Source organism: Pseudonaja textilis, chromosome Z (genome assembly GCF_049901715.1).
Source record: "Pseudonaja textilis isolate UNSWEBS1 chromosome Z, rPseTex1.2, whole genome shotgun sequence".
Taxonomy (NCBI): domain Eukaryota; kingdom Metazoa; phylum Chordata; class Lepidosauria; order Squamata; family Elapidae; genus Pseudonaja; species Pseudonaja textilis.
Window position 1 is genome coordinate 121,883,424 of NC_142008.1, and position 60,948 is coordinate 121,944,371.

Here is a 60,948-nt window from a genome sequence, read left to right on the forward strand (position 1 = left end):
CGACTGCGAAATGGAGGCTGGTGGCAATGCGCGCAAGCAATGGCAAGCGGTGGCAGAAGAAGTGGGCCAGCAGCAGGCTCCTGCCAGGCGGGCTGGTCTGTGCCACTGCTGTGAGGTGAGTCAGTGGAAGATATCCCCCCAAAATAAGACCTGGTGCTTTTTTTGGTGGCAAATAAATATATATATATATATATATATGACCGGGAGTTATTTTGGGGGGAAACACAGTAGTATGTCTAGTTGAAAGAAGAGAAGGACTAGGGGAATCTAGTTTAATGAACTAGTAGGTCTAATGTAAAGAAGAGAAGGACTAGGGGTGACATGATAGCAGTCTTCCAATATCACAGGGGCTACCACAAAAAAGAGGAGACCAACATATTCTCCAAAGCACCTGAGGGCAGGACAAAAAGCAGTGGATGGAAACTGAAGAGAGAAGCAACCTAAAACTAAGGAGAAATTTCCTGACAGTTAGAACAATTAATCAGTGGAACATTTTGACCTTAGAAGTTGTGGGTGCCCCATTAATGGAGTTTTTAAAGAAGAATTTAGACAACCATTTGTCTGAAATGCTATAGGTTTTCCTGCTCAAGCAGGGGTTTGGACTAGAAGACCTCCAAAGTCCCTTCCAACTCTTGTTAACATTCTGTTCTGTTGAACTGCCCAGGGGATCCCATCAGAGATCTGTAAATTGGATTCTAGGGCTTTTAAAAAAATTATCCTAGAAGAAAACAGTGGCAAAACACTGCCAAGTGAATTGCACAGAATGAAGTGGAGGGTCCTAAGCGTGAAAAATGAATCACTTATTTCCAGGCCATTTATAACTTCAGTCACGAAACAAATGGCTTTAAGTTAAGGAGTTCCTGTCTTTGGTGTGATGGAGAGAACTTTCTTTCCCACTGAAGGGTCAGTGTGCCTTTTGAAGGATGAACTGTTAACTAACTAACCTGTTTCCATTTTGTCCACAGAGCCATGGAATTAGGGCGCGAGTGTCTCAATCTGTGGGGGTGAGTTAGGGGATTGTTGTTGCTGTTTTCCCCTTGGGTTGAAAAGGGACCTTATCCACAACCTTAACCTTCTGCAAGTCCTCTTCTGCCTCTTTGATCGGGCTCTGTTTTCTCTCTCCCTCTCCGGCCAATCAGGTATGAGCGGGTGGATGAGATCATCTGGGTGAAAACCAACCAGCTACAGCGTATTATCCGAACAGGACGTACAGGCCATTGGCTCAATCACGGCAAGGAGCACTGCTTGGTAAATAGAGGAACAATTAGGAGCCCACCCACCACCATCATCTGCCGCCTGGGAAACATAGCTCATTAAGTCTCATGCATCAGGTCCGGTCCATTAAGTCAGTGGTCCCCAACCTTTTTGTACCAGGGACCAGTTTCACGCAGAAACACTTTTTCAAGGACTGGGGGGAGGGATGGGGGGGACACTTTTTCAAGGAGGGGGGAGGGGAGGAGTCGAGTTTGGTGGTTTGCTTGCAGACGTTTCATTACCTGACTAGATAACATCTGATGTTGTTACCTAGTCAGGTAATAAAACGTCTGCCAGCAAACCACCAAGTTCAGGGAGGGCCAATGCCTCCTCATTGCAACCCTGAGCGACAAATATTCTCTTCTGTTGGGACATTTAAAACGGAGGGTTTCAGCTGCAGATTCAGGAACTGCACCGGGCTGAGGAGCACCTTCAAAACTAAGCGCTGGGCGGCGGTGGCCCGCGGCTGTCTCCGCGGCTCAGGAAAAGTCCCTGCAGGATGGCTGAGAAGCCCCGCCTCTCAGCCCTGCCTCCCTCAGCCTCATCCCTCAGGTGTCTCCCTCCCTCCCTCAGCCTCATCCCTCAGGTGTCTGCCTCGTTCCTCTCTCAGTCGCTCTCTCGCTCCTCCACCAGCCCAGGAAGAAACTGCTTCAAAGAAGCCGGCAGGGTGGCTTTTCCTGTCGGCGCAGCTCCTCCAAAGCGTCCGTTCACCCCCACCCCGCCGCCCGCGGTTCAATCCAGTGTTCCGTTCTGCCTGCCTGCCTGCCTGCCTGCCTTCGTTTCTGGTTGTTTCAGAGCAGCTTCGGCTGAGTAAAAGAGGCGAATAGTTATTATTCTCAGCCAAAGCTACTCCGAAACAACCAGAAACAAAGGCAGGCAGGCAGGCAGAATGGAGCACTGGATTGAACCGCGGGCGGCAGGGTGGGGGTGAATGGGCGCTTCGGAGGAGCTGCGCCGACAGGAAAAGCCACCCTGCCGGCTTCTTTGAAGCAGTTTCTTCCTGGGCTGGTGGAGGAGCGAGAGAGCGACTGAGAGAGGAACGAGGCGGGAGGAAACCAAAGCCGCTGAGCTGGAGAGCAGGACAGGCTTTGGTTGCTTCCTCCCTCCCCTTCTTTCATTTGTGTCCTTGATCCCTGATCCCAGCAGCATTCACCGAAGGCGAAGAAAGCCGCCATTTTTATTTTATTTTTATTTTCTTTGCGGCCTGGTACAAAATGATCCACGGACCGGTACCAGTCCGCGGCCCGGTGGTTGGGGACCCCTGCATTAAGTAGTATCACCTTGATGGGACCTAGTAGGGAAATGTCTCTGTCAGCACCTGCCCTATGGAACACCATCTCCCTACAGGTATTCCTGGACTTAAACAATCACAATTGAGCCCCAAATTTCCACAGTGGCTAAGTGAGTTTTGACCCATTTTACAAACTTTCCCGCTGCAGTTGTTAAGCGACTCACTGCACTTGTTAGTAACACATTTGTGAAGTGAATCTGGCTTCCCCATTAACTTGATTTGTCAGAAGGTGGCAAAATGGGATCACGTGACCCCTGGGGACACAGCAGCGGTCATAAATATGAATCCATTGCCGAGCCACCGAATTTTGATCACGTGACAAGGCCCTAAATGTGGAAAATGGTCCTAAGTGCTGTTGTAACTTCGAATGGTCACTAAAGGAAGCGCTATAAATTGAGGGTTACCCATATGTGGCCACCTGGAAATCCTACAGCAGCAGTCTAAATTGCGCTGTTGGTTGAGATAACATTCAGGAGAAAGAAGCAGGATGATCTTTCGGGATTGTTCCTAAAGAGGATTACACAGACGCATCTGTGAAGCGGGCAGCTTCCCTTAAAGGTGGCATTTCTCAACCTTAGCAACTTTAGCAAGATGGGTGGAGTTCAACTCCCAGAATTCCCCAGCTGCCCATGCTCAAGTTACCGAGGTCGAAGAAACAAACACCTGCTCACTTCATAGTTGTGTTGGTGCTCCTCCAATAAGCCTGCTGTTAAAGTTAGTCGTGCCCAGTTTTATGACTTATTTTTTTGGCCATGATAGGTCAGCAAATTGCTGCGGTTGTTAAGTGAACCAGACAGTTCCTCCTGGATTGCGTCTGACTACCTTCTTTTGTTTTTGATGCAGGTTGGCGTGAAAGGAAACCCCCAAGGTTTCAACAGAGGTCTGGACTGTGATGTCATTGTGGCAGAGGTGAGGTGACAAACCCCAGTGCTCTTTGGATGTGGTCCACCAATCTGAATTGAGCTGGAAGGGACCAGGGAGGTCTTCTAGTCCAACCCCCTGCTCAAGCAGGAGACCCTATGGACTGGAGTATAATCCATTTCAGACAAGTGGCTGTCCAGTCTTTTCTTTAAAACTGCCAGTGATGGAGACCCACAACTTCTGAAGGCAAGCTTAATTGTCTTCCTTATCAGGAAGTTTCTCCTTAATTTTAGGTTGCTTCTCTCTTTGTTCAGTTTCCATCCATTGTTTCTTGTCTTGCCTTTTGGTTCTTTGGAAAATAGGTTGTCCTCCTCCCCCCCCCCGCCCCCCCTTTGTGGCAGCCCATCAAATACTGGAATGCTACTATCACATCACCCCTAAGTCCTTTTTTTTCTCCAGACTAGCCAAACCCAAGTCCTGCAACCATTCTTCATATGTTTTTATCTTTGGGCCTTTCATCATAATTGCTCTTTGCACTTTTTCCAATGTCTCAACATCTTTTTTGTAATGTTGGTGACCCAAACTGGATGAAGTATTCCAGGTGTGGGTGTTACTAAGACTTTGTAAAGCAGTACTAATACTTCACCTGATTTTGATTCTGTCTCTGTTTATACAGGCAAGGATTGTATTGGGTCTTTTGGCTGCTGCCATACACTGCTTTCTTTCCGTACTCTTTTTCCCACTAATTCCCACAACACTGTTAAACTGTTTAATAAGACTGTATTACTATTATTCTTCTTATCCTTCCTGTTGCCTATCTCCTTTTTTCTACCTATGGCTATAACTTTGTGGCTTGTATCTTTATGATTTACATTGTTTTATTTAGTTTCCTAATATGATTTATGTTGATTGCTTATTTAGTACCCTATGACTACTACTGTTGTATATTATGATTCACAATGGCCCATTTCTTCTGCAGCTGGCAAGGCTTAAAGGGCCTAAAGGCCACTGTAGCTGTTAAGAGAACCCCAGATTGATTCAGAGCTGTTATTGGCTGCAGAGGCCTTCAGGAAAGCCTTGCCAGCTGCAGAAGAAAAAGTTCCTGAAGGCCTCTGACAGCAATTAGTCAGATGATAACATCTCCCAAAAATAAGGCCTGGTGCCTTTTTTGGTGACAAAAAAACATACAAGGCAGGTTCTTATTTTCGGGGAAACATGGTATTCTTATTCTTATTCCTATTCTATTCTATTCTATTCTATTCTATTCTATTCTATTATTCCATTCCATTCCATTCCATTCCATTCCTTTCCTATTCCATTCCTTTCCTATTCCTTTCCTATCCCATCCCATCCCATCCCTTCCCTTCCCTATTCTATTCTATTCTATTCTATTCCATTCCACTCCATTCCATTCCATTCCATTCCATTCCATTCCATTCCATTCCTTTCCTTTTCTTTCCTTTCCTGTTCCATTCCTATTCCTTTCCTATTCTATTCTATTCTATTCTATTCTATTCTATTCTATTCTATTCTATTCTATTCTATTCCATTCCATTCCATTCCTATCCTATCCTATCCTATCCTATCCTATCCCATCCCATTCCATTCCTTTCATATTCCATTCCTTCCCTTTCCCTTTCCCTTTCCCTATTCTATTCTATTCTATTCTATTCTATTCTATTCTATTCTATTCTATTCCATTCCATTCCATTCCATTCCATTCCTTTCTTATCCTATCCTATCCTATCCTATTCCTATTCTATTCTATCCTATTCCTATTCTATTCTATTTTATTCCTTTCTTTTTCTGTTCTGTTCTATCCTATCCTATCCTATTCCTTTTCTGTCCTATTCTGTTCTGTTCTGTTCTATTCTATTCTATTCCTGTTCTATTCTATTCTATTCCATTCCATTCCATTCCATTCCATTCCATTCCATCCCATTCCCATTCCCATCCCTTCCCTTCCCTTCCCTATTCCTTTCCTTTCCTTTCCTTTCCTTTCCTTTCCTTTCCTTTCCTTTCCTTTCCTTTCCTATCCCATTCTATTCTATTCTATCCTATCCTATTCTATCCTATCCTATTCATGCCTTGTGAACTGCTGCCTTAGGAAGCCTTTGAAACTTACTCTCTGTTGCTCTGCAGGTTCGCTCCACCAGTCACAAGCCGGATGAGATTTACGGCATGATCGAGCGGCTTTCTCCAGGGACCCGCAAGATCGAGCTTTTCGGACGACCTCACAACGTACAACCCAACTGGTGAATGGTTTCTCCCCTCATGTTATTGAACCAAACCTAACTTGACATCTGACAGAGTAGTAAGCAAGCTATAGTGTCCAGGCAGAAAGTCAGAAAGTCCTGGTTGTTTTGTGTTTTTTTTTTTATTTCTGAAAAACTAGAACAGCATTCATCCAACTGGATTTCAGATTTTGATTTTTCCCTCTCACAATGAACTAAACCTAATTTGAAATCTTGCAGAATAGGAAGCAAGCCATAGTTTCCAGGCCAAAATTTAGAAATACTTGTTTAAAAAAAAAAATCAGAAAAATTAGAACAGCATTCGCCCAATTGATTTCCAGAATTTAAATTAAGGTTGTTGAGAGCATGCCAGTCACCTCTTCCTAGTTTGTTGGCTATAGGATCAAAAACCCATTTACAGCTAAGGTATATTTGAGACTATGAGACTAATGACAATGCTATGAAACCACAATTTCTAGTTCCTCATTATTGGGCTCTTCTTTTGCACTCCTCCTTTGTCCTCCAGGATCACCCTTGGTAACCAGCTGGATGGGATCCATTTGCTGGACCCTGATGTGGTCGCTCAGTTCAAGCAACGGTACCCAGATGGAATTATCTCTAAGCCTAAGAACATGTAAGAACGCATGAAAGAGAGGCTGCCGTAATGGACCAAGAGAAGTGAACAACTGCTGTGGGCTCCCGTCGTTGGCTTAGGAGTGAAAATGGAGGCCATGCAAAGAAGGATGTGTATAATCTAATCTTGTAATAAAGTGGGTGTTTTTCTAGAGCTGAAGGGGATTAGCAGAACTGCCAGACAAAATACTTTCCTACAACTGTTTGAGTGAGCCCACTTTGCTGCCAGAAAATCAAATGCAACCTACATGTTGCACCGTCTGAGCCAAGGTGGCACGGTGGTTAGAGTGCAGTACTGCAGGCTGCTTCTGCTGACTGCCGGCTGCCTGCGATTTGGCAGATTGAATCCCACCAGGCTCAAGGTTGATTCAGCATTCCATCCTTCTGAGGTGGGTAAAATGAGGACCCAGATTGTTGGGGGCAATAGGCTGACTCTGTAAACCAGGGGTGTCAAACTCGATTTCATGGAGGGCCGCATCAGGGTTGTGTTTGACCTCGGGGGTGGGCATGGCCAGGGTGGCGTGGCCAGCTCTACGTCTGTTTTTGCCCGTAGTGGCATCCTGCAGCCCTTTGCCAGCAAAAACAATGCTTGGTGGACACACACGACCCCCCCGAGCTCCATTTTTGCTGGCAGAGGCACTGCGGGCTGGTTCTTCATTGTTTCCAGGGTGGCCCCGTGGGCCAGATCTAAGCACCTCGGATGTGGCCCGCAAGCCTTGAGTTTGACACCCCTACTGTAAACTGTATAAAGAGGGCTGTAAAGCAATATATAACTCTAAGTGCTATTGCTAAGTGTTGTATAGCATGTTACTATTTCTATGGCAGAATTCTCCAATCTGATTCCTCTCCCAGGTGCACTGGGGCTCCAAGGAATACAGCTAGTCCTCGACTTGACTGTTCATTTAGTTGCCGAAGTTACGATGATGAAAAAAAAAAAGACTTAATGACCATTTGTCACACTCCCAACGGTGCAGCATCCCCCCTGTGGTCACGTGAGCAAAATTCAGACACTTGGCAAATGATTTGTACTTATGATGGTTGCATTGTCTTTTGCGACTTTCTGACAAGCAAAATTGATGAGGAAGCCAGATTCACTTAACAACCAGGTTACTAACTTAACAGCTGCAGGTATTCGCTTAGCAACCATGGCAAGAAAGTTCATAAAATGCGGCAAACTCACTTAACAAATGTTTCACTTAGCAACAGGGCTCAATTGTGGTCACAAGTCAAGGACTGCCTGTATCCAGCTGACAGTAGGGAGTCTAATCTAATCAGAGAGGTAGTCCTCAACTTACAAGTTGTTTAAGTGACCGTTTGAAGTCACAATGGTACAGAAAAAAGGGACTCACGACCATTTTTCATGCTTAACAACTGTTGCAGCATCCCCATGGGGTCATGTGATTTACCTTCAGATGCTTGACCACTGGTTCATATTTACGACGGTTGCAGTGTTCAGGGATCACATGACTTATCTTTTGCGATCTTCTGACCGGCAAAGTCAAGCAGGAAGTCAGATTCAAACTTAACCACTGCAGTGTATTCCCTTCACAAATGTGGCAACAGAAAAGTCGTAAAATGAGACAGAACTCGCTTGGCCAATTTCTCACTTTAGCAAGACACACACTCAATTGTGGCCATTAAATCGAGGATTACCTATATCGCTGGGCAATGTTGAGCAGTGGTGATATTCAAATTTGTTTACTACTGGTTCTGTGGGCATGGCAGGGGAACATTACTGCAAAATCCCCATTCCCTCCCACCCATTAACCTGCTTTCCAGCTCCGTTCTGCTGTGCAGAGCAACAAAAGAAGACCCAGCCGATCAGCTGGGACTCAGGAGGCAGAGAATAGATGGGGGCAGGGCCAGTCTGAGTTGGTATTTTCTGGTTCTCCAAACTACTCAAAATTTCCGCTACCCGTTCTCCAGAACCTCTCAGAACTGGCTGAATACCACCTCTGACGTTGAGGATCAATGGAGACTGAACCCCTGTTGGTGTTTCTCAGCTCAGCTGGCAACAAAAGGAAAAGGTTTCACCCCTGAACTTGGATTGTGGGAACTTTGGGATGTGACTGTCCCCTCTTCAGCTCTGAGCTGAAGGGGAGGGAAAGGAGAATTTATCAGCAGGCATCACTGGTAGGATGAAGTCACCTTGCCATTTGAAAGACCAAGATCACTCTTGATGATGGCAAAATCCACATTCCAGATAGAGAGAACCATTGGTTTGGAAGAGGGGGTCAAAGAGGCCATTTATGTTAACATTACATTAACTCAGCGGTGTGCAGGGGGGTGGGAATAAGACCCTATCTCCTGTCCTTGCAACAGTTCCAAGAAGCCCCAATGGTGTTTTTTCAGGAGGCGACTGGACTTTTCTTGTTTTTTTTTTCTTTGATGACATTTCGCTTCTCATCCAAAGAAGCTTCTTCAGCTCTGACTGGATGGTGGGGAAAGGAAGTATTTACACACCTTGCAAACAGCTGGTCATTTGCATCCTTTTTAGAGAGTCGTTGAGGCCACTTGGAATTTTATCTATGTCCTCTGGGTCACCCGATAGTGCAAATGATATCTGTAGTCTGCCATTTTTTCTGGAAATCCATTCATACTCCCTCACCATTTGAAGGGAGTGTATGGCTAAAAGGATGCAAATAACCAGCTGTGTGCAAGAAGTATAAATCCTTCCATTTCCCCACCATCCAGTCAGAGCTGAAGAAGTTTCTTGGATGAGAAGCAAAGCATCTTCAAAGAAAAAACAAGAAAACCTGAAAAAAAAGCACCTTTGGAACAATCATGACCTGGATGATGGAGAATCTCCATAGATTTTCAGTTCCAAAAAGATTCCATCCCCATTTACACTCAGAGACAAGGTGATCCTGAGGGCACAGATGAACCCCCAAGTCACCTCAGTAGCTCTCAAGAGAGCAGACTGGGGCAACTTGCTACAGCCAACTCTGCAGGAGGACTCATAACGAGACAACTTGCTGTGTTGGGACAATTCAACAACTCAAATCATTTAAAATAATCAAAACAAATTAATTTTTGTCATTCACATTGTTCATTCTGTCCCTTCTTCGGCCTTTCTTTCATGACTCTGTTCCACTATTTCGTTGATATCAGTGCAACTCTTGTCCCGTGGTGAGTTGGCCACGGTGATGTGTAGACCCCAGAGAGAGTGCTAATGACCAGATGACTGCAAAGAAATATGATCCTTCCAAACCGTCCCCACATCCTGTCAGAATTAATCCCTCCATGACCCCCACTATCCTGCTGGAATTGATGAAGCTTCTTGGGTGAGAATCGAACCATCTTCTTCAAGAAAAAAAAAAAGTCCAGTTGCCTTTTGAAAAAGCACTTTTGAGGCATCTTGTTTAGGGAAAGTTGTTTTCAATGGGCTGCCCCCAGAGCTCCTTACACTATAAAAAAGATGTTAAGACTAGAAAAAGTGCAGAGAAGAGCAACCAAGATGATTAGGGGACATACGACGAACGGTAGCAGGAAGCGGGCATGGCTAGTTTAGTGAACAGGGGAGACATGATAGCAGTCTTCCAATATTTGAGGGGCTGCCACAGAGATGAAGGGGTCAAGCTATTTTTTTCAAAGCACCTGAAAGGCAGACAAGGAACAAATGATGGATATTGATCAAGGAGAGATTCAACCTAGACATGAAAATTTTCCTGACGTGAGAACAATCAACCAATGGAACAGAAGTTATCTTCAGAAGTTGTGGGAAGTTCTGATGAAAAGGACTAGGGATGACATGATAGCAGTGTTCCAATATCTCACAGGGGCTACCACAAAGAAGAGGGAGTCAAGCTATTCTCCAAAGCACCTGAAGGCAGGCCAAGAAGCAATGGGTGAAAACTCACCAAGGAGAGAAGCAACCTAGAACTAAGAAGAAATTTTCTGACAGAGCAATTAATCAGTGGAACAGAAGTTGCTTTCAGAAGTTGTGGAGTTTCATCACTGGAGGCTTTCAAGAAGAGACTGGACTGCCATCTGTCAGAAATGATGTAGGGTCTCCTGTTTGGGTGGTGGGTTGGACTAGATGATCTATAAGGTCCCTTCCAACTCTTGATATTCTGTAATTTCATACCAGCTTTGTTGATGTTATCCCCAGTGAAAGATGGAGGGGAGACATTAAATAATTATATTTGCGGCTGGAAACAGACATTAATATTCCAAGTTTACCTTCAAACAGCCACTAGGTGAAGAGACAGGCTCTACCTTGAATGTCTTAAACACATTTCAGTTTTTTCTTGAAAATGTTTCACTTGTCATCCAAGAAGCTCCTTGAACGAGGGATTAAGCTGGGTTTGCATGTAGCCCCAAGCTAACATTATGGATTTTTTCAAGTTCACAATTACTATGGTCTTCCAGCTGTTTATACAGTTAGTCCTTGACTTAACAACAGTTCTCTTGGTGACCATTCAAAGTGACAATGGCACTAAAAAAATGTGACTTGCGACCATTTTTCATAGTTACAACTTTTGCAGTGTCCATGCAATCAAAATTCAGAGGCTTGGCAATCGGTTCGTACTTAACGACCATGGTGTTAAATTTATATTTACCGACAAAGAAATAAAGGGAGACTAGTATAGATCTATTTCAAGCTATTTAGCTCTTATCAGTAGCCATATCTTTCTGGGATTCGAACCTGGGCTCCTTGCATATTAGGTGGACGTATAAACTCTAAGCCATGGGCTCTCCTCATTTTGTCAGCTGTAACCAACAAAAGGGGAGAGATGAAGTGTTTTTTTCGATCAGGGCAACCTGGTCTACCCAAATAGGGGGTGCAGCATACTGCTTCCACAGAAGAGTATGGCTAGCTCAGGGGTCGGCAACCTGCAGCTCTGGAGCCATATGTGGCTCTTTCATCCCTCTGCTGGGGCTCCTTGTTGCCGGTCGGCTCCATAATTCATAGGGCTTTCAGTTAGGACAAGTAGAGGAAAAAGGACACCATGCTAGGAGTCGTCTCTGTGGTTGGGGAACTGGACTTCTGGTCAGCAGAGGAAAAAAGACGCTGTGCTAGGAGACTGGTGGGAGAACTGGACTTTCAGTTGGCTCCAGAACTGAACGGGGGGGCTTCCAGTTAGGACCTTTGTGGCTCTTTTGAGTGTTCAAGATTTCCGACCCCTGAGAGCTAAATAGATTAAAATACTAGTTGTCTCCCTTTATGTCTGTCGGTAAACATAAATTCAACACAAAAATAGTTTGTCGCAAAAGTGATTGCCTGCGAAGGCTCCTGGATTGGGGCCGAAAGGCAAAAGCGGAAGCAGTATGCCCCGTCCCGTGTTTGGGTAGACCAGGTTGCCCCAATAGGAAAAAAAACACTTAACAACCGTTGCTGCATTCCAAGGTCACATGGGTTTGGGGTTTTCTTTGGTGCGGGGGTGATCTTCAGACAAGTGAAGTCAGCGGGGAAGCCAAGTTCACTTCACTACTGGGTCACTCGCTTACCAACTGCAGTGATTTACTTAACAACTCTGGCCAGAAAAGTCATCCCACGGGTCGAAACTCACTTAAGCAATGTCTCGCTTAGCGCCGGAAATCGATTGTGGCTGTAAGTTGAGGACTACCTGTATGTTAATAAGATTGGTTGGGCTTTTGCTTGGCATGAGGCGCAAACCCAGCTGCTCCCTCAAACAAGGTTAACGTATTCGCACCAGAGTTGCAGGCAGGAATGAACTGGACAGGCTAACTCACAACTGCACAACCAGGTCCCTCTTTGCCACTGTCACACACCCTCCCACCACCCGCCATGGAAACATCCTTAGCCTCTCTTGCAGAGGAATTCCTCTTTTTCTTTTTTTTTGGTTTTGTTTTCCTGTCCCTGCCCAGCAAAGGACATGGCAGATTTCAGCTGAGATTCCTCTTCCAGCTTTAATGGCTCCATCAAGAGAAACATTATTAAAAGAGATTTTGTGTATACAAAAGAGGGGGGAGGGGAAAGGCAGTGCCACCCCACAGTTTTCTTCCTCACACCCTTCTCCAAAAGGGATGGTTTTTTTTTTTTTCCTCTTGCTGATGGGTCTTCAGCGGAGAAGATGTCCAGAACCGGCTTCCCACCCTCAGAGTTGCAATGGCAAGATTTTTCTTCTTTCTGGATTTGGTCGTCGTCCTTTTGGGCAGAAATGTGCATGGCAACACAAAACCGTGTGTGGTTTCTCTCCCCAGCACTGTTATTATTATGGGGTGTTATTTCACAAAAACGACGTTGTTGTTGGAATTGCGGGAGGCCAGCCAAGCTAGGAACACATCCCTGTGTGTGTGTGTGAGAGAGAGAAAGAGAAAAAGAGGGGTACATGTCAGAAAACCAAACTCAAACAAGATTAATCTGCAGGTTGTCTTTGAGTTACAATGGTTCAGTTAGTGACTATTCAGTCACGATGGTATTGGAAAAATTTTCAGTTATGACTCTTCCAGCATCCCCAAGGTCATGTGATCAAAATCCACATGCTTGGCCACTGACTCGTATTTATGACCGCTGCTGGGTCCCGAGGGTCATGTGATCCCCATTTGTGACCTTCTGACAGGCAAAGTTAATGGGGAAACCTGATTCACTTAACCAGGTTACCTAACCTATCAACCAGCGTGATACACTTAACAACTGTAGCAAAAAAAGTCATTAAATGGGGTAAGGCTCAATGTTACACCAATGTCTCACTTCCCAACAGAAATTTGGGGCTACAGATAGTCCTAAGTTGAGGACTATCTGTACTGGATTCTGACTTAGGCACCAGCATGGCTAAATCAGGAGAAATTCCTTTCCACTGTGTTTCTGAGAAGAACCGCAGCGGGAGCTCTAAGCCAGGGGTGTCAAACACAAGGCCCGTGGGCCACATCTGGACTGCGAGGTGGTCAGAACCCTCCCGTGGGGCCACCCTGGGAAATTTAAGGGCCAGCCCATGTCGCTTCAGCCTGGTCTACCCAATGCAAAGAGGAAACATGCCAGCAGTCTGGGGAGTGGCATCAAGCTGGCCACTATTGTGGCCCGCCAGCTGCCAGCAAAACTGGACTTGGACGATGAGTTGGTTACGGAAGAACTTGGGCCAGTTCTGGAGCCTGGGGAAGGTTCTGATGGGTGCTTAGCGTCGGACACAGAGGTAGAGCCAGGGCTGTTCGACATTTCCCAGCCGCTACCTTTGGAGGGTGAGATGAGTGGGGAGGAGATGCATGAGAGGTGAGCAATGAAGGACAAGGAGTCAACTCGGGAGGCAAAGCAAACGTGGACGCTGAATGGCCCCTCCCTGGCTGGGGAATAAATAGAAAGAAAGGGAGTGGTGGTCATAGGAGACAACAGTTCTGCATTTCTAGAGATGTTGTTCATTGTGTTTCATCCACAAAGACTGCTTGCCAGAACTTAATTTGCAGCCTTTCGGCTGGGAGGTCACCGCCTTGCAATTATCCTCAAAGAACTGATAAGGTCTGTTGCTGCAGTTAACTCCTTGCAGGATTCTTGCTTGGACTTTTTGGTGGGTGAATGCAATTAATTCACAAGAGTAAATATATTGGGGTTTTTTGTGACAAGGAATCTGTTTCTTGCTTCTGCTAAGGTTCGGTCACAACCACAGTCCCTCAGTTGGCCACACCCAGTGAGTGGCATCAAGCTGGCCACACCCAGCCAGTTGGCCACGCCTCCCCCCCAGCCTCCCCAAGGTCAACCACAGCCCTGATGCAGCCTTCAATAAAATTGAGTTTGACACCCCTGCTCTAAGCAAACCCACCTGCAGTGTTTCACCACACACTCGTTGCTACAGTATTCGTTGTCCCAGTCACTGTTGACCACTGGAGGGTTGTCGCAGCCCACACGGATGCAGCGAGGGCGGAGTGACATGGCCACAGGCGATTCGGACACTAGCTCCACATGCATTTGCGTTGGAGACTCGACCTGCAAGAGGAAGAGGAGGGAAAGTTTCTGAGATTTAGCCAACAAGCCAGCTAGAGCGGGGGACAGAAAACACAGGCTTTTCAGTCCTGCAAATTGAAGGAGGAAGAAAAGAGGCCGAGATCTCCTTTTCCCCAGTCCAGTCCAATTAAATTGGCCTTTTTAATTGACAGAGTGACAGAGTTGGAAGGGACCTTGGAGGTCTTCTAGTCCAACTCCTGCTTAGGCAAGGAAACCATACACAACTTCAAATGGCTGTCCAATCTCTTCTTAAAAAACCTCCAGTGCTGGACTGCTCACAGCTTCTGGAGGCAAGTTGTTCCACTGATTTAATTGTTATTATTAATTTCTCTGTTAGATTTTTATCCCACCTTCATTACTTTGTAAAATAAGTCAAAGCAGTGAACATACATTATACTCCTCTCTCCTTCTATTTTCCCCGCAACAATCACAATGCTGAGAGGTGGGTTGAGCTGAGAGAAAATAACTGGCCAAAAGTCATTTCCCATTCCACCCTCTTTGACAAGAGAAGGTTTATGCCAATAAAGTTCCCTTGTTAAAGAACCACCTCAGGGTTCAAGACACATCCAGGGAGCTAGAGGTTAAAACAACAAAGAACACTTGCAGGAACTGGGCATATGATTAAAAGAAGGATCAGGGGAGACATGATAGCAGTGTTCTGAATCTCAGGGGCTGCCACAAAGAAGAGGGAGTCAACCTGTTTTCCAAAGCACCTGAGGACAGGACAAAAAGCAATGGATGGAAAGTAATGAGGGAGAGAAGCAACTTAGAACTAGGGACAAATTTCCTGACAGTTAGAACAATTAACCAATGGAACAACTTGCCTCCAGAAGTTGTGAATGCTCCAACACTGGAAGTTTTTAAGAAGAGATTGGATAACCATTTGTCTGAAATGCTGTAGGGTTCCCTGCCTAAGTTGGACTAGAAGACCTCCAAGGTCCCTTCCAACTCTGTTATTTTATATTCTATATGGTACCAGTGAGTAAAAATCCTGAATCAGTGTTCAGCTGAAATCTCATAGAAAACTGTAAGTATTTCTTCCAGTCTAGGTATACCAAATCAAATAGCCTGATTAAATAGGCATCTAGTACTCGAGTGTTGGATTTGAAATATTATGATGAAGGTTCTGGCATGGATGTATGTGATTTGTGGTTTTACTGGTCCTCCACAAGGTTTTATTTGTTCTTTTGGTCCAATGGTATTCTTTGTCTCTAGCTAGTCGAGTTTCTACGATAGCATAGTTTTTAAGAAGAGGCAAGACAGCCATTTATCTGAAATGGTGTAGTTTCCTCCCTGAGCATGGGGTTGGACTGTAAGACCTCCAAGGCCCCTTCCAACTTTTGTTGTTCTATTATTCTTCTATTCACTCCAATGCTCTTTTTTTCCCCCTCCTCCCACATGGCTCCTTACCTCCGGCACAACATCAATGGGCTCCGGAGATGTTTGGAGCTCAGTACTGGTCCTCTCAGGGCTGCTGTCTTCTGTCCGCAGAGCAATGGGCTGGATCTGAAGGGCCGGCGGAGGCAGGATTTTGATCTGCAGGGGGGGCGGGGGCTGTTGGAGGTTGAGGCGCACTTTCTGCTGCATAGGAGGTTGCTGCATGGCTTGAAGAGGAGGGGGTTGCTGGAGAATGGTGACTGGTTGGGTGGAGGGCTGCTGAGGCATCTGCTGAAGAGGGGGAGGCTGCAGCCGTGGCAGGTGCATGGAGGAGGCGGCCGCAGCAGCCGCGGCTAAAACTGAACGTGTGACAATCTGGGTGGTTCCTGTCCCGGCTTGCAGCTGCCCCAGCTGGATCCCCCGGGAGGTCACCATCGTGGCGGGGATCACCGTCACCACACCTCCTTGCGACGTGACCGCCAGCGAGGATGGCAGCATCTGTTTGGGAATGATGATCTTGGTGATGCTGGTTTGGCCAGCCGACTGGGGGCCAGTGCTGGAGGTCACCACCACGGTAGGCTGGGCGGGAACAATAGCAGGAGGTGGTGGGGGAGGCGGACTCTCCAAGGCTGGAGGGTTGGGTGGCACCGGAGCCGGAGGAGAAGCCGATTCCACAACAGGGGCAGGCTGCTCTGAAGGAGAGGCAATTGGGTCCACCTCCACTGTCTCGACCGTGGTCTAGAGAAGACAAAATCGGGGACACAGTTCAAGAACAGGCCAAATGTGTGTAGGTATGCTTCCCTGTCCTGATGTTCTGACCCAGCTCCCCAAACAAGACCACCTGGTGCTTTCCTCCTAAGATCTCAGGAAATGTGGCAGGCAGGCTAAGTTTAAGGAAGCAAAGTGTGAACTGTCCCTGACATAACTGGCCATTGGAAACCACACAATGTCCTTGAGTTTACCAAAGTGCACAAAAGACAAAGTTCTAACTGCTGGTGGAGGGGAATGAAAAAAACATATATAGTTTGATTTTTTTCAAATCCTGTTTTTGTTACCTTAAAACTTAACTCAACATAGAACATATATGATACTCTTCTCCTTTTCTTGTCCCAACAACAGCCCTGTGAGGTAGGTTGGGCTGAGAGAGGACTGGTCCATACTCATCTGGCTGGCTTTCATGGTTATGGTCAGGGGTGTCAAACTCATGTCGTCACATGACTTATCACGACTTTCCCATTTGCTAAACTGAGCATGGGCGTGGCCAGCATGTGACGCATCTGGCCCACGGGCTGCAAGTTTGACAGCCCTGATTAAGATGGAATTAGAACTCAGTTTCCTGATGTGATTGACCCAAAGCCACCCGGCTGACCTTCCTGGGTAAGATGGGATTAGAACTACAGTCTCCTGATGATTGGTCCAAAAATCACCCAAGCTGGCTTTCAGACTTATGACAAGATTAAAAACTCTAGTCCGATGCTTAACCACTAGACTTAACTGGCTCTCAATAGTTTTGTTTACATGAAACAGGACAGTATGAGGCTCTAATGAGAGCACTCACTCCAACTCCTATCTGTAGCAATCTAGCATTTTTAACTTTGCACTAAAAGGAACATGGCGGCCCGAGTGGTTAGAATGCTGTCAGGAAATTAGCGATCCCGCGTTTGAGACCCGAGAGCTGCTGTGGGATAGGGTCGAGCTCCTGTCATTTGCTTCAGCTCCTTGACAGGGACATGAAAGGAGTCCCCAGTTGGGTGTTGCCAGGGCAACGGTGATGTCGCTGGCTAATCCTTTCAACCTGGAATCAGTGCTTCTGGTTTTTTCGATTCGAGTGCAAAAAGGCTTTGCATTTGTTTAGCCAGCAAAGTTTGTGTAACAGTGAGAGGGTTGGCTTCTTATTCTCTGGTTTGTGACATCTACCCGAGTGGGTGGTTTGTACTTTAAATTCTCAAGTATTAGGCAAAACTGGGAAGCCTCCTGAAGCTATTTAAGTTATGCCAAACTATTTAGCTATTTTTCTTTTGCAACTGGAAAAATGTCAAAGAGGGAAGAACATTAGAGCAGGGGGACAAGCAGCCAACCCTTTTGATACTCCCTCTCATGTTTGCAACAGCAATCCTCAGCAGTCTGTACTCCAGTGTAGCAGTGAAGGTGCTGGCCTAGAAACCAGGAGACAGTGAATTCTAGTCCTCTTTTAGGGATTAAAATTGGCTGGGTGGCCTTGGACCAATCACTAGGAGATTGAGAGTTCTAGTCCTGCCTTAGGCATGAAAGCCAGTTAGGTGACCTTGGGCCAGTTCCTCTCTCTCAGTCCCACACACTCACAGGGTGGTTGTTGTTAAGAAAAAAAGGAAGGAGGAATAAAATGTATATTCGCTGCCTTGAATTACTTATAAAAGCAACAAAGATAAAATCCAATAAAATAAATAAGTTCTCTTTCAAGCCGACTTATAAAAGGACAGGCGTTGTCTGCATCTTTCTTGGATCTGTGGTTCATCATGAATTTCCTACACACACACACACACACACAGAAAAAAGATCATTTAATGATTGAAAGCTTCTCTGTACTGTTTCCAGTTATAAAAGCCTCCAGCTTCTGCTTCTTAACTAACTAAAAGCATCAGGTAAATTCTTTCCTTCTGAAATACAAGAGCAGAGGTTTCAAACTCAAGGCCCAGGGACAAGATCCGGCCTGCGGGGTACTTAGATCTGGTCCATGGGGCCAACCTGGGAACAGCGAAGGCGGTGCCGTGGTGCCTCTGCCAGTGAAAACAGAGCTCGGGAGGGCCACGGGAGGCCATCACAGCCGGAAATGGAACTCGAGAGCCTGCTTTCATTGAGTGTTCGGTCCATCACACGAGTGACGTCGCCCACCCTTGGCCATGCCCACTCCACCCCCCACCCCCGAGGTCAAACACAATCCTGATGCAGCCCTCAATGAAATGGAGTTTGACACCCCTGTACTACAGAGACACCATTTATCAGCAAAGGCAGTTCAGTGAAAATGAAATCTCAGGTCCAATGAGGTTTCTTCTCTTCCTTTCTTCTCTGGAAGGCAAATAGAATAAGAGAAAGGTCTCAATGGAGCAAGGATGGGGAAAAAGGAGGAGGTCATGTCCCCTTACTTGGCACTCTTGGTTGTCCCGATAGGCAGCTAGCGCTTTTAAATATTCCTTCTTGGCGGCTTCTGTTTTCCGCTTGTACACCTACAAAAGGAGAGATGGTAATTAAAAAGCAGACTGGGTCTTCAACTCAGGTGTTCACTTACCAGCCCTTACAACAGTATTTCTCAACCTCAGCAGTTTGTAAGATTGGGTGGACTTCAACTCCCAGAATTCCCTAGTCAGCCTATGATGGAGTTGAAGTCTACATGTCTTAAAAGTTGCCAGTCTGTGACTCGCCAGCTCAAAAAGAGCTGAGGAAAAAAATCCTCTATTTTAATATCCAATTCTGCTCTAAGAATTACATGGAACTCAGATTTAGGAGTTTAGGAGGAAGTGGTTATTTCACATGTACACATCTTTATAAGAAATCCCATAATGCAGTGTTTTCCAACCTTTGCCATTTTAGGATCTGTGGACTTCAATTCCCAGAATTCTCCACTGCTAGCCAGAGTATTGTGGGAGCTGAAGTCCACACGTCTTTGGTTTGGCTACGATTGGGAAACATTGCTCTAACTTCCAAGCTTCTGCTCCTTAAAGGACCAGCTAGCCTTCCTCAATGTGATTCTTGCCAATTATCAACTTCATTGATCAACTGAATTGATTTTTCTGGCTCAAATTTTGTGCAAAGTTTGAATGCAGAAGGACCATTTTTTTGAGGGCTCTGGACGGATTCTCTGGGGTGCTGTCCTTGGTGCTGAAGTTTGGTGATGGGTATGCATCCCACCCCTATAACCGCTCTGCGCAACAAACCCTTTGGGACGTACTTGCTTCTGTTCCTCTCCCAAGCTGTCCCACATCGAGGCAACAATCTTAGAGACCTCGCCGAAGGTGGCTTTGGGGTTCTGCCCTTTAATGGCCGCCTGTGTGTCCCGAAAGAAGAGGGCGTAGGCAGAGACGGGCTTCTGAGGCTCGTTGGGGTCCTTCTTTTTCTTCTGCTTCTTGGGCGCTTTCTGCTTCTTCCCGATGTCCAGCACAACCGTGGGTGCTACCACCGGCAGGGGTGCCACTGAAACAGGTGGGGCTGGTTTGGTGACAGAAACCTGCTATGGGGCAAAGATGAACAAGGTCAGCGATGCAGTCCAAGGCTGCATAAACAGAGGGATAGAATGAAGATCATGAGAAGTGTTGATACTGCTTTATAATGCCTTGGTAAGGCCACCTTTGGAATACTGTATCCAGTTTTGGTCACCATATTATTAAAAAAATGTTGAAACTCCAGAAAGAGTGCAGAGAAAACCCACAATGATTTGGGGAATGGAGCCTAAAAGATATAAAGAACGGTTTCTGGAACTAAATATGTCTAGTCTGATGAAAAGAAGGACTAGGGGTGACATGATAGCAGTGTTCCAATATCTCAGGAGCTACCACAAAGAAGGAGTCAAGCTATTCTCCAAAGCAGCTGAGGATAGAACAAGAAGCAATGAGTGGAAACTAATCAAGGAGAGAAGCAACTTAGAACTAGGGACAAATTTCCTGACAGTGAGAACAATTAATCAGTGGAACAAGTTGCTTCCAGAGTTGTAAATGCTCCAACACTGGAAGTTTTTACAAAGAGACTGGATAACCATTTATCTGAAATCGTATATGGTTCCCTGCCTCAGCAAGGGTTGGATTAGAAGACCTCCAAGGTCCCTTCCAACTCTGTTATTCTGTATTCAGAAAGAGATGGAGCCTATAACTGTGGATAGGTGGAATAGATTTTATTTTGGATCTTGTTTGCAACAGCCTCTATTCCAGTATCCCTATCCTTGACAACTTTGGGCTTCAACTCCTAGAATTCCCCAGCCAGCAAATGCTGGGAGTTGAAGTCCACATGTCTTAAAGTTTCCAAGGTTGAGAAACCGTGTTCTATTCAAACTCTTTCTGAGGTCCTTCTTACTTATGTGAACTGAAGAAGCTTCTTGGCTGAGAAGTGAAATGTTTTCAAATACTAAAATAAACAAAAATCGAGAAAGTCCAATTGCTTTTTGGAAAAAGCACCTCTGGGACAACCATGACCAGGATGATTAAAAATATCTATAGATAACAGCTGGGCTGTTTCAAAAGTTACACAAGGCTGGGCATCACCTGTGCTAGAATTTGCAATGATCTTACCTCGTTGGGTAATGAAATATCTGCAAGAAAACAGCCAAAGAGCATTGAGGACACCCCTCAAATTCTCCACATCTCAAAACCAGCTGCCCAAAACTCACCCGCCTGATTTCTTCTGGCTCTTCCTCCTGCAGTGAATTGGAGGGTGAAGGGGTGGGTGTAAGCCGCTCCTCGGGGGACTGGGCCGCAGGAGGCAAGATGGAACTTCCACCCAGGCTGAGCCCCAGTTGAGAGCTCAGCTCTGATTGGTCGATGGTGGTCAGCTGCCCATGCCCCATGAGGCCAGTGCTGATGTCGGTCATAGGCACATCAATGGTGACAGGCGGACTGGCACTGTACTGGGTCCCCATGGGGTGATCCAAGTCCTAGAAAAAGGGTGAAGTCAATTTAGAGCACAGATGTAGGGAAGGGCACCTTCTGCTATGAAGCTAGGTGCCACATTAGCTTCCTGGCCAGAGGTTGCTCAGCTGTTCACACCTCTGCTCTGCAGACTCAACTTGATTGGAGGTTCCAAAGGTGCTTTTTTCAAGAGGCAACTGGACTTTCTGAGGTCCAGTTGCCTCTTGAAAAAAGCATCTTTTGGACAACCATGACCTGGATGACTGAGAATCTCCACAAACATTGATTGGGGTTTCCCATACATATACACATACATACACCAGCAGGAGTCCCCTATGATGCGTTTATAGATAGTCCTTGAGGTATGACCACAACTGAGCCCTGTTGCTAAGTGAGACATTTGTTAAGTGAGTTTTGCCCCGTTTTACGACTTTTCTGGCTACATTTGTTAAGCAAATTGCTGCAGTTGTTAAATTAGTAACCCGGTTGTTAAGTGAATCTGGGTTGCCCCTTGGCTTTGCTTGTCAGGTCATAAAAGGGGATGACATGACCCTGGGACACTGCCACCATCATGAATATGAACCAGCCGTGAAGCATCCGAAAGTAAATCACGTCACCATGGGGGTGCTGCAATGGTCATTTACTGTGAAAAACAGCCATTTCACTGTTGTAAGTTGAGGACTACCTGTATTCTGTTTGTGCCCTGACTTTCTAAACAGGCACTAACAAAACCAAACTAAAAGTAAAGTTAAAAATATTAAAATGAACAGCATACATTCGGAAATCCTGGAATGATTCAAAGCTTGGTGAAAGAAATTTGGCTGTGCCATTTCCTGTATCACAATGAAATAACTTTTCTCCTCACTAGCATGCTGGACAGATAAGCCACTGATGGTCAGGAGATGGGGAGTGGGATGGAATATTAGATCTTCCCATTCCATCTTGACAGGTTTGAAAGACAGGCAGGGAATGAGCAAGTTCCCCTACTCTAAGGAGGTCCATCTAATACAGGGGTCCCCAACTCCGCATGCCACGACCCATTACCAAGTGTCCTCTGCCCACAAACTCACAAAGCTGTGTCTGAGCCACATCTACCATCTCATCGGATTGCCGAGAAGGATCATATCAGATTGGGGGGGTGGGGAGGTGTCCATTTTATACTAAAGTTCTGGAGGGAATTTGTTCAATCAGTTGGTTCCTTCCCAGGACCTTAGCTCGGGTTTTCAACTGAGCAGGAAAGGTGCGGCCAACCAGATTAACACCATGGTGAAGCAATATTTGAGGTGCTACACCAAATAGTAAATAGCACCAGGCTGAGGCCAGGAGTGGGCTTCAAAAATTTTAGCAACAGGTTCTCTGCCTGGTTGCTGGTTAGGTGTGGCCATGGTGGGCGTGGCCTAGTCAGCCCCCTGCACTGTTTTTGCCTTCTATGGGCTCCAGAGGTTTTCTTTGAGCCTCCGGGAGGCAAAAACAGCCTTCCCAAGCTCTGGAAGCTCTCTGGAAGCCAGAAATGGACCCATTTCCAGCATTCCTGAACTTCCAGGAGGCCCGTTTTTCACCCTCCCCAAGCCTCTACTTGCGCCCTGCACTTACCTGCATCCAAAACGGGCCGCGTAGGGATTCCTGGGAAGGGAAGGGCGAGGTGGGCAGGGCCAGCCAGGAGTGGGATTTGCGGGTTCTCCGAACTGCGCAGAATCTTAGCTAGGGGCTCTCCCGAACCCCTGAGAACCCCAAACAGCCCACCCCTCGCTGTGGCTTGTTCAAACTTGGGCTGCGGGAGAAATCGGCATGCACGTGCATGCAGCCTCCTTTGTGCAAGCGGAGGGTCTTCACACGAGGGCAAAGGCCACCTTTTAATCACTGGTTTTATGTTTCATTAAACTTACGACGCTGCTGAAAGACAGTGTCAACCAGCATTCAGTTTAGCTTTCCTAAATGAATAAACTGCGATCAAATCAGCAACAGAAAACTACATTCCCCTTCCACTTGTTCGACCTCTCCAAACTAGTTCTTATGATGTTTAGCTTACCATGGCTAGCCCACCACTCAGCAGCCCGCCCCCTTGCTCCATAAGACCATGGCTAATGCCCACAGGTATGTCAAGGGCCTGAACCCCATATTGGGCTGAGAATGTGGCATCGGGGGCAGTCACGGGGTCACCCAGGTCCTCAAAGTGCCCAACCACATCAGAAACAGCCAAGGAGGGGTCGGCGTCCAGGGCGATGGGTGGAATCTCGAACTCTTCGTCCCCTAGACTTGGCGTGTGGAAAGTCTGTGTGAGGGGGGAAATAAAAGAGAGAGAAGGAGGAAAATTTAATTCAAGTCGGGTTAGGTTGCACACTTAATTCAGACATGGCTACTGTGACGAGTAAGTATCCCCCAGAAACTTGACAAAAAAGGAGTTTTCAACTGTGAGCTGATTAATTCTAAATAAATATTTTTTAAAAAAAAAAAGTCAAGCTGCGTTCACATTTTTAAAATTACTATCATTATTATAGATCTCAGGGGGGAAATCGATTAGCAAAGCTGTACTTACTAGAAATTGAACAGACAACACACCGTAAAAGCATCTTTTAGGATCCAGAGGTTTATTAGAATTTGGAGCATAGCAAACATGAGGAGCTTATACAATAATCACATTACAATGAGGACCAATGGACAAGTAGTCAAAAGTGGCTCCAACCCACTGTCCAACGTTACATTATATGCCCTAATCCCACAAACATGAGGCTTTTGGAATTCTGCGTTGTCATACCGTACTTCTCTGAAAGTATGACCTACCCAGAAAACAAGCCCTAGCCCAATTTTCACACCTACACCTAATATAAGCTCTACCTCCAAAAAATAAGCCCTAGTTAAGCCCTGATTGTCTGGTTGTATGAGGTGGGGCAGGTATAAAAACCAAGCTAGGGTGAGGGTGGGAGGATGGAGCTGCCTCATACACCCGCTTAAGTTAGGACTGTCCCAGCCAGATCTCCCATCCCCGATACCTGTTGTGCCGCTGCCTGACTTCTTCTGCAGCTGCTTGCAGCGGCTCATGGCCAGACACCATGTGATGCATCGTGCTGGTGCCACCGCTCTCAGGCCGCCGCATGGCTTGTTGTGCTGGTGCTGCTGTTTGTGTGCACAACACGCCACGCAGCCTCCTGCCATGAGCGGTGGCAATGGTGCAATGAGCCTTGCGTCTGGCCACAAGGGGCTGCAGATGTCGGGCAATGATGCGATAGGTGTTGGGGTGTGGGAGGTATGCTTGAAGTAAGCAGTGGTCTTAAGTTAAGCAGATAAGACATCACCCAAAAATAAGACCTGGTGCTTATTTTGGGGTCCAAAAGAAAATAAGACCAAGTCTTATTTTCGGGGAAACACGGTAGCAACTGGGGCAGTTTCTCCTCCTTTCTATCTCAATATTTCAACGTTATTCTAGCATGTACTGCTGACATTTAGTTCCTCATTTCCAACATCCCCAATTCCCTAAATCCTTCAAAACAAGGAACTAAAGATATGGGTAAAGGTGATCCACATATTGAGACATACATTCAGACAGATTAATATTAAATCTATTTCAGGCCTTACAAATACATATATAAGCCTTTATCAAACAGCACCAAGTCCTACTTTATTTTTCTCATATAGATAGTCCTCAATATACAACAATTGGGATTGGAATTTCGTTTATGAAGCAATGCATTTAAAAGAGAATTACACACAAGTTTATGAGCTATTTTGCTGCAGCCGTTAAGCAAATCAGGCCATCGTTAAACAAATATGACTTCTCCCCCTACTCTCTCATTGTCAAAAGCACCCTGGGAAGGTCACAAATGGAGATCACGTGACACTACAACGGTTGTAAATATGTGCCTGTTGTCCAGCAGCCCAATTTTGTTCATGTGACCAAGAGGAACCTGTGACAGCCGCAGGTCATTTTTTCAGTGCTGTAACTTAAACAAACGTTCATAAATCAAGGATTATTATTTACATTTTTATTCTGCTAGCCCAGAAAGTTGGACTCGCCCGGTGTGCAATGCCCCATGAAAACACACTGAAGTAGAGATTACAAAAGACTTTATGCAGGAGGAGGACATGGGGATCACACCTACTAAGCCTGTGTAAAGGTCCCACCTTAAACCAGTCCCAAAGGTGCTTTTTCAAGAGGCAACTGGACTTTTGTTTTTTTCTTTGAAGACGTTTCATTTCTCATCCAAGGAGCTTCTTCAGCTCTGACTGGATGGTGGGGAATGGAAGGATTTATACTCCTTGCAGACAGCTGGACATTTGCATCCTTTTAGAGGGTCACTGAAGCACTTGGAGGTTTATCTGTGTCCTCAGGATCATCTGAGTACTGCTCCTGGTTTCCGTAGCCTGCAATTTTTTTTCCACTCGGAAATCGATTCCTACTCCTACACCATTCCAAGGGTGTTCATCCCAAATTAAATATCTAAAAGTCTGTTATATAAATCCTTCTATTCTCTGACTATCCTGTCAGAGTTGAAGAAGCGTCTTGGATGAGAAGTGAAACCTCTTCAAAGAAAAAACAAAGAAGTCCAGTTAATTTCTGAAAAAGCACTTCTGGGACAACCATGACCTGGATGACCGAGAATCTCTATAGACCTTAAACCAGTGTTTGTCAACCTGAGGAACTTTTGGACCTGTGGACTTCAACTCCCAGAATTCAGTTCAGTTTGGTTAAGTGTGGACTCTAACTCCCAGAATTCTTCAGGGAATTTTGGGAGTTGAAGTCCACAGGTTCGAAATTTCCTCAGGTTGACAAACACTGCCTTAATCAATACATTTTTATAAGTTTACTTGTTCATGAGCCCCATAAGCCATCCCCCTAGGACCAGCCAAAAGACCAATCCACCTTCATTCCCTATATTCAACAAATATGTATATATGTTACCATCAATGTGTGAAACTCGGCAATTTATAGAACCTGCAGAAGGCCAAAAAAGAGACATCCAAATATGAAAAGCTGAATATTTCACATGTTTCCTAGGGATTCAACATAATGCCAAAAAGGCAAACCAGCATAGTATAAAATATTCAGTTTAAAATGACATTCTAGCCTTCTTTGTTGCAATAAGTAGGTCAATACTGGCTTGTTTCTTTTCTTTTTTTTCTCCCAGTAAGAAAGTCCTGTACTTTATTTTGCATTGTTTTATGTTCATCTATTTCTTTTCCATAAAGGAATAGTTTTAGATTTATGAGCTGTGGTGACTCAGTGGTTGAATGCAGTACTGCAGGCTACTTCTGCTGATTGCCCGCTGCCTACAAATTGGCAGTTAAGAGTCTCACCAGGCTCAAGGTTGACTCAGCCTTCCATCCTTCTGAGGTGGGTAAAATGAGGACCCAAATTGTTGGGGGCAATAGGCTGACTCTGTAAACTGCTTAGAGAGGGCTGTAAAGCACTGTGAAGTGGTAAAGTCTAAGTGCTATTGCTAATTATGGTTAAGGTTAATTTCAGGACACTCTTTTCATACTTGGTCTGAATAGTTCTTATCATTTTGAATAATGCTTAAGTATTTTATATATATACAATGTCTAGGGAAATTATACAGCATATTAAAATAAGGCAAGCATTTAACAGAATAACAGAATTGGAAGGGAGCTTGGAGGTCTTCTAATTCAACCCTCAAGCAGGAAACCCTATACCATTTCAGACAGAACTTGGTTTTTGTTGTTTTGAATGATCACGCAGAATATAAATAAATAAATGGATCCATGTTTTTCTTCTCTTGTGTAGCATAGCATAGCATAGTGAGTTGGGAGGGACCTTGGAGGTCATCTAGGCCAACCATTTCAGACAAATGGCAGTTCGGGCTCTTCTTCAAAGCTTTCAGTGACGGGGCACCCACAATTTCTGGAGGCAAGTCATTCCACTGGCTAATTGTCCTCACTGTCAGGAAATTTTTCCTTAGTTCTATCTAGGTTTCTTCTCTCCTTGATTAATTTCCATCCATTGCTTCTTGTCCTGCCCTCAGGTGCTTTTGGAGAAGAGCCTGACTCCCTCTTCTTTAAGGCAGCCCCTCAGATATTGGAACCCTACAATCTTGTCACTCCTAGTCCTTCTTTTCATTAAACTAGACATACATAATTCCAGCAATCATTCTTTGTATGTTTTAGTCTTTAGTCTAAAAACATTCGATAGATTTTCTAGGCATTCTATACAGTGCTAGCTTTTCACACATTGCCAGTTACGCATATATTTTAGCATAATCGTCATTTGCAAAATTTCCAGCATTTGATACCCCTGGATTCCTTATTTCTATATAATTAAGTTATCTCATGACTATATTTCGGGTTTAATCAGAGCAAACATTCCTGAAGGTTTTACTAACCAAGCAGTTTCATTATCCCTTATGTTCTAGAAACAGATTGTGAAATGTTTGCGAAGCTAAAGTAAGAATTTCTTAATAGATGCTAAATTTTTAGGGGAAGGGGTCTTTTGACCTTTCCTTCAATTGGAAGAAACAATTTTACCCTTCATATTAAGACCCAGAGAAGGGTTCCCAAAGCTAAGGACTGGATGTTATTGTAAAAAACCAAATCAATATAATTTATTTGGTTTCTTTACAATAGCCCCCAAATCTATTATATAATGTCTGCCTGTAATTTGCTACTAAGAAGACAGTTTATAAAGTCAAAATCAACAAGCCAATACAAACATTTCATCAGGTCACATTATTTTCCAAGGTTTTGGGGTGAGTTTGGTTTACTTTGTATTTTTATCAAAGATGGTTTAAACTTTTCTAGCTCTATTTATAACCCAACATCTGCAAAAATCTCCCGGCAGGCTCATTTCCTTTTTAAGTCAGTGTGGTGAACAAAGAAAAGGAAACCAAACTGAATTAAATCTACTTTGCTCAGGCTTCAATAACTTTACATGGACGAAATAATGAATTAAATTCACCAGGAAAAATTTTTTTAAAAAGCCCTGGGAGAATATCATATAAGCAAATTTACCAGGCTTGAGTTCAAGTTAAATGGTCTTCTTAAAATTCCGGTGAGCTGGTTGCAGAAAGTGGAAGAAATATAACATAGGGCTGAGATGAGAAGATGAACTTGAGTGCAGCAATAAGTAAAATGACTTCTTATTTAGGGGGCAGGGAAAGTTCTATTTCCTCTTATGACTCCAGGATGCTGTCCAGCATTTCGTAAAACCCCGCTTCTTTATTGGTGCTTACATATGCTCATCTTGGCTTCCCTCTTCTTCAGATTAGTTCCTGTTTGTGGTCATGATGCCTTCATTTCAGGATTGGCTCAGTCTTGAAGAGCAACTGACAGGCTTCTTATGCAAATCGGACATACTCATACAAGGAATCGGTCTGCCCGTTGGACCTGCGTGGCAATTGTATGACAGGCCAAGACAATGGGCCCTCCTACATCTCTAGGTGCTTCCTTGCATTTGCATCTTTTGCGGATTGTTCTCGATTTACAATAGTTCATTTAGCAACTGTTTGAAGTTACAATGACGGTGGAAACAAGTGACTTGTGATTGCCTTTCATGACCATTGTAGCATTCCCCGTGGTCGCAGGGATCTAAATTCAGATGCTTGACAAGTGACTCATATTTATTACCGTTGTGGTGTCATGATTCCCTTTTGCGAGCAAAGTCAATGGGGAAGCCAGATTCACTTAACCACGAGGTTATTTAATTTAACTGCAGTGATTCACTTAACAACAGTGGCAAGAAAAGTAATAAAACAGGGCAAAACTCACTTAACAACAGAAATCTGGGGCTCAATTGTGGTTGTAAGTCAAGGACTACTTGCCATCTTTAGCCATTTACCTAGAACTGGTATTCTATGTTTTCACCAACCTCTATTCTCTTTACTTATTAGCCATGTGTCATATTAGCAAGACTTAACGAAACAAGTAAAATGCCAATATTTCAGCAAATGTCATACAAACTCCATCAACATGTATATAAAAACTCCCCAGGTGTCCAACATTCTTTGGAAGAATTCAACATTCTTCCAAAATATTTCTCTTGACTCCCCTACAGACTACTGATAAAAAGTTTTTCTATTCTTATCCATCTGCCCTGAGTCGTTCAATAGTGAGACGGGTGACACATAAATATAATTTATATTTATATTTACATTTACATTTACATATATATATACATATATACATATACATATACATACATACATACATACATACATACATACATATATATATATATATATATATATATATATAATGTATTGTCCCAAAGGTGCTTTTCCAGGAGGCAACTGGACTCCACTTCCTTTTTTCTTTTGAAAGCATTTCGCTTCTCACCCAAGAAGCTTCTTCATCTCTGACAGGATAGTGGGGAATGGTAAGATTTATATTCCTTGCACACAGCTGGTCATTTGTATCCTTTTTAGAGGGTTGTTGAAGCCTGTGGAGGTTTATCTGTGTCCTCGGGGTCACCTGAGTAGTTAACTAATGGTTCTTATAGTCTGCCACTTTCCCTTTGGAAATCCATTCCTATTCCCACATCATTCAAAGGGTGTTCATCCCAAATTGTAGAGCTAGAAGTCTGTAGAGAGTCTCAGTCATCCAGGTCCAGAATACAGATAAGCCTCCAAGTGCTTCAATGATTCTCTAAAAAGGATGCAAATGACCAGCTGTCTGCATGGAATTTAAAACCTTCCATTCTCCACTATCCAGTTAGATCTAAAGAAGCTTCTTGGATGAGAAGCAAAACATCTTCAAAAGAAAAACAAGGATGTCCAGTTGCTTCTTGAAATAGCAGCTCTGGGACAACCATGACCTAAATGACTGAGACTTTCTACAGATTATGATGTATTATTGTTGTCCTGTAGGAGGCCTGAGACGTTTGACAGAGAGAGGTCCTGTTCACCGTGCAACTTGACTGAATTGCTGGTCAAAGTGTAGCTGGGAGCTGAATTGCTCATGGTCCTTTACTAGGTGGTCTAGAACTTCCGTTGTAAGGCAAGGTAATGAAGTGAGATTTTGCAACTTCTTTTTTTGGCCATGGTGGTAAGTGAACCATTGCAGCTGTTAAGTGAATTGCCTGGTCGTTAAGTAAATGCAGCATCTCCCCCCAAATTGATGTTGCTTGTCGGAAGTCAGCTGGGAACATCTCAAATTATGATCAGGGGACCCCGGGAAGCTATTTTATAAATTACATGTGGGTTACCAAGTGCCCAAATTCTGATCATCTGATCTGGGGGGGATCCCAAAGCAGCTTTTTTCAAAAGGCAACTGGACCTTGTGTTTTGTTTTTCCTTGAAGACGTTTCGCTTCTCACATCAGGGCTGTGGTTGATCTTGGGGGGGCTGGGGGGACATGGCCCACTGGTAGGTTTAGCCAGCTTGCCACCACTTACTGAGCGTGGCCAACCCAGCTTAACACCACTCACCAAACTTCTGGCATGTTTTCTTTTTGTATTGGGTAGACCAGGCTGAAACTACACTGATGTTTCCTCTTTGCATTGGGTAGACCGGGCCAAAGCAACATAAGCTGGCTCCTTACATTTTCCAGGACAGCCCTGCAAGTCAGATCAAATCACATTGTGGGCCGGATCCTGCCCATAGGCCTTATGTTTGACACTCCTGCCTTAAAGCAGTAGAGATTTGGCTGTGCGGATGCTACAACACTTATTAGTGCGAGGGCCAATTGTAAGTTCCTCTTTCCTCCCCCTCCCCCCAACCCCCAGTGTTACATGGAACGATTGCAAGTCGGAGATTATAGATAGTCCTCCACTTATGACCTCAAAAACAACATTTTTCTTGGAAGAAACATGGCACTGAAGGCAAGGAGTTGAGGAAGACTAGATGGGATGATCTTCTAATGTGCATTTTAACACCATTCTTGGAAATTGGTCATTTCCAAGCCAAGTTGCAGGACATGCATTAACCAATCCTGAAATAATATAATCACTTAAGAGAGAACCAATCTGACAAGAGGAGGAGACTAAAAGCTGGAGAACCAAGGAACTAATGAACCAAAACTACAGCAGCAGCAGCAGCAGCATCCTGGGTGGACCCTGAATAAATAAAGGAACTGTGCTTTGAGCAAGGGCAGAGAGGGAATCCATCACATGAACTGCAGTGGCGCAGTTGTTAGAGTGCAGTTCTGCAGGATACTTCTGCTGACTGCCAGCTGTCTGCACTTTGGCAGTTCAAATCTCACCAGGCTCAAAGTTGACTCAACCTTCCATCCTTCTTAGGTCAGTAAAATGAGGACCCAGATTGTTGGCGGGGGGCACCATAGGCTGATTCTGTACACCACTTAGAGAAAGCTGTAAAAGCACTGGTTAGAGTGGAGTACTACAGGCTTCTTCTGCTGACTGACTGCATTTTGGCAGTTCAAATCTCACCAGGCTTAAGCTTAATTCAGCCTCCATCCTTCCAAGGTTGGTAACATGAGGACCCAAATTGTTGGGCGGGCAAGATGCAGACTCTGTAAACTGCTTAGAGAATCTGTAAAAGCACTAAGAAGCAATATATAAGTCTAAGTGCTATTGCTATCCACAGCACAGCCATTACTTCCCATTTGCTCCTTCATCTCGCCAGGGTCTTTTGGCTTGGAATTTATTTGTGGTTTTTTGGAAGTTTTTAATTCTATGGAAATGTCACCCAGGCTCCTCTGTTGTGAGTTTATGTTTTATTGAGTCAATGAAGAAAAAAAACACCCTCCTTCCCCTTGTATCAGGAAAGTGTGGTTTCTAGATTTAGACCTAGCACGTGCGTCGAAAAGGTAAGTTTTCTGTGGGTTTGAAAGAAAATATATGCAGATGAGATTATGAAGGGCATGGTAAAAGAATGTGAGAAGCATTTGACTTCATAAGCTGGGTTGAAACAGCAACCAGATTCAGAGTCTTTGGGGCTGTATGTGGATTAATAAAATGACCGTTCAGATTTTTTCTGGAAGAAGAGATCAAGTAGAAGGGTCTTCTCCAAGCCAAGTTACATCCCTAAGCATCCAACCACATGTAAGCCTATCAGCTTTACTACTAGTAGTACTTTATTGTTATTGGATCTTTTACAACGAAATTAAATGCTATCATACATAACTATAAAAAAATAAAACAAAAACACACATCCTTCATGTTCTATGCAATTGAATTGAAAACCCCTGATATTGCATTATAGTACTGTATAGTAGAATTCAACATAGTTACTGCCCTGGGATAGCAGCTGTTTTTCAGCCTTATTTGTCCTTGTCCTGTACCGTCTGCCAGATGGTAATAATTCAAAAAAAAGGTGCCCAGGATGAGATGGATCTTTAAGAATGTTTTGAACTTCCTTAAGGCAGTGGGAGCTATAAAGCTCTTCCAAAGAGGGGAGAGGGCAACCAATGATCCTCTGGGCAATGTTAACCCTCTGGAGTGCTTTCCTATCTGCCACTGTGCAATTGGCAAACCATACAGAGGTAAAGTAAGTTAAAATGCTCTCTATGGTACAGGGGTAGAAGGTCGCCAGCAGTTTCTCATTCAGTTGTTGTTTTCTGAGAAGCCTCAGGTAGTATAATCTCTGCTGGGCTCTTCTGACAAGCTCTGCAATATGAGTGCCCCAGGTCAGGTCCTCTTTTATGATAACACTCAGAATCTTAAAACTGGCCACTTGCTCCACATCTCCACTGATAACCAATAACTGATAATAACTCACAATAACTGATAACGGTTGAAAGTTGTCCAGTTGAAAGTGCTTGGCTTTGAAGTTTAAAATCAGATAACTTAAATCAGCAGCCTTCGGCATGCAAATCGTTTTGCAGCACCCTAAATTACAAATAGTCCCTTTGACTCTAAGTCCAATCATGCAGCAGAGCCGCCCCGCTGTCCCTCCCACAGTCTGTGCAAGCAAAACCCCAGACCAGTTGCCATCTCACCTCAGCCCCTGACAGGAAAGGGTGGGTCGTCCCTGTGATAGCCAGGTAATTCTCATTTCCCCCGGGGAACTTAGGAGAGAAAGGAAAACATCATCAATCAGTTTCTCTTCCCTTTTATCTTAAACCAGCCACACAACAAAAGCAGCTGGGATAAAGCCACAATATTTGCATAGCTAGAAGTTTATGAAACCTATTGCAGTTTTAGAGCTGTTCTCCCAACCCAACCCCCACCACCCCAAGAATGAATTCACTGCTTTTTTTCTCCAAGGGGCGAGTCAGACGATCATGCAGGGTTTTTGTGGCGCTTTACGAAAGTGTAAATTGGTACACGGAGCCAGGGGTTCCACAAACTTGAATTCCTTGCAGAGGAATTCTGGGAGTTGAAGTCCCTCCAAATTTTAACATTGCCAAATTTGAAGAACCTTGCATTAAGAGGCAACAACTGGACATTAGGTTGAGCCACACTATGGTTTACTTGACTTTGGCAAAACGTGTGAACCAGCTGTCTTGGTCTAGAAGTGTGGTTTAGCATAACAGGTGAGTCTACCCAACTCTGACCTATTCAACAAACCTTGTTTAATACTGCAATGACAGTGGGATGTAGAACACAGTCAGGGACTGGCATAGGAGCATTGACAACTACTTCTTTTAACGACCCCATAATTCCTTGCAGGGTGGAATCTGGGCAACTGAATGGACCTGAGTGTTTACTGGCTGGATGCCCCTCCTGTTGCCAATGTAGAGTTTTGTTCAGCAGATATATTCTCACTGTGCCCAGAGAGGGAAGTATCTGCCTAGGATTGAACTCACAGCCTCCTGACTGGGAGGCGAGAGCTCCACCTCTAGGCCACCGCACCACTCAAGAGCACTGACAACTGAATGTGAAAAAAATAGACTGAAGGTTGAATCATGGCAACTGGACCCAAATTGGTACAGCTGTTATGATTCAATCTTCAGACAACCTTCAGACATCTCTGACTGGATGATTGAGAATCTTCATCAGAAATGATACTCCTTTGATAAGTTGCTGTCTTTGAATCGTTCAGAAAGTGTGAGTCATGAAGAGTTAATATGGATTCTCTACTCATACAAAGGCTGTCCAAGGTCTTTCTCTTATCACAAGCCTCAGTGGAATGTGACAGTGTTGAAAAGCTTGGCTCGCCAGGAAGGATTTTATAACTCATGGACATTTTGTGGAGATAGAGCAGGGTCCCCAACCACGGTCCCGGACCAGTACCGGGTCCGGGAACAATTACCAGGCCGCCGGTTTGCTGGGCGCCGCCATCTTGTTTTGATGAAAAAGTGCTTCCGGTGAGCTTTTCCGGGTAGAAAGTAGCGTTTGGGTACACAGAAAGAATCCTCGCCACTTTTAGTTTCATCGAGGGAGGGGCGGCTCTCAAACAAAACTAAGGCGCGAGATTCTTTCAGCACGCATGGCAAGAGCGAGCCGAGCGACACCATCCCAGCCGGCTCCAAGCCCATCGACACAAGGTACAAAGGAGGAGTTGAAGGTGGCGGGGAGAAGCGGGGAGACAGCTGGCTGGCTGGTTGCTCAGCTCGCCTTGCCATGCATGCTGATGCCAGTACCAGGCCACGGATGATTTTGATGCCGGTACCGGGCCGCGGATGATTTTGTGATGCCGGTACCGGGCCGCGGCACAAAAAAGGTTGGGGGCCACTGAGATAGAGGACAGGTAGTCCCAAAGGTGCTTTTTCAGGAGGCAACTAGACTTTCTTGTTGTTGTTTTTAAGACATTTTGCTTTTTATCCAAGAAGCTTCTTCAGGTCTGACATGATGGTGGGGAAGGGAAAGATTTATATTCCTCGCAGACAGCTGGTCATTTGCATCCTTTTAGAGGCTCACTGAAGCCCTTGGAGGTTTACCTGTGTCCTCGGAGTCATCCAAGTCATGCTCCTGGACCCTGTAGTCTACAATTTTCAGAGGAATTTCTTGGATGAGAAGCAAGAGGTCTTCAAAAGAAAAAAAAACCCAAGGAAGTCCAGTTGCCTCCTGAAAAAAACACCTTTGGGGACAACCATGACCTGGATGGCTGAGAATCTCTACAGATTTTTAGAGGACAAGTATATTATATTTATAGTATTTGCTTACTTCCGCAGGAAACATCAATTAAGCCAAATTCCAGGAATCCAAAGCATGGGATCACCAGCCAAAGGGGGGAAAAACAAACAGCTGCTGAGCTGAATGAGTGCATACGAAGCTTGCAATCACATTTTTGCTGCTAACTTCTGCAACCTGAGCAGCTTATCAAAATCTAGTAGCACAGATGGGTGGGAGTGGGGCTGTTACTGATTCAGAAAAACCAACAACAGGATGAAACCTCCTCTTTGAACAGCCCCTGCTGCATAATCTCAGCAGGTTGCCAGTCTTCCAAAACCTGCTGAGTCTGCTTGCTTCAAAGACACGAAGCTGAACACAGAAGCCCTTCAATATGCAGTTAGGAAGTTTCAGAACTGCTGCAGAAGAAAAGGGAAAAGAGGAAAGGAAAGGGAAGGAAAAGGAAAACAGAAAAGGAAAAGAAAAAAGAAAAGAAAAAGGCAGAACAAGAAGTAACCACAATCGGCAGAAGCTGGCAAAGGTTTTACTGTGAACCATCTTGCCACCAACGATGTTCAGAAGCCTTTTGAGGCTTTGAATGTTTTTGTGTATGGAGTTCCTTGCATGTCAGAGGTAGCACTCAGTTTCAAGCAATTAAATAAATGACAATTTATCTTATCTGGGAGATGCAATTCACATTTATGATGCCAGTCAGAAATATTCTACAGCATTTTACAGCTCCCGAGTCACATGCAGCTCTTGTCTGGCTCACATAGATTGATTTTACTTTGATGGTGACTGGTTTTAGGATTTTTTTTTTCCAGTTTATGTGCGGGCATGCTTGTGTACATTCATAGACTTCTTAGTTCAACAACAGGACCAGTTTCTCATGTGATTCCTTGGAAAATTAATTGCCCACCTCTGTTTTTTTGCCATGGGTCATACAACTTCTAGATGTATGAACGTCAACTAGAATTATTAGAATAACAGAGTTGGAAAGAACCTTGGAAGTCTTCTAGACCAACCCCATTCAGGCAGGAAACCCTATACCATTTCAGACAAATGGCTGTCCAATCACTTTTTTAAAACTTCCAGCGTTGGAGCATTTACAACTTTTGGAAGCAAGTTGTTCTACTGGTTAATTGTTCTGAAAGGAAATTCATCCTTAATTCTAGGTTGCTTCTCTCCTTGATTGGTTTTCACCCATTACTTCTTGTCCTGCCTTCAGGTGCTTTGGAGAATAGCTTGACTCCCTCTTCTTTGTGGCAGCCCCTGAGATTTTAGAACTATCATGTCACCTCTAGTCCTTCTTTTCACAAAACTAGACATACCCAGTTCCAGCCATCGTTTGTTAACTAAAAAGTTCATACATCTTCAAGTTCCCAAGCTGAGAAACAAGTGTTCCACAATAACATGAACTGTGCTTCATGCAGTAAGATATTCTATTTCAGCACAGCTTCACTGAAGATCATATATGTGGAAGGGTTCAAGGTACAATGGAGCTCATAACTCCTCCCTCTTTGCAAAAGGTGACACGCAGAAATTCAAGACCAGGGCTCTGGGACAAATATATAACAAAAGGCTACCATATGTTACAGAATAATAAACAATGAAGCACTCCATTGTGTGTATGTAGAAGAACTTCTGGGGATTAATATAAACCACAGGGATTTTCCATATACAGAGCTGAGTGCTGTCCATCTTAACCTAGGGAGTAAAAAGATCCCTGAACAAAATCCATCCAGTTTCTCTCATCTGACAGGAAAGTTTAAATATCCAACGTTCTATCTGAACACCCAATAATCCTGGAAGCATTATTGCAGCAGGAATAGAAAGCTGGATTGTGGTTTTATAAAAATGCAGAAAAGAATTGAACAAAGGATTGGAGACATCTTCAGATGGAAAGTGAGCTCCTTCTTAACCATTGTCAGAAAATTCCACAGGAGTTTTAGCCTAATTCCATTGTAGCCCTAAAAAGTTTATGAATAGCCCTAGCAGGGGAAAAAATGGCTACAACTGAAAACCACTGAATTTTAATCACACCAAGGCTTTATTTTCCATGTTAATTAATAACAGTGGATTGAAATTTCACATACTCAGTCCGTAATGATTATCCCCCCATAATACTGTATTAGGATGGATACGCTTCCACTGCATAGGATTAAGCTATGCTTGGTTCCTGAACATATTCTTATTCTGAGAATCATTATATCCTGTATTTTTCATGCTGATTTCCATCACATTTTTCAGGATAAGCTATTTTTTTTCCCTCTCATTATCTTTTGAAACTTTCTGGCCGTGCCTCTGATCCAATATAGTTTTTTTTCCTCTATTCTCTTTCCCTCAAGTACCCATATCTCATCCCTCCCCAAGAGTTTTCTACCCCCAATGTAGGTCAAGAAGGCAAAAGGAGGCTATTAGCCTCCCAGAACTAATACAGGTAGTCCTCGACTTACAACAGTTCATTTAGTGGCCATCCGGATTTACAATGGCCCTGAAAAAAGTGAACTACAGCCATTTTTCATACTTAATAACCTTTTGTAGCATCCCCATGGTCATGGGGTTGAAATTCAGATGCTCAGCAACTGGCTTATATTTATCATGGTTGCAGTGTCATGTGATCACTTTTTGCGACCTTCTGACAAGCAAAGTCAAAGTGGAAGCCAGATTTACTTAACAACCGGGTTACCAATTTAATAACTTCAGTGGTTCACTTAACAAATGTGGCAAGAGAGGACAAAATTCACTGAGCAAGTCTTTGGGCTCAATGGTGGCTGTAAGTAGAGGATTACCTGTACTACCTTCCCATTATTTTAGCCTTCAAAATGGGAAATATCCAGAGCAAGGAAGTGAAAGCTGTAAGAGAGACAAATAACTGTGTGCAGCAAGGCACTTCACTATAGCTGTGGGAATCTGCTGTCGTCCATGCCCACCCAATAACAGAGTTGGAAGGGACCTTGAAGGTCTTCTAGTCCAACCCCCTACTCAGGCAGGAAGCCCTATACCAAGGGTCTTCAAACTTGGCAAGTTTAAGACTTGTGGATTCAACTGTCACATTTCCTGAGCTAACATGACTGGAGGAGGAATTCTGTGAGTTGTCCACAAGTCTTAAAGCTGTCAAGTTTGAAGATCCCTGATCTATACCATTTCAGACAAATGTTCTAGTTTGTCTGACACAGCGAATATATTAGAAGACTTCAGAAGACAACAGTTCACTGTGTTAGGTAGGTAGGTGGATAGATTAGACAAAGATACATGATAGATGCTTGATTAGATACATAGATTATATAGACAAGCAGAGACAGACAAGACAGATGATAGATAACATAGAGGATAGGTTCTTGATTAGATAATATAGATAATATAGATGCTTGATTAGATGGATGATATATGCTTGAATATATACATACATACATGCATGCATGCATACATACACCGTAGATCAGGCTTGTCCAACCCGCGGCCCACGGGCCGCATGCGGCCCAGGTCACCTCGTAATGCGGCCCAGTGTCCACCCCAACCTTCGTGCCAGAGCCAGCGAGGAGGAGGAGAGGCAGGCGCAAGGCGGGGCGAGGCGAGCGCCAGGCCAAGCAGCAACAGAAAAGGTGGGCGCTGTCAGAGCGCCACCTCCTGCTGTTGCCGCCGCCGGCGCTTCTGCCCCCGCTGCCAAATAAATTTAATATGTTAACTATGTTTTCTATGGTTTTTTTGGATGATCAGGTATCATTACTGTTATTTTATTTTATGTGCGGCCCAAACCAAATTTTCATCTTCTAATGTGGCCCAGGGAAGGTGAAAGGTTGGACACCCCTGCCGTAGATCAAGGGTGTCAAACTCACGACAACACGTCGTTATGTGACGTATTGCAACTTTTTTCCCCTTTGCTAAACCAGGGGTGGGAGTGGCCAGAGCATGACGCATCCGGCCCGTGGGCCTTGAGTTCGACACCGCCTGCCATAGATGGATGGATGGATGGCTAGATAGGCAATAGATATTAGATAGATAGATGGTAGATTAGTTATAATAGACAGACAGACAAGTGGGTTACGATAGGTAGGCAGGTAGATGATAGATGGTTGATAGGTAGGCAGGTTACAATAGAAAGGAAGGGAGAGAGAGAAAATCTCTTGTCACGGTGAACTCTCTCTCTCTCTCTCTCTCTCTCTATATATATATATGTATATGTATACGTATACATACATACATACACACAGGGCCTCCATGGACACGTGTTCGCGCTATCAAGGGAACCCAAACAGCGGAAAGAGAGCAAAACCCCTTTCTCCCCCGCTCCCCAACGGCCACCACCAATCGATTCGTTTCGAGAACCCTACCTGCCCACCGGATAGGGTCAGGGGGGCGGACTGAGGACCACCACTGGAGTTGCAAAGCCCGCATCCCCGGAGTGGGAGAGGAAACATCGGAAAGGGCTGGAAAGAGCGCGCGGAGCCTTCCACATCGCGCCCCTCTGCTTCCATTTACGCCAGCCCCTCCTCATCCCAAGATCCCCACCACCACGCCCGGCCCTCCTCCTCCTTGGCAGCCACAGCCTCCCAGCCCGCGCGGCAGACAGGCGGTTCGACTCGTCCCCTCACCTCCATGGCCGCCGCTTCGGAGCCGCGAAGAAGAGGGTGGGGAGACCCCACCAGACTCTCCCCCTCCCCTTGCTTTCTTCCTCTAGGCTCAGACCGGAACCGGAATGGATGCCGCCCACCCTGGCGACGGCTGGGAACGCATCACTTCCGCCCCACGTTGCCTTTCTTTCTGCTCCCCACCCCGCCTTCCTGTCCTCTATGGTCAGGGAAACCGTTGGGTCGAGAAGAAGCCGGGTTGGGAAAGCGGGAGGTACGATGTGGGAGAAAGGTTTCCTCCCTCCCCACAGGTTTTTAATTCCCCTCAGGCGCCATTAAGGCGGCGAACGGGAAGAGGTCCCGATGCCTCGAAGGGCAATGAAAAGGCGGGGGGACACGTTACAACGGCCGCCTCCGCCGCCTTCGGAAGCTGCCGGATGTGACGTCAAAGCCAACGGTTACATGGGAATTGGAGCCGTGGATTTGGAACTTTCGGGTAGCCTAGAGCGACCCTGCCGCCTTTCGAGGCCGGAGCGGCCCCCTCGGACAAGACAAAGGCTTTTTTTTTTTTTTTAAATCCGGCTTTAAACTTCTTTAAAAGAAACCGGAAAAGGAAAACCAGAGCGTCCAAGTGGGATGAGAGCGGCGGTTGGGGCCGGGCTTCCGGGGCCTTCGGCGCCATGTCCTATGCCTACCTTTTCAAATACGTTATCATCGGGGACACCGGTAGGGGCGGGGGGGGGGAGGTAGACTGAGGGGGTCCTAAGATTTTTTAGGGTGCGCTTTAGGGTAGGGTGGATAGAAGACTGGAGGGAAAGGACGGAGGGAATTCAGTGAAGTGCTTTCTCACCCCAGGGTCTTGTCAGGACCCGTGGTTGCATGATCATCAATCAGATAGTGGTTAAATCTTGGTTAGTTTTGCGAGCTCAGGTCTCTAAATCCCAGATTTTGTGCCAAACCAGGACCTGGCCTCATTCAATCCCCAGGTTGACCAAGATTAGACCGGGAAGCCAAAGGGAAGAAACAGGACATTATATAGTTAGTCCTCAACTTACAACAGTTCATTTAGTGATCGTTCAAACTGTCCACGACACTGAAAAAAGTGTAACTTATGTAACGACTATAGCCTGTTCCTTAAATTGGTTCTCTTTCAGGTTCCCCAAAGGGATTGTGGGGGGAAGGGGTCATGCCATTAAGCAAGGCATATAGTACAGGTAGGCTTCAACTTAACAACCATTTGTTTAGTGACCTTTTGAAGATACGATCCCACTGAAAAAAAAGTGACTTATGACCAGTTTTTACACTTAGTGAACTTTGCAGCATCCCCACGGTCATGAGATCAAAAATTCAGACGCTTGGCAACTGACTCGTATTTATGACGGTTGTAAGGTCTTGTGGGGTCAAAGGACCCCCTTTTTGCAACCTTCTGACAAGACAAAGTAAATGGGGAAGTCAGATTCACTTAACCGGGTTATGAGCTTAACAGCTTCAATTGTTCACTTAACTGGCAGAAATGTCATAATACGGGGCAAAACTCACTGAACAAATGTGTTATTTAGCAACATAAGTTTTGGGCTCCATTGTGGTGGTAAATCAAGGACCAGGTTACTGAGTTAACAACTGCACTTAAATTCACTTAAACATGGTGGCACATAAATTCACATAAAAATGGTAGCAGAAAAGGCCATAAAATGCAGCAAAATTCACTTAAATGTCTCATTTAGCAATACATTTTGAGCTCAGTTGTGATCCGAATTCAAGGACCATGTGACTAACTTAACTGTACTTAAATTCACTTAAACACGGTGGCAGAACAGGTCATAAAATGCAGCAAAATTCACTTAACAAAAGTCTTATTTAGCAACAACAATCTTGGATTTAATTGTCATAAGTCATGGACTGCCCACGGTTTCTCACCTTGGCCACTGCATTCTGGGAGTTGAAGTCCATACAGCTTAATGTAGCCAAGATTGAGGAAAGTGATCTGCAGGTCGTCTTCGACTTACAACCATTTATTTAGTGACTGAAGTTAAAATGGCACTAAAAAAAGTGACTTATAACAATTGTTCAGCCCCTTGACTTTTGCAGCATTCCCATGGTCATTTGATCAAATTTTAGAGACTTGCCATGTTTTTATTAGGGTTGCAGTATTCTGGGATCATGTTGTCATCTTTTGTGACCTGACAAAATCTATGGGGAAACTAGAATTACTTAACAATCATGTTACTGACATAACAATTGCAGTGATTTACTTAACAGTTGTGGCAAGAAAGATCACAAAAGAGGGCAAAACTGATTTAACAACTTTTTGCTTAGAAATTTTGGCCTCAACTCTTGTAATTCGAGGACTTCCTGCATACAGTTATTCCTTTTAAAATATGTACCTCTCCCAACACTGCTTTTAAACCTCCCAAGATTCCTGACAAGGCGAAAGACTTCAAAGGTATAAAACAATCACAGTGAAGTTACACTAGGTTGAAACAAACATAACCTTCCTCGTGTTTATAGTTTGGTATTTTACTATCTCTAGGATAGCAGACAGCAGCAAGTCTATTAAAAGATTAAGAAAATGAACGTTACCACTTTCATGATTAATACAGAAAGAAGTCACTAAATATATAAACACTTTAGAGCCTTTGCTTTTGAGCTTTTTTAGATATTTGCATGCAGAACAAATATAAATGAATGCATATTGTGCTACTTTTGCATAGCATAGTGTAGCATAGCATAGCGAATTGGAAGGGACCTTGGAGGTCATCTATTCCAGTGATTCCCAACATTTTGTGCACCAGGGACTGGTTCCATGAACAGATTTTTCCAAGACCCAAAGGGCTGTTGTTCTTTTGTGCTGCTTGCAACCCGTGGATGGGGCTTTGCTTGTTTGCACAGCCTAGTTTCTGGCATGCGAGTTGGGGATCCCTGATCTAGTCCAAACCCCTGCTTAACCAGGAGGGTCTGTACTCTACCATTTCAGACAAATGGCAGTCCAGTTTTTCTTGAAAGCCTCCAGTGATGGGGCATCCACAACTTCTGAAGGCAAGCCGTTCCACTGGTTTCCATTAGGAAATTTCTTCCTACTTCTAGTTTGCTTCTCTCTTTGATTAATTTCCATCCATTGGTTCTTATCTTGCCTTCTGGTGCTTTGGAAAATAGTTTGCCCCCCTCGTCTTTGTGGTACCCCTCAAAAACTGCAATTCTGCTATCATCTCCCCTCTTACTTTTCATTAGACTAGACATACCCAATTCTTCCAAACTGAAGAAGCTTCTTGAATGAGAAGCGAAATGTCTTAAAGGAGAAACAAAAGTCCAGTTGCCTTTTGAAAAAAACACCTTTGGGACCATCATGACGGAGTGACAAAATTTCCATAGACCATCAACTGTCTAGTTTCTGGCAACTTTTCAAACACAATTTAGAAATATTTATCGGTAAATACCAACAGTTGTTAGTAAGGTAGAGGATTGAGATGGGATTGACCAGGCTCCTTTACATGCACTCTTAGAGAACTCAGTACAGAACAGAAAAATTGGAAGGAGCCTTGGAGGTCTTCTAGTCCAACCCTGCCACTCAGGCAGGAAACACCATTTCAGACAAATGGTTGTCCAATGTCTTCTTAAAATCTTCCAGTATTGGAGAATTCACAACTTCTGGAGGCAAGTTGTTCCACTGGTTAATTGTTCTAACAGCCAGGAAATTTATCCTTAGTTCTAAGTTGCTTCTCTCCTTTATTAGTTTCCATCCGTTGCTTCTTGTTCTGCCTTCTGATGCTTTGGAAAAAAGCTTGACTCCCTCTTGTGTATGTAGTTCAGTTATTTGAAAGCCTGGCTTCTCCCATTGCAGGTAGTCCTCAACTTAAAACCATTCGTTTAGTTTGAATTTATAACAGCTTTGGAAAAAGTGACTTTCGACCATTTTTCACACTTTCACATTTACAACCATCCCCATGGTCATGTGATCAAAATGTGGCCATTTATTTATTTAGGAGATTTATATTGATGCCTATTCTCATATGGCAACTCACGGTGGCTTACAAGAATATAAAACATATAAAAGCAATAAAACTCATAAAAGAGAGAATCATATATAATAAAATCAACTGGCATGTATTTATGATGGTCGCAGTGTCCCTGGGTTGCATCTTCACCTTTTGCGACCTCCTGACAAGGAAAGTCAATGGGGAAGCCCAATCCACTTAACAACCATGTTACTCATTTGACAACTGCAGTGATTCACTTAACAACTGTGGCAAGAAATTACTCCCTAGTGGTGCTTTTCAAATTTGAAAGCTTTAAGAAAGGTGGATTTCAGTTCCGGGAATTGAAGTCCAACTATCTTAAAAATTCCCAAGTTTGAAAAACACTTCTCCATTATCTTGTCTGGAGAATATTATGGAATGGAAAGCAAGATGAAGACTCATGAAACTTCTTTGGGATTCCATTTGCCTCTCTAAAGAAAGTGCGGGTAGTCCTCGACTTATGACCCCAACTGAGCCCCAATTTTCTGTTAAGTGAGTTTTGCCCGATTTTACAGCTTTTCTTGCCACCATTGTTTAAGTGAATCACTGCAGTTGACAAGTCAGTAACCCGATTGTTAAGAGAATCTGGCTTCCCCACTGACTTTGCTCGTCAGAAGGTCGCAAAAGGGGATCACGTGACCCTGGGCCACAGCCACGGTCATAAGTGTGAACTAGTTGCCAAGCACCTGAATTTTGATCACATGATCACGGGGGGATGCTTGAAAGGTCGTAACTGAAAAATGGTCCTAAGTCACTTTTTTTCAGGGCTGTTGTAACTTTGAACAGTCACTAAGTAAACTGCTGTAAGTTGAGAAATATTGTAAGCAAATTGGGTTGATCAGAGTTGGTTTTTCCTATTGCTAATTTGACTTCGATTTTTAGAAACTCTGATTATTTGTTGTTAAATCTATTGTTATTAGATCTATCTATCTATCTATCTATCTATCTATCTATCTATCTATCTATCTATCTCTTATCTTTTCATAATTATGGACTGCTTATCTCCCTCAAAGACAGACTCTTTATGACTTACTTCAAAGCCAAAGATTGTTTAGACGGCTTTACCGCAAAAGAGTCCGAATATCTAATATGCAGAAAGACAACAAAAAGAGAATTTCCAGAGTCTGCATTCAGTAAATTGAGAGCTTCCTAATACACTTCTAATTATTCTATCATTTAGGATCCACTTCTCTATCTCAGGGAAATACGGTTTATTAAATACCAAAGGATTATAAAGATAAACAGGTATAGTTTGCACCAATAAAGAGTATAAAATAAATGCATCAGTAAATTGTTCTCTAGAGCAGTGGTTGCCAATCAGTGGGCTGGGGCCCAATGGTGGTCCATGAGAAAATTTTGGTGGTCCGCAGAGAAATGTCACCCCCAAAGCACCCCCCAAAGCAATTAATCCAGGCTGTACAGGAACACAAGGCTGTGCAGCCCCATGGCCCGTGGGAACACAAGGATTGCATCACTTGCATTGCGAACAACATGAGGCAGTGAAGGGAAGGGGGAAAGGGCAGTGGCGGGGAATTTGCCTCACTCGCCCTACATGCTTGGCCTGGCCACTAGGCTGCTTCTTTCCACTTCTTTTTCTGCTTTTGGCTGCACGCAAAGAAAGCAACAAAAGTCTTTCTTTCTCTCTCCCAAACTCCACCAGAAATGAGTCTTTGAGACCCTGCAAGGCATCCTACTCCAAGAGGCAGTGCCAAGTGTCAAGTCTCACAAAGACTCATTTCTGGCAGAGTTTGGGGGAGAGAAAGAAAGACTTCTGCTGCTTTCCTTGCATGAAGCCAAAAGTCTCTCTCTCTCTTCTGTGATCTCTCCTGTGATCCCAAATAAAGAATGATTGATTTTCCTGGTAGGAAAACAGGGTAGGGAATTTTCCTGCAGACTTTTTGGGGGATTTTCCCAGGGTCTCTAGTCCATGGGATTTAAAATTATTAGTTTGGTGGTCCCTGAGGTCCAAGAGGTTGGCAACCCTGCTCTAGAGTGCTTTAGTTAAACAGAAATCTCTCTTCTTTTTTTTTAAGCATAGGAGTTTATAATAATATTTTGCCTTTTTTTTAAGGTGTCGGGAAATCATGCCTCTTGCTACAGTTCACAGATAAACGGTTTATGGCTGTTCATGATTTGACAATTGGTGAGAATCAAAGCCAGATGGCTCTGTGAGTCTTGGGGAACCATAATTGTCGGAATTGTGCTTAGCTACCTGTAGATGCCCTATGGAGAGAAAAGTCACTGTGTTATTATTACAGTACTAAGAATATACACAGTGGGGTTAAAACTCATATAGACAAAGGTTCCATGTTCCAACTTCCTTAGAATATACAGTAGATGGAATATACAGTAGATACAATATGGATAGTCAGCTCGGTGGTCGTTATGGCATCCGGCTGGAAAACAGGAGAATTTATTAAATTTGTTTGACATTCATTTCACGAGGAGGTGACTAAGATGTGAGTTCTAGCTCCAATTTTGGCACAAAGCCAGCTGGATGACATTGGTGCAGTCACTTTCTCTCAGCCATAGGAAGAAGAAGGCAGTGGCAAACCACTTTGGGGAAAAATTTGCCAAGAAAAATTGCAAAGACTTGCCCAGACCATTTTTGAAAATCGGACACAATTGAATTGAAAACAAAATGAAGAATTAGTAAATCAATTAGGTTTGCATAGTAAAAAAAAAAAAGTAAAATACCTCAGAATCTGCTTGATGGCAAAGTGCTCGTCAATAAAAGAAGACAATTATGATAGATTAATAACTCAAATACAAAAGGATTTAGATAACTGGGCCAAGATACAATTGTCCTTGCTGGGGCGGATTGCAACTGTAAAAATGAATGTTTTACCAAGGTTACTATTTTTGTTTCAAATGGTGCAAGTCAAGTTGGGAAAGAAATTTTTTGAAGATTTAAACAAAAAAATATCAAAATTCATTTGGCAAAAGAAAAAAGCTAGGATAAAATATAAATTACTACAGGACAGTAGAAGCATGGGAGATTTTGGCCTCCCAGACTTTGAACTATATTATCAGGCAGCAATAGCCACATGGGCTAAGGATTGGATTAATTTGACAAATAGAAGGATATTAGCGATAGAGGGTTTTGATTTACAACTTGGCTGGCATGTGTTCCTTTAGGATGGGACGAGTAAACATCATACATGTTCTGTCACCAGTAAAAAGACTCGCAGACCGGAGTTGAATTCAGTTCTTTAACAATAACAGTAACTTCAACAGCAGTCGAACCGCAGCAGCCCTTTTTATAGCGGCTGCTCCATGGCTTGCAACCAATGACATTTAGTTAAACTTCCCGCCACTTATAGGCCAATCAGATACTACCGTTACTACCAGTCGTATCATTGCTTCTGCTAACCAATAGGAACAGTGCCCTAGAAGTCTCCATTTAAATACACTACACCCCTCCCTTCTTGGTTCGTTCCAACGTAATGTAGTCGCGCAGGTAGGCGGGGCTCCTGTGAGTCCTTGTTGACCTGCACAGTTCAGTCCCTGTGTTGGTCTCCGCCGGTTCGGACAGGCCAGCTGTCATTTCCAGTCTTTCCTCTGGAACCTCCTGGAAGGGTGCCTCGACCATGCCACTTCGGTCTTGCCTTGGGTTGTTTGGTCTTTCTCTGTGGTCTGGGTTTGTTGGATGGGCAGCGTGGTCTCCTTGCTGTGTGTGTGGGCAGGTCAAGTCGGCCTGGCTGCTTCTCCCCTGAGGTTCCTTCAGCTCCTCTTGTTTTTCAAAGTCTTCTAATGCTAAGTGATTTTTATTTCTTTCATTATTAATTTGTTCCACCCCCACCCCCCTCTGGCTTTTTTATTAATGTCTGGGGATGTTTGGAAAAGTGTTTGTTCTGAGTTTTGGGGAACGTCGGTGTCTCGTTCGATGTGTTGGGACCGTAGCTGATCGATGTGTCGTTTCTACGATCTGCCATTGGTGGTTTCTAGGCGGTAGGAACGAGGGCCAGTGATTTGTGTAATCGTTGCTGGTAACCACAATGGTTCTCCGGTAAGATTTTTTGCGTAGACTAAATCTCCTGGTAAGAAGGAGCGGTACTTACTGGACGAGTCTGGTGGGTTTTCTGGGTTGTAGGTAGGGTGCAGTCTATCCAAGTAAGATTGCAATTTTCTTCCCATCAAAAGTTCAGCTGGGCTCTTGTTCGTAGTCATGCATGGTGTTGAGTTTTTCTTGCATATCACGTCCGTCAAGCTTTTCCAGTGCTTCTTTCATAAAACGAACTATGCGTTCCGCTCTACCGTTCGCCTCCGGATGAGCTGGCGCTGTCAAAGCATGTCGTATTCCATGTTCTGCGAGAAACTGTTCAAAACCCAAGGCTGTAAACTGTGGCCCATTGTCCGATACTACTACATCTGGTAGACCGTGGGTGGCGAAAAGTTTTTTTAGTTGTTTGGTGACAGCTTCTATGGTTGTTGAACTCATGATGATGACTTCCAACCAGTTTGAATAGGCATCCACGACGATTAGGTAAGTATAACCTTTTGTGGGGCCGGCGAAATCCATATATTCTTGACCAGGGGCCTCGGTGTGTCTCCCATTCGAGGACTGGTGTTGAGTGGGGGCAGGCTGGAAGATTGGCATTTGCTACATGTTTTAACCCAGGCTTCAATGTCTTTATCTATTCCTGGCCACCAAACGTAGCTTCTGGCCAGGGACTTCATTTTTACTATGCCGGGGTGTCCTTCGTGTAGCATGGTTAGCGCCCTTTCTTGTAACTTTTTGGGAACCACCACCCTGTCTCCCCACAAAATGCACCCTTTTTCCAGCGATAATTCAGTTTGCCGGTTTTTAAATGGTTTAAAGGTTTCGGTTTTCATGTTTTCCGACCAACCCCAACCCACCCAGTTCAATATCCGGCTCATCAGTGCATCTTTAGCCATTTCCCTGGTGATGCCTGATGCAGTGATTGGCCAATTTGGCATCGTTTCAATTTGTAGTGTCTGTGTGGTAGGAGCTGTATCGTCGTCGTGCCCTGGTAGTGGTGCGCGGCTTAAGGCATCTGCGTGGGGTATGGCTTTCCCCGGGCGATAAATGAGTTTGTAACTGTAAGCTGCTAGAAATTCTGACCATCTAGTCATTCTTGGGGACAGGATATTGGGGGTTGCCCTGTCTCCGGCTAGGATTCCCAATAATGGTTTGTGGTCGGTAATCAAAGAAAATGTCCTACCGTATGAGTATTTGTGGAAACGTTTCACTCCCGAGATGGCTGCCAAGGCTTCCCTGTCTAGTTGGCTGTACTTTCTTTCGATTTTGGATAACATCTTGGAATAAAAGGCAATTGGTGCTTCTCTGCCATCTGGTAGTGTGTGACTGAATATTGCGCCTATTCCGAAAGGCGAAGCGTCGCAGGTGACAGTTAGAGGTAGTGTGTTGCTGTATTGAATCAATACTGATTTTGATGTGATTTAAGTCTTTAATTTTTTGAAATGCTGTCTCTTCTTGGTGGCCCCATTTCCAGTTGGCTTTTTTATCGAGGAGTCTATGCAGTGGTTCTGCTACTGTTGCCTTCTGTGGCAGAAAGGCATGATAAAAATTAATGAGACTTAAAAAAGCCTGTAAATCCATTTTCTTTTTGGGTCTGGGGGCTTCTTTAATCGCTCGTATTTTGTGTGTGTGTGGGGTGGATTCCTGCTTCATCAATAAGGTACCCCAGGAACTCGACCTGGTTTGTGGCAAGTTGGCATTTTTCTTCTTTGACCTTGAGTCCTACTTCTCTAAATTTTGTCAGAACTGCCCTTAAACGGTCTTTTAGTTGTTTTTTGTTTTCAGCAGATATTAATGCGTCATCGAAATAGGGCACCACCCCTTTTATTCCTTGTAGAAGGCGTTCCATTAGGCTCTGGAAAATGCCAGGGGCCACGCTTACGCTGAATTGTAATCTATTGCATTTAAATGCTCCTCTGTGCGTTACGATGGTTTGTGCCTCGGCTGTTTCAGGATCAACGGGTAATTGTTGATATGCCTGCACGAGGTCGAGTTTTGCAAAAATCCTGCCTCTTCCCAATGAATGCAACAGGTGTTGGACTACTGGAACGGGGTATGCGCTTTGTTGCAATGCGTGGTTCAGGGTGGCCTTATAGTCACAACAGATGCACACGGACCCGTCAGGTTTTATAGGGGTCACAATTGGGGTCTCCCATCTGGCATGGTCAGTTGGCTCTAGTACCCCCTGAACGATTAGTTTGTTTAGTTGTTTGTCAATTTTAGGTCTTAGTGCAAATGGTACCCGTCTGGCTTTAAGCCTAACTGGAGCTACGTTCGGGTTTAAGTTAAACGATATAGGGGTCCCACGGTACTTGCCTAAGGTCCCGTCAAACACGTCATGGAATTCTTCTATCAGGTCTTTTTCCCAGTCAGTCATGGTGGTGTTGTTGATTCCTGTCACCTTGATCCCGAGCAGTTCGAACCATTCCAACCCGAGCAGGCTGGGGGGATCTCTGTCAACGATGGTTAATGGCAGGATCTTGGTGTGCCTTTTAAAATTAACTTTGAAGTGTCCTAGCCCTACTACCGGTATTTTGTTACCCTGGTAGTCCTTGATGATCAGGCTTTGATCAGGCTTTGCTTCTCAAGTTCTCTGAGTTGTATATCGGGAATTAAGTCTTTTATTGTGTTCCATGACACCATTGATAAATACGAACCGGAGTCTACTTCCATCTCGCATGGCTCGCCTTCAATCAGGACGTTGATTCGAACCTTCTTATTGTTTTGTTGTTCTGGCCGTCCCAATTGTGATAGTTTGGTGCGTTTCTTCCTTTTCATCTTTCCGTTGACTTTTTGTCACAGTTCCAACAGCTTCCGTTTGTCCCTTCTTTGTTGCTGGGGTGGGGGTGGGGGTACTGCCTTGTCCCCTTGAACTATAGCTCTTTTTGTTTCGGCATACCTTGCGATGTGCCCCCGTTTCTCACAATGCCGGCATGTGGCATCCAGGAATCGACACTCAGATCTCGGGTGGCTTCCGCCGCAACCCGCACACTGGAACTCGGATCTTCTGCTTCGTCTCCCTCTCCGGTTCCTTTCTGAGTAGAGTCTGTTCACTTCCTCATCTTCGTCATCTAAATCGGTTGATGATCTGATGTCCTCATGGTGAGAGGTCGTGGCAGCGTGCTTTTGGTTCCCTCTGTCTTCTTCTCTTCGTTCATGCCCGGGCTGCCCGTTGTATTCATCTGCTTCATTTTTGCTGCAAATCTCTTTGCAGCTTCAGCGGCAATTGCTTCAGTAATGGCTTCGTTCACCGTGATGTTTGGTCGGTTTAGTAGTTTGCTCTGTAAGGATGCGTCTCTTAGTCCAAGGACTATGCGATCCCTCATGGCTTCATCTATGTTGAGGAATTCGCATGCCCCCCCAATGTCTCTTAATGCTGCTATGAAGTCTCCAATGCTCTCGCCTTCTAGTTGGTCGCGCTTGTAAAACTCGTGTCTTTTAATTAGGTTGGATACGGCCAGTGCGTAATGGTTCCTCAACATCCGATTCAGGTCTGGCCATGCCATCTGTTTAACATCATTTGGTCTTGCTAACGCTTTGGCCATTTTAAAAACAGTTGGACCGCAATGCGTTAGGAATACGGCTCTCTTCCTTTGGTCGGGAAAAGCAGCTCGTTGCTTTCTAAAAACATCAGGAATCTGTCAATGTACGACTCCCAGTCTTCTTCGGCTGGGTTAAACTGTGCGGGTGGCAAATTGTTGCCGGCCATCTCGTTGGTCCTTCGGCTGTCGTGCTTATGGTCTTTGTCTCTTTAATCCCACCTTCATTGCCAGTGTTCTGTCGCCAGTAAAGAGACTCGTAGACCGGAGTTGAATTCAGCTCTTTAATAATAACAGTAACTTCAACTGCAGTCGAACCGCAGCAGCCCTTTTTATAGCGGCTGCTCCACGGCTCACAACCAATGATATTTAGTTAAACTTCCCGCCACTTATAGGCAGCCAATCAGATACTACCGTTACTAACCAATTGTATCATTGCTTCTGCTAACCAATAGGAACATCACCCTAGAAGTCTCTATTTAAATACACTACAATACCTACTTCCAAAGACATTGGGTGAGAGACACTTTGTTAACTATATGGGAAAAACTAAAAAAGAATCATTATGTGAAGGTACTGTTATGGTTGTTGACAATGGAAGCACTAATATATCCCAGTGCCTTAGATTGCACCAAAATGATAAAATATTGGAAAGGGGGAATTAAAAACACGGAACCAATTAGAACTTCAGAGAATTGAAATAGGATGGTGGCCTTATCTGCAGGTTCAAACACTCTATAAAAAGACAAACAATTTGGCTTTCATACAACTCAGCAAGAGTTAGACAAAATATTACAATGGATGGGAAAAATGATTAGTAAAATATATGTGCCTATTAGATTACAAAATGACGGAGGAAACCGTTAAAGAAAGTATGATAATTTGGGCTAAAAACATGGGCCATTAATTTAGATCAGTGGGAAAGTATTTGGCAGGTAAATTATAAATTAACAATGTCGCTTTCTTACAAAGAGAATATATACAAAATGTTTTACCACTGGCATCTACCCCCAGCGAGACTAGCCAAAATGTTCCCAAATATTTTACCTAAATGTTGGAAATGTAATCATAAACAGGGAATATACTTTCATATATAATGAATCTACCCCCATGCATGGAAATACTGGCAAAAAATTAGATTATGGCTAGAGGAAATAACAAAACGGAGAATAAAATTTAAACCAGAACTTTTTTTACTAGGTATGCTAGAACCGAACATGAATAAGAAATATCAATATCTGATGCTCCATATAATAACAGCTGCTGGAATTACTTACACCCAAAATTGGAAGCTACTACACCCCCCACCGCCCCGAAACCATAATAATTAATAAAGTATATGAATGTGCTGAGATGGATAGATTAACAAAGTTAATGAAAGATAAGGAAGAAGGAGAATATTATAAAATATGGAATATTTGGTACGAATGGATAGGAAAAGGAGTTGAATGATAATTTTGTGACATAAAAAAATAAGGTTTACGTGTAAATAAATGTAAATAAAATGTATGTATAATGCTTAAAATGACAGAAGTAAATATAAAGATGTATAACACGTTAATAGAAGAGAAATGCAAATGTATACAGTGCTTTAGCAATGTTGTAAAATATGAAAATTTGTTTTTAACTGATGAAATGTTGAATAAATAAATTTATTTTTTTAAAAGATGGATAGGATAGGATAGGATAGGATAGGATAGGATAGGATAGGATAGGATAGGATAAATAGGTACAGAGAGAGAGAGAGCATGATGTATAGATGATAGAGAGACAGATAATAAATAAATAGATGATAGATAGATAGATAGATAAATGGATAGATAGTAGATAGATGATAATATAGATAGATGTACACACAATATATATATAAATACTGTAAGATAGTCATCAACTTACAACAGTTTGTTTTGTGACTGAAGTTACTACAGCAGAGCTCCCATCCCCAAGGCCATGACTACAGCCTATTTGAAACTGGGCTGTGAGAGAAATGGGCAAGTGTGTGCGTGTGAAGCTCCTAGTGCCTGAGCAGAAAAGACTTGAGCTCATGGCAAAGCTCCATTCACATGAATTCATGCATAAATGCAAGTACCCTTCACTTGTGCGCAAAGCACCATTCGCACAAGGGCATGCGCGACATTCAGACAAATGGAAGTGTGTGCAAGTGCACGGGCCTGCCTCTCACACTCCTTTTCCCTCACACCAGGTTAGGCCACCAAGCTTAAAGGTTGGGGCCTGTTGTATTACAGCACTGAAAAAGTGATTTATGACTCACTTAACAAGGGTCTGTCTTAGCAAGATAAATTTTGGACGTAATAGTTGTCGTAAGTCAAGACTACCATAGATAGAACATGAGAAATACAGGCAATCCATCGGGAGAAGATCATTTTAAAATTTTCTAAGGATAGCAGAGGATAGGTTAGGATAGGATAACAATAGAATAGAATAGAATAGAATAGAATAGAATAGAATAGAATAGAATAGAATGAAATGCAGAATAGGATAGAATGGAATGGAATAAAGAGTAGAATATAGAATATCCCATGTTTTTTGTAGTTATTACTTCTTTTGTTCTTGCACCTCTGCTTGTTGGACTGTTAATTTCACAAACTATACATTCTGTTCCTTCCCGCCTTTCTCTAGATTCCACCCCCAACATTCTTGCCTTCACCCTAGTCTAGCTTAATGTTTGGGGATCATGCCAAGAAAGGGGTACAAGTGGGAGTCCAGTCCACTGAGCCTGGTCCCCGTCAAATCTCTTTGTCTTCCATTTCCCCACCAGGTGTGGAGTTTGGGGCACGGATGATTACCATTGGAAACAAGAAGATCAAACTGCAGATTTGGGATACGGTGAGGAACTCCAGAAGCCTTTGGGTAAGGGGAATTGGTTGGGCTTGTGGAAGGAACAGCTTGCGTGGGACTGGATTGGCCAGGAAGAGCAAACAGCAGTTGCTCCCAGCTACTATCACACCTCCACACCAAGGTGTGGTGCCATTTGGCTCACTCTTTAGGCCTGATGTGTAGTTTTTGTGTGCTTCTCTTTTGCTCCAAAGGCTGGCCAGGAATCCTTCCGTTCAATCACCCGCTCGTATTACCGAGGTACAGCCGGGGCACTCTTGGTCTATGACATCACCAGGTGAGGCCCAACTGCAATGCAAAAAGTAGACGTGGATCCGGATCAGGTTTAATTGTTTAGCCCAGTGGATCCCAACGTTTTGGTTTGGAGGGCCATTGATGCTCTGTAGGTCCTTGCAGGTCATCCCATTAAGCTACTGGAATTATTTGGATAGAGCTGTGATGGCAAACCAATGGCACACGGAAGTGGCATGCAGAGACATCTCTCAGAGCATGCCAGCCATCACCCTTTTCTCTTCCTGGTTCCAGCACATGCATGCGTGCCGGCCAGCAGGTTTTCATGCATGCGGCAGCACCAGAAACCAAAAGAGCAGGTGGTGTGCTGGAAACCAGAAGCTCAGCTTTCTGGTATGCGCATGCCCATCAGAGAACTGCACTTCCAGTTTCCGGCACTCCCGTGCGTGTGTGCCAGGGAGCTGCTCTTCCATTTTCCTGGTGCTCCCACGCACATGCTCCCTTTTGGGATAGAGCAAGGAAGGAAAAAGAAGGAAAGAGGGGAAGGAAGAAGAAAAGAGAATGAAGAGGGAAGGGAAAAGGAGGAAGGAAGGAAGGAAGGAAGGAAGGAAGGAAGGAAGGAAGGAAGGAAGGAAGGAAGGAAATGCTTATAATGAGAGGGAGGGTGTCAGGGAAGTCCTGCCTTAGCACTTGGCCAGCACAGGTGCCCCTGACATAAGTCACACCCATCATGGCCGTGCCCACTCCCCGGCCATGCCTGGCCCTCTGAGGTCAAACACAACCCTGATGTGGCCCTCAATGTAATCGAGTTTGACATCCCTGGGATAGAGAGATGGGTGAAACTAACATTCCCTAAATAGGCCAATTTATTGATTGATTTAGAGAATTTACATGGCTGGCCATTCAATTTCAGGGACTCTTAAGTGGCTTGCAAAAGATAAAAATCCAAATATACAAAGAATAAACATTCCCCACCCCTTGGTGACAAGCAGTAATCTAACAGCCGCTTGATGATCCCACTTTGGCTTCCCAGGATCATTGGCAAAACCAGGGCCTTGTAAAGAGTGTCAAAAAAGAGTCCAGGGAGGGTGAAAACAGCCCCCCGCCGTGGTGCAGGAGGCCGACTAGGCCACGCCCACCCAGCAGCCGTAAAATTTTTGAAGCCCACCTCTGGTCTCTTTTTCCCTTGGATGTCAAGTGACAATGGAAGTGACACTCCTCTCCAATCCCCTATGTCTCCCCAGTGCTGGTTCTGGGGACAAAGAGTTGCAGAGGATGTTTCTCCAGGAAGCTATAACCTTCTCAAGCTTTGATCGTTTTCACCTTCACCTTGACTTTTTTTTTTTTCTCTTCGCTCTTCTCAGGCGGGAAACTTTCAACCATTTGTATGCCTGGTTAGAAGACGCTAGGCAGCATTCCAGTCCCCACATGGTGATCATGCTCATTGGCAATAAAAGGTAAGGGTGATTCCTTCCTTCTGGTTTGTTCCTCCTTGCCCACCCATCGAAGCCCTGTCAATCAACGCATGTCGGACTGTCTGCAATTCCTTTGACCAAAGGCATCTTTACATGGCTGCAACCAGGGTGAATAAAAATCAATGATGTTTTTAAATTATATTTCTTTTAAATCAGATTTTTAAAATTTAAATCAGACTTTTTTTATTTAAATTGGATTTTTTTGATTTTGATCAAGTTTATTTTAATAAAATGCTTTTGGAGTAAAAACCTGTCTCAAGGTAGTTTTCTATTTAAGATACACTAATAACTTGGTTTATCCAACATGAAATGGAGCTTAGTTATGTAGCATGAGGCTGTATATATCAGGGGCCTTCAAACTTGATAACTTTAAAACTTCCCAGAATTCCTCCTTCAGTCATGTTAGCTCAGGAATTCTGGGAGTTGAAGTCCACAAGTCTTAAACTTGCCAAGTTTGAACAAGACTCTTGCTGTATATGCTGCAATATTGGGACTGTTGTGAGTCAACCACGGATCAGAGAAGGAGCTTCTGTGGGACAGAGATGTCAGTTGCTCTTTAAAAATCGTGATTTAAATAATGATTTAAATTGATTTGATTTAAATCAAATCCATCTGGGCTGTAGCTGCAAAAAGAAGACCCACAAATTTGGAAACAGATGTGGCTGGGAGTTGCACATAGGTGGCTGGGAACATTGGGCATTTGAATCTGCACTGCTCTGTTTTAAACACCAGTACTTATCTCTTCTCTTAGGGAGACTGTTGGCGTTGTTTTCTTGCAGTCATTACATTTTCAAATTATGTAACGTCATCAGTGCTAGTAGTGAGTGGGGGATTTGTAGCGGGAAGGGCAACAGCTTCCTACAAGCATCTGATCACTTTAGGGATCGGGTGGTTTTTCTGTTCTCATGTTCCTCCTCAATCTCTGCATGTCAATTTTCTACCCAGAAGTCCTCCCAGGTTGAAAGTCCCATGGGAATGAAAAGAAAGCCCTTGCTTTTCCTTTGTTTCCATCCACCAATGGATGTCCGGTTGTGGTGGGGGGGAAGATGAGAAAAGTCATACTTAACAAGCAAACTTAACAACTACGTTACTAACTTAAGAACTGTGACGATTCTGTGGCAAGACAACTGTGGCAAGAAAGGTCATAAAATGGGGGCAAACTCACATGACAACTTCCTTGATCGAAATTTTGGTCTTGATTGTGATCGTAAGTCAATAGTTACCTGTAACCATTTTTTGTACATGGGTGTGTTTGCTTCAGGGGTCCATCAAAGAGGGTTGAGAACAGGCGGCTGAAGAAATAGACTTCCAGGTGGGGTTTATCTGCATCATCATTCTTTCTTAGTTCGATCCTAGGCAGAGGCAGATATTTATCTCTCTGGGTACACTGAGACTCTATCTGATGAACAAACCTCCGCATTGACATCAGAAAGGGCCTCCAGCCAGTAAAACACTCTGCTAGCTCCATTCAATTGCCCAGACTCCCACCCTGCAAGGGAATATGGGGTCATTAAACTATGATGATGATTGTTCTTTCTTTCAGGCTTCTATGTTCTCGTCCTCTCTTGACCGTCGTGTTTGTCTCTTTTCCTGTAGTGACATGGAGCACCGGCGGGTGGTGCAGAAAGAAGAGGGAGAGGCTTTCGCCCGGGAACATGGCATGGTTTTCATGGAGACATCAGCAAAGACATCAGCCAATGTGGAAGAGGTATAAAAAAAATACGTTGAAACTCCACAGTCGGAAATCCCGGCATAACTTCTTCTGAACCTGCCAGCCAGATGGTGGAGGGTGTAGAATGCCTTGTGGTCTCTTTCATGGTTTCAAATATCTCTTCTGATAGTAGATGGCTAGGAGTCTATTCTACCAGTTTTTACTCTGACCTTGAATTTTGTTTTTCTTTCCGTTTGCTGTTCCCAGGCCTTTCTCAACACAGCTAAAGCCATCTACAGAAAGATCCAACAGGGTGAACTTGACATTTCCAATGAGGTGAGCTGGACACAAGCCTTGCTGGGTCTCTGTCAAACCCGTAGCCAGGAATTATGTCATGGGACAGAGCTACATTATTATAATTAATCAAGGAGAGAAGCAACTGAGAACCTAAGGAGAAATTTCCTGACAGTTCAAACAATTAATCAGTGGAACAACTTTCTTCCAGAAGTTATGAATACTCCAACACTGGTAGTTTTTAAGAAGACACTGGACAACCATTTGTCTGAAATGGTATAAGGTTCCTGGCCTAAGCAGGGGGTTGGACTAGAAGACCTCCAAGGTCCCTTCCAACTCTGTTACTCTATTCTATCCTATCCCTATTCAATTTCTAATTCTAATTCTATTCTATTAATATAGCTGGAGTCTTAGCAGAGGTTGCTGGCAGTTTGAAAAATTCCATGCAATGTTCTTTAATTACCTTTAAAAAGGGGGCCAAATCACAGGCCTGCGCTTACTAGAATCAAGATTTTCAGTACTCAATCAGTACTCAGACTGACATTAATAATGCAGAATTAACAGAGTTTGAAGGGATCTTGGAGGTGGTCTAACCCAACCACCTACTCAAGCAGGGATCCCTACACTGGGGGTGTCAAACTCAATTTCATTGAGGGCCACATCAGAGTTGTGTTTGATCTCGAGGGCAGGGAGGGAGCATGACTGGGTTGGGCATGGTCAGGGTCAGTGTGGCCTGCTTGACGTCACCTATGTTGGGGCACCTGTGGTTGGGGGTACCTGGGCTCTGTTTTTGGCTGCTCTGGTCCCCTGCAACCCTCTGCATGAAAATGGAGCTTGGGAGGGCCACGTGTGCTCCGTTTTCACTGGCAGAGGCACTGCAGGCTGGTCCTTCACTGTTTCAAGGGCAGCCCTCTGGGCCAGATCTAAGCACCTCATGGGCCAGCAGGCCTTGAGTTTAGCACCCTGCCCTACACCATTTCAGACAAATGGTTCTCTAATCACTTCTTAAAACCTCCAGTGTTGAAGAACCAAAACTTCTGGAGGCAAGTTGTTCCACTGATTAATCATTCTAATTATAAGGAAAATTCTCCTTAGTTATAGTTTACTCTCTTTGATTAGTTTCCTTCCATTGCTTCTTGTCCTGCCTTCATTTATGAGTCTTTCCCAGTTAAGTTACATTAAACTTCAAACTCCAGATAGATAGATTCAAATCTGGTAGCCTTCCTTACCTTAGCCTGTTGGAGGATATTGATAGGGCCCAGTTGAAAAGTCTTCTGTACAGTTCAGGAACCAAAAGTTGCATCTTTTAAACTTAAAAGTTGGTTCAATTAACGAGAACGTTTCTACATCAATAGCAGCAATAGCACTTAGATACCACTTCAGAGTGCTTTACAGCCCTCTCTAAGCGGTTTACAAAGTCAGCCTATTGCCCCTAACAGTCTGGGTTCTCATTTTACCCACCTTGGAAGGATAGAAAGCTGAGTCAACCTTGAACTGTTCAGGATCGAACTCCTGGCAATCAATAAAATTAACCTGCAATACTGCATTCTACCTACTGCAACACCACAGTCCTTGTGTATTAAATTTTGAAGTCGAAGTAGAGATATATTAATGAACTATTAATAGCAATAGCACTTAGATTTATAATAGCACGAACAATGGTGGGATTCAATTTTTTTTACTACTGGTTCTGTAGGCCTGGTTTGGTGCGTGTGGCAGGGGAAGGATATTGCAAAATCTTCATTCCCTCCCCACCCCACTAACCTGCTTTCCAGCTCCGTTCTCCTGTGCAGGGCAACAAAAGAAGATCCAGCCGATCAGCTGGGACTCAGGAGGCAGAGAATATATGGGGGCAGGACCAGTCAGAGGTGGTATTTGCCAGTTCTACAAACTACTCAAAATTTCCCCTATCAGTTCTCCAGAACTGGTAAGAACCTGCTGCATACCACCTCTGGCCTGGAAATATCAAAGGACCAGCCTGTGGTGCCTCTGCTGGCCAAAAAGGAGGGCCTGCTAGAAGCTAGGGAGGCCGAAAATGGGACACCCATTTTTGCTGGCAGCTGGGGTGGCTGAAAACAGGCTGTGCAGGGGCCTCGCTAGGCCTCCACATGACCCACTTCTGGCCAGCAAAGTATTTCAAGAGGCGTCCATCATGTCTCCCCCCCCCCCTTCTGCTCCCCGCCCCCCACTCCCACCCATCACCACCCCGCCAGCCCATGGTGGAGAACAATGCTGATCTGGCCCTTGAAGAAATCCACTTTGACACCCCTGGTGTAGAGTATAAGCTTAAAGTGGGTCAGGGCGACTTTATTTTCAATGTTTACATAGTTAAATCCTTTTTCTTTCTTTTCTCTTTCCAGGGAAATGGGATCAGGATTGGCTCTAAACAACCAGCCATTATTCCAGGTGGATCATCACTCCGCCCGGGACTGCAAGGCTCTGGGGACCGATCAGGCTGTTGCTAAGTTTGCTTGAAATCCTGACAAGCTCATTGAGGCTGGGAACAAACAGAGGATGGTGCCTTTCACTTCTTATTCAAATGGCATTGGGGGAGATGGGGAGGCAAGGATTTTCCAGTCCAGTTTTCCTTTCCCCTTTTTATATGAATGTGGGGCCAACCTGAATCTAATCTTTGGCTGGGGCCTAGAGCATTCCTTTCCGAAATCTCCCCATCAGGGCTGTTTGGCCTTTTTTCTAGAAGGAAAGGTATTTCCTTCCTCCAGTCTGCTTATATGTCAGCAGTGGCTATTCTCTCCACTGTTGAAAACTTCCATTCCCTACCTTGGACTTGTTAAATTTTGGGGGATCTTCCAGGTCTCCATACCTGATTTAATATTAAGCTGTAATGTATGCTTTCTCCTCTTCCTATTAAAAGTTTTCACATTTGCTTTTATCTGGCTCTTTTTTCATGGGAGAGGGAAGTGAAGGGCTATACAAAAAGGATTTGTTTCATATTCTGCCACAGCAATTCTTTTAACGCAACTTTCCAATGGAGGTGGTCCTCGACTTACAACTGCCGCGACCAAAAACAGCTGAGCAAAACAGCGGTGAAGCAAGTTTTGCTCCATTTTGCGACCTTCCTTTCTGCCGCCGTTAAGCGAATCACTGCAGTCATTCAGTTAGCAACACAGTGGTTGAGTGAAGGTTGAAAAAAAGTGATCATGACATTGCGACCATCATAAATGTGACCCTGTTGCCAAGTGCCCAGATTTTGATCATGTAAAAATGGGGATGCTGCAATGGTTATAAATGTGAAAAATGGTCACAAGTCACT

General features: G+C 44.2%; 3 protein-coding genes across 8 annotated transcripts in view; 2 read left to right on the forward strand and 1 right to left on the reverse strand.

Annotated features, from left to right (window-relative positions):
* The window catches only part of METTL3 (methyltransferase 3, N6-adenosine-methyltransferase complex catalytic subunit), a 17,020-nt gene extending 10,593 nt beyond the window's left edge, over window positions 1-6,427 (forward strand). Inside the window, exons 7-11 of the mRNA XM_026720531.2 lie at window positions 966-1,004; window positions 1,140-1,248; window positions 3,389-3,454; window positions 5,549-5,661; window positions 6,167-6,427. Coding sequence (XP_026576316.1) covers window positions 966-1,004; window positions 1,140-1,248; window positions 3,389-3,454; window positions 5,549-5,661; window positions 6,167-6,278 — 439 coding nt within the window. The 3' untranslated portion in view covers window positions 6,279-6,427. The remainder of the gene's footprint in view (window positions 1-965; window positions 1,005-1,139; window positions 1,249-3,388; window positions 3,455-5,548; window positions 5,662-6,166) is intronic.
* A 5,701-nt stretch (window positions 6,428-12,128) lies between these two features.
* TOX4 (TOX high mobility group box family member 4) lies at window positions 12,129-40,059 on the reverse strand. 5 transcript variants are annotated; one of them, XM_026720529.2, is made up of 9 exons: window positions 39,637-40,059; window positions 32,986-33,054; window positions 23,171-23,413; window positions 20,904-21,167; window positions 19,476-19,751; window positions 18,673-18,753; window positions 15,584-16,288; window positions 13,992-14,155; window positions 12,129-12,526 (listed from the first exon to the last, which is right to left on the reverse strand). In XM_026720529.2, the coding sequence occupies exons 1-9, from the start codon at window positions 39,640-39,642 to the stop codon at window positions 12,463-12,465; spliced, it is 1,872 nt and encodes a 623-aa protein (XP_026576314.2). In that variant the 5' UTR covers window positions 39,643-40,059; the 3' UTR covers window positions 12,129-12,462. The 5 variants fall into 5 exon arrangements, with proteins under 5 accessions (XP_026576314.2, XP_026576313.2, XP_087774193.1 ...); XM_026720528.2 differs by having other exon boundaries at window positions 19,476-19,754; XM_087918067.1 differs by lacking the exon at window positions 19,476-19,751.
* A 53-nt stretch (window positions 40,060-40,112) lies between these two features.
* Window positions 40,113-60,560, forward strand: RAB2B (RAB2B, member RAS oncogene family). 2 transcript variants are annotated; one of them, XM_026720535.2, is made up of 8 exons: window positions 40,113-40,338; window positions 45,697-45,768; window positions 53,947-54,014; window positions 54,218-54,300; window positions 55,619-55,711; window positions 57,326-57,437; window positions 57,648-57,716; window positions 60,035-60,560. In XM_026720535.2, the coding sequence occupies exons 1-8, from the start codon at window positions 40,293-40,295 to the stop codon at window positions 60,137-60,139; spliced, it is 648 nt and encodes a 215-aa protein (XP_026576320.1). In that variant the 5' UTR covers window positions 40,113-40,292; the 3' UTR covers window positions 60,140-60,560. The 2 variants fall into 2 exon arrangements, with proteins under 2 accessions (XP_026576320.1, XP_087774195.1); XM_087918069.1 differs by lacking the exon at window positions 45,697-45,768 and having other exon boundaries at window positions 40,168-40,338.
* Window positions 60,561-60,948: the final 388 nt, after the last annotated feature.

Bases quoted from the DNA above. Each gene is read 5' to 3' on its own strand.
- TOX4 (XM_026720528.2), bottom strand. The intron at 19,755-20,903 runs GTGAGTTTTGGG...TTTGCCCCATAG, and splicing joins AGCCAGAAGAAATCAGGCGG to CAGGTTTCTGTCACCAAACC. The intron at 14,156-15,583 runs GTAAGGAGCCAT...TTCCTCTTGCAG, and splicing joins CCATTGATGTTGTGCCGGAG to GTCGAGTCTCCAACGCAAAT.
- RAB2B (XM_026720535.2), top strand. From the start codon at position 40,293: ATGTCCTATGCCTACCTTTTCAAATACGTTATCATCGGGGACACCG. The intron at 54,301-55,618 runs GTGAGGCCCAAC...CGCTCTTCTCAG, and splicing joins TTGGTCTATGACATCACCAG to GCGGGAAACTTTCAACCATT. The intron at 57,717-60,034 runs GTGAGCTGGACA...TTCTCTTTCCAG, and splicing joins AACTTGACATTTCCAATGAG to GGAAATGGGATCAGGATTGG.